Source organism: Bufo bufo, chromosome 8, assembly GCF_905171765.1.
Source record: "Bufo bufo chromosome 8, aBufBuf1.1, whole genome shotgun sequence".
NCBI classification, from domain to species: Eukaryota; Metazoa; Chordata; class Amphibia; order Anura; family Bufonidae; genus Bufo; species Bufo bufo.
The window spans coordinates 197,435,856-197,507,944 of NC_053396.1; the positions used below are offsets into that span (position 1 = coordinate 197,435,856).

The 72,089-nt window shown below is 44.0% G+C and overlaps 1 protein-coding gene and 1 long non-coding RNA gene across 2 annotated transcripts; both read right to left on the reverse strand.

Moving 5' to 3' along the window:
* Nucleotides 1–7,739: 7,739 nt before the first annotated feature.
* Nucleotides 7,740–34,308, reverse strand: LOC120977347. The gene is made up of 5 exons (XR_005773880.1): nt 34,152–34,308; nt 20,271–20,646; nt 18,885–18,989; nt 15,214–15,236; nt 7,740–8,097 (listed from the first exon to the last, which is right to left on the reverse strand). It is a non-coding gene; the product is annotated as an uncharacterized LOC120977347 (long non-coding RNA).
* An 11,271-nt stretch (nt 34,309–45,579) lies between these two features.
* Nucleotides 45,580–52,168, reverse strand: GPANK1 (G-patch domain and ankyrin repeats 1). The gene is made up of 3 exons (XM_040405839.1): nt 52,074–52,168; nt 49,768–50,364; nt 45,580–46,202 (listed from the first exon to the last, which is right to left on the reverse strand). The coding sequence occupies exons 2-3, from the start codon at nt 50,355–50,357 to the stop codon at nt 45,743–45,745; spliced, it is 1,050 nt and encodes a 349-aa protein (XP_040261773.1). The 5' UTR covers nt 50,358–50,364; nt 52,074–52,168; the 3' UTR covers nt 45,580–45,742.
* Nucleotides 52,169–72,089: the final 19,921 nt, after the last annotated feature.

Here is a 72,089-nt window from a genome sequence, read left to right on the forward strand (position 1 = left end):
GGTAGTTTTTATGTGACTCTATTTTAATGCTGTTGTACTTATGCAGTACGATTGATCCTGATTTGCACCTTAATGTGAGATAGCTAATGGAGTATTTAATTATGGCATAAATCATGTATTATGGATATTGAATCATGATGCATTGATAAGCGGCACATTATTTTGATTCCCTATTATTACATAGTGTATTTTAATCATGTTTAATAAAATTTGATTTATTATTAAAGGAACCTAATTAACTCATTATTTTTGGATGTGTAATTTATATATTGAGTGTTCCAGTGAGGTGTATATATTGAAATTTTGGAACTTGTTTTGTGATAAATGAACAAAAAACAGCAAATTGGCTATTATAATATTTTTCTTCCGTTACGCATTGACCACACATGATAAATATTTTTATAGTTCAGACATTTTTGTACATGGTAATACCAATTATGTTTTTTTTTTATTTATGTGTAAAATTTAGAAAGGATCTAATTTTCAGCCATTTTGTGGTTTTTTTTATATAGTTTTTTTTTTTTTTTACTCAAACTTTTAGTCCCCTTAGGGAACTAAGGGGATTAATTTAAGTTACCCCTTTTGTTCCTTCCCAGCATAATTTGGTAGACTGGTCTACTTTAAAATATATCTTGTCCATGATTTATTTTATTCTGTGACCGATTTTATTCAGTGACCGATCACTGCAGGGGCCCGGCAGTCCCTGATAGCCGGGCCCCTGCTGTATCCGCCGGCATGGCTGTAAAAGCTGATGCCGGCAGATTAACCCCTTCAATGCCGCGGTCAGCGCTGACCACGGCATAGAAGGGGTTTGCGGCGGGTGATGGAGCCCATCGGGTCCCCGCGCTGCTGTGGCGAGGACCCGATGGGTGACAAGGCAGCCGTGCAGAGGCTGCCCAATGCCATGCACGGCATCGGGACCTGCCTTCTACAGGTGCCCAGGCGATCCAGCCCCAGTGTAAGTGTAATACTCAGTGTAATACAGTGTACTCAGTGTCATACACTATTACAATACAGATGTATTGTTATTCATTGCAGAGGGGATCAGACCCTCAAAAGTTGAAGTCCCAGAGTGGGACAGAAATAAAGTTTAAGAAAAAAAGGGGAAAAAAAAGTGTTTTTAATAAAAAAAAAAAAAGTTTCAAGTAAAAAAAGAAAAAAACGCCCCTTTCCCGTGATTTTATAATAAAAAATAAAAAAACACACATATTAGGTATCACCACATCCGTAACGACCAGCTCTATAAATATCACATGATCCACCCCGTCCGATAAACACCATAAAAAATAATAAAACTGTGTGAAAAAAGCCATTTTTGTCACCTTACATCACAAAATGTGCAACACCAAGCGATCAAAAAGACATATGTCCCACAAAATGGTACTAATAAAACCGTCACCTTATCCTGCAGAAAATGAGCCCCTACAAAAGAAAATCGCTCAAAAAATCTAAAAAATTATAGCTCTCAGAACATGGAGACACTAAAACATCTTTTTTTTGTTGTTTCAAATATGCTATTATTGTGTTAAAGTTAAAAAAAATAAATACCCTAAATATGTTTGGTATCGCAGCGTCCTTGAGTTTTGTTTGGCTGTTAACCCTCGATGTGTTAGAGAAAAAAAATGGATTAAAATGGAAAATCTGCCAAAAAAGTGAAATTTAGAAATTTCATCTCCATTTTCCTTTAATTCTTGTGGAACACCTAAAGGGTTAGCAAAGCTTGTAAAATCAGTTTTGAGCAACTTGAGGGGTGTAGTTTCTACAATGGGGTGATTTATTGGGGGTTTCCACTATGTAAGCCCCACAAAGTGACTTCAGACCTGAACTGGTCTTTAAAAAGTGGGTTTTGGAAATGTTCTTAAAAGTTTTAAGAATTGCTTCTAAAAATCTAAGCCTTCTAACGTCCTAAAAAAATAAAATGACATTTACAAAATGATGCCATCATAAAGTAGAGATATGAGGAATGTTAAGTAATAAATATTTTATGAGGTATCACTTTCTGTTTTAAAAGCAGAAAAATTGAAATTTAGAAAATTGTGAATTTTTCCAAATTTTTGGTAAGTTTGGGATTTTTTCATAAATAAAGGTGAAAGATATTGACTCAAATTTATGACTATCATAAAGTACAATGTGTCACGAGAAAACAGTCTCAGAATGGCTTGGATAAATAAAAATGTTCCAAAGCTATTACCGCATAAAGTGACACATGTCAGATTTGCAAAAAATGGCCTGGGCAGAAGGGCGAAAAACTGGCCGGGGTAGAAGGGGTTAAAGTGGAGTCTGTTAAATCTATACACATTTTATATCTATCTATCTTATTTTTGTTTATCCCATATCTATCTATTTATGTAATCTATCTACTATTTATTATTTATCTATCCTACATATGTGTCTACTATCTGTCTATCTCTAAAATTATTTTCTGACGTTTCCCCATAGCATTTACATTATAGATGTTCCTGCTTCTGACATCATTACAGTGTAATTCTCTATGAACTATAATTTGTATGAAATGTTTTCTTTATTGTTTTAGATAACAATATACCAGTATTACAATAAATATAAAGCCACATCTTTTGGCAAACAAATAAAATTTTACATACATATATATATATATATATATATATATATATATACTGTGTATATATATATATATATATATATATATACTGTATAAATATATATATAGTTAAAATTTTTACATTTAACTTTTTTTGTTTTTTTTAAGGGCAGCGGATTTGAAGTTTGGTGATCTACTGCACAATCCATGTATTTGTATATAGCATCCCAACATTGTGAATAATTTGCCTCGATGTCTCTTACCTGCTCCCTTCTGGAAGATCAAGAGCAACAGGACAAAAGTGATCACAAGGAGAGTTGACGTCTTCATGCTGAATGAGGGGTTACACAGACGGTGCAGCAGATTCTAATTTCTTATGTAAGTCATTTCCTGTTTCACCTCTGGACCCACCTATTTTATATGGTTCACTCAACCCCCTCCCCAGTGGGTGGCAATGTAACCGTGTGATGGGTTGTGTTTTTTCGAGCCTCTGCCCCCTATTTTTACACACAACAAGAAAAAGGACTTAATTCAAGATTCGGCTACAAAATAGAAAAAAATTGTATAAACTAAATAAAAATTTGCCTTAGGCCAAGTTCAGACGGTGAAAATATGACGCCATCTATCATAGTACCTACGGTGATCTCAGCTAATTAGGACCATGGGGGTTGCCTAGTTTTATGACGCTACGAGAATGATGATAAGTGGGCAGCACGGTGGCTCAGTGGTTAGCACTGGTGCCTTGCAACGCTGGGGTCCTAGTTTCAAATCCGACCAAGGACAACATCTGCATGGAGTTTGTATGGTTTCCTCCCACACTCAAAAGGAAGGGACCTTGGATTGTGTGAGGTCCATTGGGGACAGCTTGATGCTAATGTCTGTAAAGCGCTGCAGAATATGTTAGCGCTATATAAGTGAGTAAAAAAAATAAATAATAAATAAATTAGTTCATAGGTCTGGCTGATGAAACTGCCAGTGATCAAGAGAAGCTGCAGACGGCTGCACATATTCCCTGCAATGCCCCCGCAGGGGAAATGTAGTATTACATCATACTTAGTTAATTATGTAAAATAGATAATAGATGGAGTTAAAAAAAAGGGAACCAGAAAAGAGAATGCAGGTGCTGCGACATCAGACTTCCCAGACAATAGGAGCAACTTTATTGGCAGGATAGATGATTGAAGTCTGATGAGATGAGACCCTCACCAATCACGAGAACAGGAGTCTTCTGTTTGAATGGGGTATTGGTCACCGCTCCATTCAAAGTAAATGGGACTGATGGAGATAGCTGAGTGCTGTACTTGGCCATGTACTTTAACATTTTCAGGCCTAATGAAGTGCTGTATTGTTTCCTGCTTTTAAGAATATATCCGAAAATGGCACCTGGAAAGAGGGTTTAACGTGTGTGAAAATCCCTTTAAACCGATAGAACCTATAATCTGTCCTCACATGTACGATTTAGTAAAGATTTTCTCCATAAAATTACTATTTCTGAGCACCTTTTCTTAGATTTCTGTAATGTGCCATTTACCTGTTATTCTTCCTGGAAATGTATGAATAACAACTGGACAACTGGATGTTAGCATTCCCCTTGTCAATGGGGCGTGTCTTTAAACACTAACAGTCCAATCAGTGCTGCCAGTGTAGGGACACACCCTATCGACAAGGGGAACGATAACACCCAGTTGTCAATTTTTTAATACATTTCCAGGAGGAATAACAGACGTACGGTCCAATACAAAGTTCTAAGAAAAGATTCTCCTGAACAGTTTTTTCATGGGGAATAGAGGTAATTGCTAAATCGGATATGTCAGGAGGGCGGACAGATCTTTTTTAACCCCTTAAGGACACATGACGTACCGGTACGGCATGTTTCCCGAGTCCTTAAGGACACATGACGTACCGGTACGTCATGTGTTGTTCCGATCACCGCCGCCCGGCGGGCTGTGATCGGAACAAGGTGCCTGCTCAAATCATTGAGCAGGCACCTCGGCTAAATGCGGTTTGCAGCTTTCTATAGTGTGGCGGCGGTGCCATCGGGTCCCCATGGGGCTGTGGGGGGTACCCGATGGCATGGAAGGCAGCGCAATGCCTTCCTGAGGCATCTGCGCTGCCTTCCGGTGAAGAGCCTGTGAGATCCAGCCCCCTGGATCTCACAGGCCCCGGAAGCTGTATGAGTAATACACACAGTATTACTCATACAGCCAATGCATTCCAATACAGAAGTATTGGAATGCATTGTAAAGGAATATACCCCCAAAAGTACAAGTCCCAAAGTGGGACAAAAAATAAAGTGAAAAAAAAGTTGAAAAAATAAAGTTTTCCCCCCCAAAAAATTAAAAGTTTCAAGTAAAAATAAACAAAAATGTAATTTTCCCCAAATAAAGTTAAAAAAAATTGGTAGAAGACAGGAAAAAAAAAAAAAGTATACATATTAGGTATCGCCGAGTCCGTATCGACCGGCTCTATAAACATATCACATGACCTAACCCCTCATATGAACACTGTAAAAAAATAAAAAATAAAAACTGTGCTAAATAAACAATTTTTTTGTCACCTTACATCACAAAAAGTACAACAGCAAGCGATCAAAAAGGCGTTTGCCCACCAAAATAGTACCAATCTAACCGTCACCTCATCCCGCAAAAAATGAGCCCCTACCTGAGACAATCACTCAAAAAATTAAAAACTATGGCAAAGAATATGGAGACACTAAAACATCATTTTTTTTGTTTGAAAAAAGCTGTTATTGTGTAAAACTTACATACAAAAAAAAGTATACATATTTGGTATCGCCCCGTTCGTATCGACCGACTCTATAAAAATATCACATGACCTAACCTTTCACATGAACACCGTAAAAAATAAAAAATAAAAACTGTGCTAAATAAACCATTATTTGTCACCTTACATCACAAAAAGTGTAATAGCAAGCGATCAAAAAGTCATATGCACCCCAAAATAGTGCCAATAAAACCGTCATCTCATCCCGCAAAAAATGAGATACTAGCTAAGATAATCGCCCAAAAACTGAAAAAACTATGGTTCTCAGAATATGGAGACACTAAAACATGATTTTTTTTTTCCAAAAATTATATTATTGTGTAAAACTTACATAAATTAAAAAAAGTATACATATTAGTATGGCATTCCTTTCCTTCTGCGCCCTGCCGTGTGCCCGTACAGCATTTTACAACCACCTATGGGGTGTTTCTGTAAACTACAGAATCAGGGCCATAAATATTGAGTTTGGTTTGGCTGTTAACCTTTGCTTTGTAACCGGAAAAAAATTATTAAAATGGAAAATCTGCCAAAAAAGTGAAATTTTGAAATTGTATCTCTATTTTCCATTAATTCTTGTGGAACACCTAAAGGGTTAACGACGTTTGTAAAATCAGTTTTGAATACCTTGAGGGGTGTAGTTTCTTAGATGTGGTCACTTTTATGGAGTTTCTACTCTAGGGGTGCATCAGGGGGCTTCAAATGGGACATGGTGTCATAGAAAACAGTCCAGCAAAACCTGCCTTCCATAAACCGTATGGCATTCCTTTCCTTCTGCGCCCTGCCGTGTGCCCGTACAGCGGTTTAAGACCACATATGGGGTGTTTCTGTAAACTACAGAATCAGGGCCATAAATATTGAGTTTGGTTTGGCTGTTAACCCTTGCTTTGTAACCGGAAAAAAATTATTAAAATGGAAAATCTGCCAAAAATGTGAAATTTTTAAATTGTATCTCTATTTTCCATTAATTCTTGTGGAACACCTAAAGGGTTAACAAAGTTTGTAAAATCAGTTTTGAATACCTTGAGGGGTGTAGTTTATAGAATAGGGTCATTTTTGGGTGGTTTCTATTATGTAAGCCTCGCAAAGTGATTTCAGACCTGAACTGGTCCCTAAAAATTGGGTTTTTGAAAATTTCAGAAAAATTTCAAGATTTGCTTCTAAACTTCTAAGCCTTGTAACATCCCCAAAAAATAAAATATCATTCCCAAAATGATCCAAACATGAAGTAGACATATGGGGAATGTAAAGTAATAACTATTTTTGGAGGTATTAATATGTATTAGAAGTAGAGAAATTGAAACTTAGAAATTTGAAATTTTTTAAAACATTTTGGTAAATTTGGTATTTTTTTATAAATAAAAATTATTATTTTTTACTTCATTTTACCAGTGTCATGAAGTACAATATGTGACAAAAAAACTATCTCAGAATGGCCTGGATAAGTCAAAGCATTTTAAAGTTATCAGCACTTAAAGTGACACTGGTCAGATTTGCAAAAAATGGCATGGTCCTTAAGGTGAAATAGGGCTCAGTCCTTAAGGGGTTAAGAAACCTCAAGCTTTTAAAATAAGTTCTGTAGAAAGTTGTGATTCTTACTCACTACACATGATCTATCCTCACCATTGATCATCAATATCTGATCAGCGGGCGTTTGCCTCCCAGCACTCCCACCTATCAGCTGCTTGAAGAATTTGCGGCGCTCACCTCATTCTAGGCCAGTGAGGTCGCCACACATCGGTCCTAGGCACAGCTCAGTCCATTCAAGTGAATGGGGCTCAGTTGCAATACCAAGCACAGCCACTATACAATGTATGGCACTGTGCTTGCTAAGCCTTGAGGAGGCTGTAGTACTCACCGAAGCAAGCTCTTTAAACAACTGATTAGCTTGCTGCCAGGAATCTGACCCCCACTGATCAAATATTGATGGAGCAGATAGGCCATCATCAATATACAAATCCCGGAAGTCCCCTTTAAGCAAAAAGACACCCAACTTGGAAGTCTCGAAGAAATGTAAGGATGCTGCAGGAGTGTGTTCTATTGAGTTTACATCTATTGGAAATACTTACAGGGAATCTTTCAGCAGTTTTGAACTTTTATTCTGCCTGATTCTGCTCCTGCAAGTGTCCAGGAGAGGGAGATTCACTGTGAAGTGCTCTCTGCATTGAGCTGCTTCACAGCCCTTCCTCTCTGCTCTGAGTGAAAGCTGAGGCATCCAACCAGGAGACCCCCTACAGAGGAGAGGGGCTGTGAAGCATTTGAAGCTCCGCCTCTGAGGTACTTAGGGAGCAGAATCTGATAAAGTTTATAGATAGATAGACAACAGTGTATATTTATGAAATTGTTTTTTCCTTGCACAATTTTATTAAAACAGTGAAGAATATTATACAATGCCAAAATCAGCTTGATGAAATTTACAGCATGCACATAAAGGAATATTCCAGGATAACCTAACACACTGTGTTATGTCTTCCGTGGAGGGGCGGAGCAAGACACAAATTCTCTGGTTTTCTTCTACCCCTGTGTCACACACCTCCCTTTTTTGCCCAGTGTTAGGCATAACACAGTGTATTATCTTTGTCCGGAGAGTTCCTTTAAAACATGGATTAATATAAGTTATAGTCCTGTTCTTCGTTCTTAATCTTGACAGCGGAGTAGGTGACTTCTTGCACATTGATTCTTGGTCTTGAATGCTGAGGGTAACTTTTCTTGCAGATGTCGGCATACTGTAGCTCTGAAGGATGCGACTGCAGACCCTGTAAAATTGTAATGATACACAATGAGAACTCCCAGAGATTACAATAAAGAGAGTTGTATGCAGTCTAAAAGAGTTATGGGAAAAACAACCTATACAAAAACCCTAAAACAGGGAAAAAATAAGCAGGACTCAAAACCTTGTATATAAAAAGTATTCTATTCTTTATTGCAGCATATATAAATAAAAATGTAGATTGGTTGGTTATTGTCCTGACCTCAGTATTTGTTTATTTTTTTCGCCCTTATGTTTCTCCTGGTCCTACAGCGACTTAGGGGTGTTTAAATCTACATTATAATGAGAGACTTCCCGGCAATGTGGCCTGCTATGAGAGTGACTGATACCCATGAGACAGGGGTAACCCTAGCAGAATGGCCCGGTTCAGGGGGGAGACCAGAACCCTGGAAACCTGAGACCGAAGGGCCAGCGGTAGGGGTGACCGCCACTTCGGTGGAAGAAGGGGAGAAAACCCTGCTAAGTGTGATGGTGGGAGAGTCGCCAGGTCCTGAATTGTCAGACGTTCTCGGGGGTCACCTGGGGCTGCAGAAAACTCAGGATCGTATTCTACAGCGGTTTTACTGGCCCAGCATATTCAAAGAAGTGGAAGAGTTTTGTAAGTCTTGCCGGACCTGCCAGATAACTAGCACCCAGACACATTTCCATAGTCCCCTAGTACCGCTCCCGATTATCGAAGTACCGTTTGACCGAATAGCTATGGATCTCATAGGCCCATTACCGAAGTCCGCCAGAGGGCATCAACACATCTTAGTCATTCTAGACTACGCCACTCGGTACCCGAGACGGTGCCACTGCGACATACCTCGGCCAAACTTATAGCTAAGGAATTAATGGAGATGTTTTCCCGAGTAGGACTACCTAAAGAGGTTATGACCGACCAAGGGACCCCTTTTATGTCCAAGGTGATGAGGGAACTCTGTCATTTACTGCACATAAAACAGCTACGGACGTCCATTTACCATCCGCAAATGGACGGTCTGGTAGGTTTAACCAAACATTAAAAAATATGTTGAAAAGGGTGGTGGCTAAAGATGGGAAGGACTTGGACCTCCTTCTGCCCTATCTCATGTTCGCAGTGCGAGAGGTACCCCAGGCCTCTACTGGGTTCTCGCCCTTCGAACTGCTGTATGGCAGACACCCTCGCGATCTCTTGGACGTGGCCAAAGAGACGTGGGAACAACAACCCTCTTCACATAAAAGTGTCATTGAGTACATTACCCAGATGCAAGATCGGATAGAGACAGTGTTGCCTCTTGTTAGGGAGCATATGGAGGCAGCTCAGCGAGCCCAGAGTCGGGTATATAATCGGCAGGCTCGGATCTGGATCTTTAACCCGGGTGATCAGGTTTTGGTTCTGGTGCCGACCGTGGACAGTAAGTTCCCGGGTAGGTGGCAGGGGCCCTACGAAGTACTCAAAAAATTTGGAGATGTAAACTACAAGATACACCAGCCAGGGCGGCGAAAGCTGGAGCAGGTTTACCATGTGAATTTACTCAAACCATCGAAAAATAGGGAAACCTGTACAGAAGACAGCCCGCAGCTGGGTTTTCTAGGAGAAGAGGTACCAGCCCCTCTGTCTGATGCAAGAGAAGCGGTTGACACAGTAAAAATTGCTGACAGCCTCTCCTCTAAACAGACTCAGGAGGCCAGGGAGTTCGTTAGTCGGAAAACACGGATGTGTGCTCGGACCTCCCTGGACGCATAATCGAGCATGAGATTGTCACTGAGCTTCAGGCAAAAGTCAGATTACAACCCTACCGGGTGCCCGAGGCTCGGTGACAAGCCATATCGGAGGAGGTGCAGCTAATGTTGCAGCTATAAGTCATTGAAGAGTCAAAAAGTGAGTGGGCCAGTCCTATAGTATTGATACCCAAGCTGGACAGGACATTGCGGTTTTGTAACGACTTTCAAAAACTTAACAAAGTTTCCAAATTCGATGTGTATCCCATGCCCTGGGTGGATGAGCTCATCAAGAGATTAGGACAAGCCCGGTATTTTTCTGTTTTGGACCTCACAAAAGGGTACTGGCAGGTGCCCTTAACGGAGGCTGCCAAAGAGAAAACTGCCTTCATCATGCCTGAGGGGCTGTATCAATATAAGGTCTTACCCTTTGGTCTGCATGGCGTCCACGGCACTTTTCAGCGACTAATGGACATTGTGCTTAGTCCACATGGTCGGTACGCTTCGGCTTACCTGGACGATATTGTCATCCACAGTACCGACTGGGAAAGTCACCTACCCAAGGTGCAGGCTGTAGTGAACTCCCTTCGGAAAGCTGGCCTAACTGCTAACCCAAAGAAATGTGTGATAGGGTTAGAAGAGACTGGGGTATGTAATTGGGCGCGGAGTCATCAAACCCCAAGTAAACAAAATAGAGGCGATACGGAATTGGCCCCGACCTGTCACCACTAGGCAAATAAAGTAATTACTGGGAATGGTGGGCTATTAGATGAGGTTTGTTCCCCACTTTGCTACTCTAGCCGCGCCCTTGACAGGACTCTTGAAGGAACACAAGTCAATGATCGTTCACTGGTATGATAGGGCGGAAGAGGCTTTCTCCGCTTTGAAGTCGGCCCTATGCGGGTCCCCGGTCTTTGTAACGCCCAACTTCAAAAGGGAGTTTATAGTACAGACTGATGCCTCCGAAGTAGGCCTCGGTGCTGTACTGTCTCAGGAAGTCAACTGTGAGGAGCATCCCGTTGTCTTCCTCAGCCGTAAGCTCACCCCATCCGAGACCCGGTATAGTATAGTGGAGAGAGAGTGCCTGGCTATCAAGTGGGCAACTAGAATCTCTCCGCTATTATTTATTGGGGAGAAAATTCCACCTAGTGACTGACCACTCCCCTCTCAAGTGGATGAGCCAGACCAAAGACAGAAATGTCTGGGTCACCCGATGGTTTCTCTCCCTACGAAACTTTAAGTTTTTGGTGGAACACAGGGCAGGCTGGTTACAGGGAAATGCGGATGCCCTGTCCCGGGTACACTGTCTGGCGTGTGTTCACCCCTTCAGGTTTGAACAAAGGGGAAGGGGGTATGTGACACAGTGAGAGGTTTTGTCTGGCAAGGCAGGTATTTTCCTCCTAGCATGTGCTGATGGGCTGATTTACAGCCAGGTGAGGACAAATACCGGACTGGATTTTAAGTGCCGGTCCGGATTTTGGCAGCACCTGGCTATCCTTAAATAGGCAGCTGGGCTCAGAAGCCATGTCTCTGTGTTGGGATCTGGGAACCGTGTGTCTGGATGAAGGCTTGCTACCTGTTTGGCGTGAAAACAGGTTGCTGCTGCTATCAGCAAGGACTCTTGAATTAACACCAACACCGCAAGGTGACTTTTTGTTTGATTATGACTGCTTGTTTTGTCACTTGCCTAAAGTGTGAATAAAACACTAAACTGTTTGATCCAAAGAACTTGTTGTTGCCTCTATACTGCGTCCGCTAATCCTGTCTACCAGAGCGAAACCCCACAGTATGTGTACCCCTTTTCATATGTACAGCGCCATGGAATGAATGGCACTTTTATAATAATAAATAATAATAATAAACCGTGGACTGACCGGTGCCAGCATTTACATTAGACTGTGGACTGACAGGCGGCAGCGCTTACACTAGGCTGTTGATTGACCAACAACAGCATTTACACCAGAAAGTCAATCATAATTACATGTAAAATTGCCTAGTCCCTCTTGGCCCATCATACATAGCATAACATTGAAGGGGCTGGATTTTATACACCTGTAGCAATAGGACTGAATAAAACTCCTGAATCCAATGATAAGGTGGGCCATGGTTCCTGCACAGGGCGATGCACAGTCTTGCCACTGTTGGCGTAATCATTTTAGTCTATTGTGACACAGTTCTGACACTGTTGAAGCATTTTTACAGAATCTATTCTCCAGTGACCCAGCAGATTACTGTGTGTGGGGAGGATCTCATTTGGCTTCCTGAAGGCCACTGCAGAATAGAGAAGCTATCAAGTGATAGTGTCTCAGTTCTTGGAGATTGAGATGAAAATAAGACAGGGAAAAAGACAATGGGCTTCATCCATCAAACTTTTTCACATAATGTATACTAGATAGCGCTGTAAGCTCCGAACCAGAACAGTGATCAGTTACGAAAAGTGTTTTTGAGTCTGGAGGACCCAGAGTGTCCATGCATTACACAGACAGACCATAATTCCATTGGGATATGTGTGGTGGTGCATTTCTCCTGTGGTGGTGTTGAATCTCTTGCTAGTTTCCCAAACAGGTTACAGTTAAACACTGGAGCCCTGTGGGTTATATATAAACATTGGGGGCCCCCTTTAAACTCCACTAACAAATGAATTCTGCACTGTGATAGGATAATATGGTCAACGCCAGTATTTAAGTAAACGAAGTTGAGGTGGTCTGGGGCCATTGGATTTTCCCTCCTCCTGAAGGGCACAGCCGCCAGTTCATTCACCCACAGCTTTTTCTTAGTCCAGTGGTCTGTGCCCGTCATTGTCCTGTGGCTTCCTCGTTCTCCTGCTAGGCCAGTCAACATATTGAAATTGGCAGCATCTACTACGCCTCTTAAAAGCCAGTATGTGCACAACTCCATCTGTTCTTCCCCATTGGGACGGTGCCTGAGCAACAGGTTCTAATAGCTAGATTCCTGCAAAGGTGTGCCATATTTCTGTCCATTTACCTGTGCACCCATTCCGCCTGGCCTTGGATTTAACCCTTCTCTGCCTGACCAGGCACCCTCTAGTTCGTCATTTTGACCCTGACCTGCCTGCCCTGACCCACAAACTTTTCTCCAGATATGCACATACTCTGCCTGTCCAGATCCCGGCTTGTCCATGACTACGGTTCTGTCTGATTGCTCGGTGCTCCGCAATGGTATCTCTTGACCCCAGTGGGTCAGCAACCACTGAACAAAAACTACTTCATGAGGTAGGATACTCTTGGTTTCCCTGCAGTAGTGACCAGATCCCTGTACAGGGGTTAAAAGGTTAAGGCCAGAGGACTGCCAGGATAATGTACAAGTATGTTGGAGTAGAACCAAGTCAAATCTTTTTAGTGGCACAGCAGATCCACATCCGCTTCCATAACACTATGAACAATGCCTATGTCTTGTATTGGCCCCAAAGCCATGGTGAGGGGTTCCCAATATATATTACCATCACTCATTTAATTTAATTCTTAGGCCTCATGCACAAGACAGTATTTTTTCACGGTCCGCGATCCTTGACCGTTTTTTCGTCCGTGGGTCTTTCTTGATTTTTGGAGGATCCACGGACATGAAAAAAAAGTCGTTTTGGATCCGTCCTGACTTACAATGCAAGTCAATGGGGACGGATCCGTTTGATGTTGACACAATATGGTGCAATTGCAAATGGATCCGTCCCCCATTGACTTTCAATGTAAAGTCAGGAGTCCCTTTTATACCATCGGATCTGAGTTTTCTCCAATCCGATGGTATATTTTAACTTGAAGCGTCCGCATCACCATGGGAACGCCTCTATGTTAGAATATACCATCGGATTTGAGTTACATCGTGAAAACTCATATCCGACAGTATATTCTAACACAGAGGCGTTCCCATGGTGATGGGGACACTTCAAGTTAGAATATACTACGAACTGTGTACATGACTGCACCCTGCTGCCTGGCAGCACCCGATCTCTTACAGGGGGCTGTGATCAGCACAATTAACCCCTCAGGTGCCGCACCTGAAGGGGTTAATTGTGCGTATCATAGCCCCCTGTAAGAGATCAGGGGCTGCCAGGCAGCAGACTCCCCTCCCTACCCAGTTTGAATATCATTGGTGGCCAGTGTGCGCCCGCCCCGGCCCCCCCTCCCTCCCTCTATTGTATTATCATTGGTGGCCAGTGCGCGCCCCCTCCCCCCTCTATTGTATTAATATCATTAGTGGCCAGTGTGCGGCCTCCCCTCTCCCCCCCGATCATTGGTGGCGGAGTCCCAGTTTAATCGCTGGGGCTCCGATCGGTAACCATGGCAACCAGGACGCTACTGCAGTCCTGGTTGCCATGGTTACTTAGCAATATTAGAAGCATCATACTTACCTGCTGCGCTGTCTGTGACCGGCCGGGAGCTCCTCCTACTGGTAAGTGACAGGTCTGTGTGGCGCATTGCTTAATGATCTGTCACTTACCAGTAGGAGGAGCTCCGGCCGGTCACAGACAGCGCAGCAGGTAAGTATGATGCTTCTAATATTGCTAAGTAACCATGGCAACCAGGACTGCAGTAGCGTCCTGGTTGCCATGGTTACCGATCAGAGCCCCAGCGATTAAACTGGGACTCCGATCGGAACTCTCCGCTGCCACCAATGATCGGGGGGGGGGGGAAAGGGGAGGCCGCACACTGGCCACCAATGATATTAATACAATAGAGGGGGGGCCGGGGGGGCGCACACTGGCCACCAATAAATATTACAGAGGGAGGGAGGGGGGGCCTGGGGGGGCGCACACTGGCTACCAATGATAATACAATAAAAGGAGGGAGGGGGGCCGCACTGGCCACCAATGATATTAATACAATAGAGGGAGGGGGAGCCGGGGGGGCCGCACTGGCCACCAATGAATATAATATTGGGGAGGGAGGGGGTCTGCCCCCTCCTGCCTGGCAGCCCCTGATCTCTTACAGGGGGCTATGATACGCACAATTAACCCCTTCAGGTGCGGCACCTGAGGGGTTAATTGTGCGGATCACAGCCCCCTGTAAGAGATCGGGTGCTGCCAGGCAGCAGGGGGCAGTCATGTACACAGTTCGTAGTATATTCTAACTAGAAGCGTCCCCATCACTATGGGAACACCTCTGTGTTAGAATATACTGTCGGATTTGAGTTTTCACGAAGTAGCCTACGGACACGGATCACGGACACGGATGCCAATCTTGTGTGCATCCGTGTTTTTTCACGGACCCATTGACTTGAATGGGTCCGTGAACCGTTGACGGAGGCGGATGACAAACAGTGCATTTTCCGAGTTTTCAACGGACCCATTGAAAGTCAATGGGTCCGCAGAAAATCACGGAAAACGGAACAACGGCCACTGGTGCACACAACGGTCGTGTGCATGAGGCCTTACTCTGATTTATTCCTTTAAATATCAACCCACCTGGTCCTCAGATCTTGATAATCCTGTGAAATAAGTAAGAACATTCATTATATTGTGCGTTATTTCAATAGTTTTAAATAAATAAGAGTATAATATTACATCACACATTCAGTGAAGTGCAGTCTATACATCAGCAATGACCACTAATCTGATTGGCAAAAATAGCTGTCCCATAATGCAGTGCAGCAGGAAGCAGAAGATCAGATAAACTGTTAGGGGGAGTGTCTGTCGACGTGTATGCTGACTGTTTCCAGGAGTAACCATAGTAAGTTTAAACTTATGTTCAAAGACAAAGCCTGATTTGTAGATGTTTTCCACCTGGATATTTATCACTTACCCATAGGGCAGGTGATCGATCAAAGCTATATGATTCCCACCTCTAAGCTCCCTATTCCCTATTACCAGGCTGGGAGAAGATTATTGAGCGGAGGCCACACTAGCGCTCCATACAAGTCTACGGCAGATAAAAAGCCCTCGAGGCAGGCAACATGCCTCCTTCTTCCACCTTTAGTTGGACATTCTTAACACTATGCATTTTGTGTATAGAACCAAATGGGAAAATAGTTGCATGTACAGTATCTCATACGTCGCTAATAAAGCAATTGCGCTGAATATAATACAGGGCTCTGCGAGTGCTCAGAGTTTCTGACACCAAACTTACTGCATCTATCTGTTTTTAGAGGCTGGCAAACTGGGCAACTGCCCCCTAAAAACTAGATCTTCAAGAGAAATCGGAGAGTGGAGAATGTAATTTTACAGACTTAGGCCTCATGCACACGACCATTTTTTTTTTAAGGTCCGCAAAATGGGGTCCGTAGGTCCGTGATCCGTGACAGTTTTTTCGTCCGTGGGTCTTCCTTGATTTTTGGAGGATCCACGGACATGAAAAAAAAAGTCGTTTTGGTGTCCGCCTGGCCGTGCGGAGCCAAACGGATCCGTCCTGAATTACAATGCAAGTCAATGGGGACGGATCCGTTTGACGTTGACACAATATGGTGCAATTGCAAACGGATCCGTCCCCCATTGACTTTTAATGTAAAGTCAGGAGTCCCTTTTATACCATCGGATCGGAGTTTTCTCCAATCCGATGGTATATTTTAACTTGAAGCGTCCCCATCACCATGGGAACGCCTCTATGTTAGAATATACCATCGGATTTGAGTTAGATCGTGAAACTCAGATCCGACAGTATATTCTAACACAGAGGTGTTCCCATGGTGATGGGGACGCTTCAGGTTAGAATATACTAAAAGAACTGTGTACATGACTGCCCCCTGCTGCCTGGCCCCCCTCCCTCCCCTGTAGTTAACACATTGGTGACCAGTGCGGCCGGCCCCCCCTCCCTCCCCTGTAGTTAACACATTGGTGGCCAGTGCGGCCGCCCCCCCCTCCCCTGTAGTACTGTAGATTCATTGGGAGGGAGGGGGGGCCCACTGGCCACCAATGAATTTAAAACTCAGATCCGACAGTATATTCTAACACAGAGGCGTTCCCATAGTGATGGGGACGCTTCTAGTTAGAATATACTTTGAACTGTGTACATGACTGCCCCCTCCTGCCTGGCAGCACATGATCTCTTACAGGGGGCTATGATACGCACAATTAACCCCTCAGGTGCAGCACCTGAGGGGTTAATTGTGCGGATCACAGCCCCCTGTAAGAGATCGGGTGCTGCCAGGCAGCAGGGGGCAGTCATGTACACAGTTCAAAGTATATTCTAACTAGAAGCGTCCCCATCACTATGGGAACGCCTCTGTGTTAGAATATACTGTCGGATCTGAGTTTTCACGATGTAACTCAAATCCGATGGTATATTCTAACATAGAGGCGTTCCCATGGTGATGCGGACGCTTCAAGTTAAAATATACCATCGGATTGGAGAAAACTCAGATCCGATGGTATAAAAGGGACTCCTGACTTTACATTGAAAGTCAATGGGGGACGGATCCATTTGCAATTGCACCATATTGTGTCAACATCAAACGGATCCGTCCCCATTGACTTGCATTGTAAGTCAGGACGGATCCAAAACGACTTTTTTTTCATGTCCGTGGATCCTCCAAAAATCAAGAAAGACCCACGGACGAAAAAACGGTCAAGGATCGCGGACCGTGAAAAAATACTGTCTTGTGCATGAGGCCTAAGAATCCGTCTGTGTGAAAGTAGCCTACGGCCACAGACCACGGACGCGGATGCCAATCTTGCGTGCATCCGTGTTTTTTCACGGACCCATTGACTTGAATGGGTCCGTGAACCGTTGTCCGTCAAAAAAATAGGACAGGTCCTATTTTTTTGACGGACAGGAAACACGGATGCGGCTGCAAAATGGTGCATTTTCCGATTTTTCCACGGACCCATTGAAAGTCAAAAAAACGGAAAACGCCACAACGGCCACGGATGCACACAACGGTCGTGTGCATGAGGCCTTAGACCAAAAGGGCCTTTTCTAATTAGGGAATGTCCAAATGGTCCAGCTGCACAATGCAGGCCACGCCCACCAATTTATCCATGCGCCCATTGGCTGAAGTAGGTAGGTGTGGCCTTCGGCTGACCATGACCATCTGTCCTTACTCTTAATGCCAGTATACAGTGGACACAGTATGGTAGTATTATTACTAGTTTATACTGGTCTTTTCCAAGTCATTGAACAGATTAATCCTGTCTATTTTCAGTCGAATCTTCCACCAATGCTTCAGATTCCATATTGCTTCCACATTTTTTTCGCCCTCTGGTAATCAACAATTTTTTTTACTGAGAAAAAGACCTTCCATTCCCATTCAAGCATGCTCTGCTAAATATGAAGGGAGTCGAATTCTAGACTTCAAGAAGTTCTTGGTACCGAACAGAGAGATTGGAAGACCTTAATGCTCCATTATTGCTTCTCATGATCCCACGCCAGGCAGGTATCCTCTCATTTCTTTGACGAGTTCTTCAGGGAGTGACCCTAACATGAGGGGTTACCACTACTCATCCATCCAGGATTCAAGCCAGCTCTTCTACTACTCCTGGTGTTGCCAAAGCGCCCAAAAATGATGTCTTGGGCATCCGGTTTAAAAGCTCCTCATGGTCTGCAAACTTAGGGGGTCATTTATTAAGACCGGCGTTTTAGACACCGGTCTTAATAGCTCCTTTAGCTGGCGGAGGATCTGCCGAAGTTATGTAGAGCCGCCGGCTTCTTCATAACCTTGGCGCGTCCAGCGCGGGTCTAAATGTAAGACAGCTTCCTTGCTGGCTTCAATTTAGACCATTTCCTACACCTAAAACAGACGTAGAAAATGATGAATGAGACAGACCTGCTGGCCTCTCCCCTTCCCTGCCCACTCCACGACCACTTTTTAGACTGGTGCGAGTGGGGAAAAAAATCGCAGATTGCAATCTGCGCCAGATATACGTCAGAAATCTGGCGTACATCTGATAGTAAATGACCCCCTTAGTGTCCTGGGGGAACGTCCATCCTTCCTAGTGGGAGGCACAGAGCAAAGAATGCATAATCCCTTGGACTCTATGCCCCAGTTTACACTGCGCCAGCGGGAGTACGTCTTAGAGGATCCACCGATCACCAGTTCCTAGAGGTTAGATCTTGCCTGTATTGATCCTTCTATACATTTTGCTGTCTACAAATCCTGTGCACTAATGTTTGGTTCCTCATAGAAAGATTTATTCATACATACCTCGGGCGCGACACTTAATAACCACAGCAATCAGGATAATTATAACAAATGCTTCTGCCCCTATGACGCTGAAGAGAATATACTTTTCATGTCCTGTTTCCTGATCTTCCTCACCTACGAGATGTAAAAATAAATTACAAATCACAGATAAACATTCAGAATTCCTAGAGGAACGTCAGCCTACAATAAACCATATGTCAAATTTAGTTTAGTATAGTGCCGTGAATGTAACATATCTAATCTTTAAGCAGCTCACTGACAGACGACCCCTTTAATAGCAGACAATATTAATGTATACACATTAGAGATGAGCGAATTTATGAAAAGTTCAATTCGGCTGCTTTGCCGAATTTTACCAAAAAATCGGCCATCTTGCTTGAAGACCTGGCCCGTGATGACGTCATCACCCCAGCCAGTGTGTTGACGTCATATGTCGCCGCGCACGGGATTTCGTATTGAGATCTTTAAGCAAGATGGCGGCCGTCGGCCCTTCGCGAGCAAATGGAGCCGGTAAGTATGATTTTAATTTTAATTTTTTTTACACTATTTCAGGTAAATCAGTTTGCTACCACGAAGCACGAGGAAATTTGACTTTGCGGCGAATCGAACTTATTCAATTTGCTCAACACTAATACACATATATAAATGTCCCGCACAAAAAGATTTCCTGATCAGCTAATTAAGTAAGGTCACTTCAAAAGACTAAAGAGCGCCTCCCTCCAACAGAAGGGAAATGTCTGAAATCTCCAAATTCTTCTTTTCGGTAAAAGTGGCAAAGGGAGAAGCTGTGATGCTTTCTTAAAGGGGCTGTCACAAGAAAAAATATTCAGTATTTTTCAAACCAGCAATTGCATACTTAAGTGAATGTAATTAAAAATTTTGTAAGGCCAATAAAAATCTGTCTGTACGTCGCCACCTGCTGTTTGTTCTTTTCCTTATTTCTCCGTCCACCTCAGTAACATCACTGTGGTGGTCGCACATGCTCAGTTCCGTCCTTCAACTGCCACCAGCCGTATCTATTGTTAGAAGCTGTGACAATTACAGGGACAGACTTGCAGCAGAAAGAAGACACTCCCTGAGCTGTGACAGAGAGAGCTACTGCAGAAAGGACATGCCCTCTGAGCTGTGATAGGGAGAGATATTGCAGAAAGTACACATCCCCTTAGCTGAAATAAATCTACATTTTCTACATTCATCATGGGATAACTCTTTTAAAGGTAAATAACATTAGGGTTCTGTAAATGTACATAAATGATTTAGTTAACTTTGGATCCAATTTGTTGGTCCACTTGGAGTAAGCAAGGATTTTTCCTATTTTGGAGCAGATTTTTCCCTGTTTTATTTTTCTTAACTTCCGTAAACTTGGACTCCTATGTACACTTACACTTAGGAGTAGATCTCGGAGTGACCTCCAGTCTTGTTCCGGGTCCAGTTCCCGCCATACTAGGAGTCTTCACATGACAACAGAAGGTTCCTGAGTCGCTCTCTGTCAGGTTGATGATAGTGATTGTCACATTCACCTCATAGTTGGGTTCTCCATGTCGGCTGTCTGGTGTCTGACCAGGATCTGGGGAAGAGATGTTTACCCTGCGTTTGAAACACGGGAGATCCTGAAGATTCTCAGAAGTATTGCACCCTAAGGTCCATGTCCCAGAGTAGGAGGGAATATCAGATGCAAACGAGCAGGTGATGGCCACCGATCCTCCAGCCTCTGCTCTCACCACCTCTGGTTGTGTCACCGCCAGCTGTTTTTGCCCATTTACTGTAAAAGAGTAAGGTGAGAAATCATTGGCTGCAAAGTGTAGTTTTTGCAAGCAACTCAGGTTTTTGTGCCTGTGATATATGGGTTTAAACACTCCCTGCTGTAAATAATAAGTATATTACACGTCACCACAAAGTTCTAGAAGGGTATAGGAGCAGAAAACTGCAGGCTGGGTCCATTTATACAGGGGGCGCAGATCTCAGGGGTATAGCCACAGGTAGCCGTCACGCCCAGGTCATCAAGTTACCCCTCTGACAGGACTCCAAGATGACGTCTAATTTTTAATAACCTATTATACACACCTCCGCGGCTGTGAAACCTGTTTTTGATAAATAAAGAGGAGATACCGGTCCACCATTGATAAAAAAGAAGGTCTGCAGCAGCTGGGGCAAAGAACTGTATGGTATATATACGGCAACATCTGGAAAAGCTGAGAGAGCAGTTCATGTCACGTTAGACTATCTGAGTCAGGAACACATGCTCCCAGAGCGGCAGTCATCAGCGAGACACTGCAAGATGAACCCGTTCCCGACATCCGACGTTCCTGTACTGTGGTCGTCGGGTCTTTAAAGATGGCGCCCGCTCAGCGCCTATTTTACACAGCAGACACTCAGTTGCAGAGTGCGAGATCTGTGTTGCCAATCATCATGGGCTTTTAACCCTTAGGATTGCAATTGCATTCAACTCCACCACCCAGCAGCGTGATATGTGACTGCATCGTGCCTGCTGGGCAGCGGAGGAGGTGCTTCGATCATTGGGGGAACAGCATAGGTAAATATTTACAAAAGGGTGGCACTACTAAAAGGGGGGACTAATGTGGGCATACCTACAGCGGAGAGGACACAATGTGGGCATTGCTACTGTGAGAGGGCCCAATATGGGCATAACTAATGTGCGGGCACAATATGAGCATATCTACAGTGAAACGGGCACATTGTGGGCATTACTATTTTGTGGTGGCACAATGTGGGCATAACTACCGTCCAGGGGCTTAAGTACTGAATTGAATAGTAATTAAAAGGTCATACACCCCCCCAAACTAGTATTAATAAAAACTACAGATTGTCCTGCAAAAAATGAGCCCTCACACAGCTCCGTACACATAAATATAAAACGTTATGGAGGTCAGATAATGCTAATGCAAAGAAAAAAATATGTTAATGGGTTTCTACTACCAGAAATACTGTTATGTAGCTGACTGATATAGCGATGCGCTAATGTCCGCACTACATAACAGTATGTTTTTTACATTTCTCCCTGCAGCCGTTTAGGTAAAAAAGCACTTTTATTATATGCTAATGAGCCTCTAGGTGCTATGTGGGCGTAAAATCAGCACCTAGAGGCTCCGTCTACTCACCCATTATCCCGCCCAGGTCCCCTGTTCTGCCCGCCCCGCTCCTCTTGATTGATGCAAAATCCCGCGCCTGCGCCGTTCACTTCTGTCTTCGGCGCAGGGAGTGAAGGCCGCTCTCCGGATGCCGGCTTCCTTACTGTGACGTAGTCGGCGCAGGCACAGTGAGGAATCCGGCACCAGGAGCGCATCATTCACTCACTGCGCCAAAGACAGAAGTGAACGGCGCAGGTGCGGGATTTCGTCAAGGCTGCTGCGAACCGTCACATCAATCAAGAGGAGCGGGGCGGGCAGAACAGGGGAGCTGGGCGGCAAATGAGGGCTCGTAAGTGCCCAGGGGCGGCGTTCTGTGTGTAGGTGCCCAGGCTGCTCTGCCTTCTAATTAACGTTACTCCTCCCCAGCCTCTTCCTTGGCCCGCCCTGCAAGTCCCTTGCGTCATCCACAGGACCGGCCGATATCCCGCACGTGCGCAGTGCACCACTGGCGCGAGCATGCGCACTGTGATGCCCATTGTGGGCACGGCATCGCTACATGTAGTGCGCATGCGCCGGCTCCAGTCCTCCTGTTTGCTTCTGGTCCGCCCTCTAGTCACTGGTTTCATTCCAGTGCTGGCGCATGCGCACTACATGTAGCGATGCCGTGCCCACAAATGGCATCCCAGTGCGCATGCCCGTGACGGCAGCGCACTGCGCACGCACGGTATATCGGCCAGTCCTGTGAATGACGCAAGGGACTTGCAGGGCGGGCCAAGGAAGAGGCTGGGGAGGAGTAACGTAAAAAGAAGGCAGAGCAGCCTGGGCACCTACACACAGAACGCCACCCCTGGGCACTTGCGAGCCCTCATTTGCATATGGATTAAAGTCCGTTTTTCCTACTGGTGAAACTCAGAAGAAAATTACAAAGGTACCATATGAATCAAGGATAGGTGTGCTAGAGAGCTAGAGAGCCATGTAAGTGGTGTACAATGTCATATTTTGGTGACAGACTCCCTTTAAGTTTTTATTTTTTTCTAAAGTATTAAAACACAAGAAAAACTACTTAAATGTGATATCGCTGTAATCGTACTGATCCACAGAACGAGCACATGCCTTTAAAACGAAACCCATAAAACTATGGCGGAATTGCATATTTTTTCCAAATTCCACCCCACATAGAATTTTTCCAGCTTCCCACTGCATCGTATGGAATATTAAATGGTGCCATTAGAAAGTACAACTTGTCCCACAAAAAACAAGCCCTCATACAGCTTTGTGCATGAAACAATACGGCTCCTAGAAGGCAGGGAGTAAAAAACAAAAAATCACTGCATCAGGAAAGAGGTAAAGGGGTTTTCCCATCTTGGACATTGGGGGATATCGCTAGGATATGCCCCCAATGTCTGATAGGTGTGGGTCCCACCTCTGGGACTGCACCTATACTTAGAACAGAGTCTGCAAAGTGCCAGAGGGTGCACCGCGCATGCGCAGTCGCCCTCTATTAATTTCTATGGGACTTTCCTAAAAATAACGTGTTGGCTTGGCTACTTCTGTAATCTCCATAAAAGTGTATGGAGCAGTGGTTGCGCTTCCCATTCATTTTATTCAGACGTCCGAAAATAGCAGAGCATGCCGCAGAGGTGGGACCTGCACCTATCAGACATATATACCCCTTACTATATAAGAACCTCCCCAGCAGCCATTTTCTGCTGTTTTTTTTGCAGTTCTGAGAGAGAGAGCAGTGACATTGCTGTGCTCTGTGCTTTCATCTGGATCCTATTCCTTATCCAATTACATTAGATAGTTAGTTATCTCATCTATATAATACAGACAGTTAGTGGGAGATAGTCGGTGTAGGTTAGATCGTGATATAGTGTAGCTTCCAGTGCAGGGTGTTAGGTAGTGTGATAGGAATTACTGTTTCCCTGCTGTCCATACATACAGTACAGACCAAAAGTTTGGACACACCTTCTCATTCAAAGAGTTTTCTTTATTTTCATGACTATGAAGGCATCAAAACTATGAATTAACACATGTGGAATTATATACATAACAAACAAGTGTGAAACAACTGAAAATATGTCATATTCTAGGTTCTTCAAAGTAGCCACCTTTTGCTTTGATTACTGCTTTGCACACTCTTGGCATTCTCTTGATGAGCTTCAAGAGGTAGTCCCCGAAATGGTCTTCCAACAGTCTTGAAGGAGTTCCCAGAGATGCTTAGCACTTGTTGGACCTTTTGCCTTCACTCTGCGGTCCAGCTCACCTCAAACCATCTCGATTGGGTTCAGGTCTGGTGACTGTGGAGGCCAGGTCATCTGGCGCAGCACCCCATCACTCTCCTTTATGGTCAAATAGCCCTTACTTTCAAAGTTTTCCCAATTTTTCGGCTGACTGACTGACCTTCATTTCTTAAAGTAATGATGGCCACTCGTTTTTCTTTACTTAGCTGCTTTTTTCTTGCCATAATACAAATTCTAACAGTCTATTCAGTAGGACTCTCAGCTGTGTATCCACCTGACTTCTCCTCAACGCAACTGATGGTCCCAACCCCATTTATAAGGCAAGAAATCCCACTTATTAAACCTGACAGGGCACACCTGTGAAGTGAAAACCATTTCAGGGGACTACCTCTTAAAGCTCATCAAGAGAATGTCAAGAGTGTGCAAAGCAGTAATCAAAGCAAAAGGTGGCTACTTTGAAGAACCTAGAATATGACATATTTTCAGTTGTTTCACACTTGTTTGTTATGTATATAATTCCACATGTGTTAATTCATAGTTTTGATGCCTTCATAGTCATGAAAATAAAGAAAATTCTTTGAATGAGAAGGTGTGTCCAAACTTTTGGTCTGTACTGTACATGCTACAGACATAGTGCTGTGATGTCACAACAATACTTAGTGCACCAATCAGTAATATCTACTCAGACCTGATGAAATGTGAAGTTGCATGTATTGCGCAAAAAATATGCGCATAATTATTGCCAATTTGCGCAATTGCGGAAATAATGACTGGAGATCACGAATTCTAGAATTCGCTAATTTTTTTGTACCATGTAGAATATAAGCCCTCACAGACAGGGCCCTCTCTCCTTCTGTACCAGTTTGTAACTCATCTTGTTCATGCTTAGTGCAATTGTCTGTATTATGTATGTGTATCCCTTATCATATGTACAGCGCTATGGAATGAATGGCGCTTTAATAATAAATAATAATAATAGGTCATCAGTGAAGAAAAAAAATCTAGGAAAACCCATTAAAGGCTTTATATATTTTCTTCAGACATATGTGGAGTTCAGAAGACCAGGACTAATGCCGCTTTCACACAGTATTTGGTCAGTGTTTGATCAGTGATTTGGTTGTGAGACAGAACCATGTGCGGGTCAAAAACACAGAACAGGAGCAGATCTTTCCCGTATACGTTATCTCTGTGTAGCCTCCAATTCTGGTCTTGGCTCACAATAACTGATTAAAGGGCATCTGTCAGCAGTTTTGTACCTCTGACACTGGCTGACCTGTTACATGTGCACTTGGCAGCTGAAGGCATCTGTGTTGGTCCCAGGTTCATATGTGTCCGCATTGCTGAGAAAAATGATGGTTTAATACAAGCAAATGAGCCTCTAGGAGCAATGGGGGCGTTGCAGTTGCAGAGAGAGCAGAGCCTCTAGGTGTAATGGTAACGCCCCCATTGCTCCTAGAGGCTTATTTGCTTGGATTAAAACATCATTTTTCTCAGCAATGCGGACACATATGAACATGGGACCAACACAGATGCCTTCAGCTGCCAATCGCACATGTAACAGGTCAGCCAGTGTCAGAGGTACAAAACTGCTGACAGATGCCTTCAGCTGCCAATCGCACATGTAACAGGTCAGCCAGTGTCATAGCTACAAATCTTCTGACTACTGACCGTGTGAAAGTGGCCTAAGTAGCAAGACTTAAAAAGCTGGGAAGATGACTATACGTTAGTCACTCAGACCACCTGTCACGTAGAAGAAACCTCTGTGGTCATGAGAATAATGCATGACCCACTTCATTTCCATGTGGCTTTCAGCTGACCATCTGTCCTATATATTGTATCAGACATAGACACTATATACGTGCGATGTGGCTCCCATGACCCTATTTTTATAATAATGTTATATATATTATTTAAACCTACTACAATAAAACTAGACACAAAGGCGATGATTCTACATACAATATGTCTACAATATTTATTAAAGAAAAAAAAAAAGATTAATTTTTGAAGCTGAACAAGCTCATGAAAGTTAGGGCTCTTTTTAGACGACCGTATATTTGTGTCCGCATCCGTTCCGCAATTTTGGGGAACAGATGCGAACTCATTCATTTCAGTGTGTCCACAAAAGATACGGACAGCACAACGTCACCATTAACGTGGTTTTTCGGGACTCAAATATTGATGACCTAAAATGAGGAAAGATTATCAATATCTGATTAGTGGGGGTCTGACTCAGCTGTTTGAAGATGCCGCCATGCTGGAGTGTGTGTCGCTGTGATGTCATGTTCATCGGTTACATGGCCGTTCTGCTCTTCAGTTCTATTTGAGTATTCGAGTATGGCACTGTGCTTCAAATAGCTGCTTGGCAGGGGTCCCAGGAGTCAGAGCCCCACCGATCAGATACCTTAACCCTTAGAGGACCTCCATCGTACATGTAAGGTGCTGGGATCCATGACTTAAGGACCAGCACTATACAGCTACGGCGGGCTGATCAGGTGGGCGCATGCCGGAGTATAACCCCTTGTATGCTATGGTCAAAGCTGAGGGTACTGATTCCCTACGCTTCCCCATCGGGTCCCCGCGCTGCAGTGACGGGGACCCAATGGCTGAGAAGGCAGCCCGATGCCTTCCATAGGCATCGGGGCTTGCCTTCTACGGAAGCCTGTGAGACCCAGCCCCTTAGGTTGGGTCTCACAGGCAGGCTGTCAGCGTAAAAGCTGACATGTAATGCATTACATTACAGGGTGTATTGTAATGCATTGCAGAGGGGATCAGACCCCAGAAGTTGAAGTTCCAGAGTGGGAAAAAAATAAAAAGTAAAAGTGTTTTTCATAATTAAGAAAAACAATGCTTCAAGTAAGAAAAGCCCCTTTCCCATAATGAAACACATATAAAATTGTTTAAAGAAAAAAAAGAAAAGAAAAACAGACATATTGGGTATTGCCGCATCCGCAACAACCTGCTCTATAAAATATCACATGATCCACTCCGTTAAAAAATCTGTGTTAAAACCTTACATCACAAAAAGTGTAATACTAAGTGATCAAATAGTCATATGTACCCCAAAATAGTACCAAACAGTCAATTCATCCCGCAATAATTGAGCTCCTACACAAGACAAAATAAAATAAATATGACCTTCAGAATACAGAGACACTAAAACATGATTTTTCTATTTTTAAAAATGCTTTTCTTGTGGTGTAAAACTAAAATAAAGAAAAATAGACATATTAGGTGTCGCTGCACCCGTAACGACCTGCTCTATAAAAATATCACATGATCTACCCCCTAAGATGAATGGTGTAAAAAAATAAAACAAACATTTTTTGGGGTCACCTTACCCCAAAAAGTGTAATATTGAATGATCAAAAAAAAAAATCACATGTACCCAAAAATGGTACTGATAAAAACGTCAACTCTTCCCGCAAAAAACGAGCCCCTACACAATACTATCAGCAGAATTTTTTTTATATATATATGGCTGTCAGAAAATGGAGACATAAAAACATGATTTTTTCTCAAAAATGTTTAATTATGTAAAATGGAAAGAAAAAAAAAACCAAAGTAGTCATATTTTATATTTTTGCGTCCATATCAATCTGCTCTATAAAAATAGCACGAGATAAACATTGTAAAAAACAAATAAAAATGGTGCCAGAACAGCTATTTTTTAATAACTTACCTCACAAAAAGCATAATATAGAGCAATCAAAAATCATATGTACCGCAAAATAGTACCAACAACACTGCCACCTTATACCATAGTTTCCAAAATGGGGTCACTTTTTTGGAGTTTCCACTCTAGCGGTGCATCAGGGGAGCTTCAAATGTGACATGGCAACTTAGTTATCCCGGTGAAATCTGCCCTCCAAAAACCATATATGGCTCCTTCCCTTCTGCATCCTGCCATGTGTCCATACAGCAGTTTACGATCACATATGGGGTGTTTCTGTAAACTGCAGAATCAGGGTAATAAATATTAATTTTTGTTTGGCTGTTAACCCTTGCTGTGTTACAGGGAAACATTTATTAAAATGGAAAATCTTCCAATAAAGTGAAATTCTGAAATTTCACCTACCATACATTTTCCTTTAATTCTTGTGGAACCTAAAAAGTTTATAAAATCAATTTTGAATACCTTTTACAAAAAATGGGTCATTTATAGGCGATTTCTTCTATGTAAGCCCAACAGTGGCTTCATAATTGAACTGGTTCTTAAAAAAGTGGGTTTTGGAAATTTTCTTAAAATATTTTACTTTTGTTTCTAAAATTCTAAGTCTTATAACGTCCCCAAAAAATAAAATGGAATTTACAAAATGATCCAAACAAAGTATACATATGGGAAATTTAAAGTAATAAACTATTTAATTATTGGTTTTAAAAACAGAGAAATTGTCATTTGGAAATTTGCAAATTTTTAAAAATTTCTGGTGAATTGGGGATCCGCAAAAAACACGGATGACGTCCGTGTGCATTCCGTATTTTGCAGAACGGAACAGCTAGCTTCTAATAGAACAGTCCTATATCCTTGTCCGTAATGCAGACAATAATAGGACATGTTCTATTCCTTTGCGGAACGGACGGACGGAAACTGAATGCACACGGAGTAACTTATGTTCGTGTGCATGAGCCCTTAAGGTAAAATATGGCAGGGTCCTGAAAGGGTTAAGTCAAATGAGTTCATATTAGTTTCTGACCCCTATTAAGTATAGTCTACTGTATATTGAAAACAAAAAAACACATAAACCTGCCTAAGTTTTCCTTTTTTGTTTAATACCATTTAAATTTTACTTTTTTGATGGTTTAGGGCTTTTTCTGAAGATGCATTTCTACCATTTTAATCCCATTATTCTGCAATCATGAACATTTTATAATTGCACTATTTAATGCAATGTAAAGCCGAATGCACACGGCCGTGTTTCATGGCCGTGAGCGGTCCGTGGTAACCCGGCCTGGATTCCTGCTGAGAGCAGGAGCGCACGGTGTCTATGGTTGCTATGACGCCATGCGCTTCATGCCGCCGCTGCACTACAGTAATACACTGGTATGATCTATGTGAGTGTATTACTGTAGTGCAGCGGCGGCATGAAGCGCACGGCGTCATAGCAACCAATGACGCCGTGCGCTCCTGCTCTCAGCAGGAATCCAGGCCGGGTTACCACGGACCGCTCGCGGCCGTGTGCATTCGGCTTAATGTTGAGTCGCATCATGCCCATTCAAGTGATCCAGCGCAATGATCATACACTGAATCACGACGGTTTGTCTTGACTTATATGCCTTCATATGTTTAGTTGGTGGGTACTTCTAGAATATTTATTATGCAGTGCTTTAAAAAATAATTGGGGTCATTTTTTAAGACCGGTGTTTTAAACATTGTTCTTAATACCCCTTGCACTGGCGCATGATGCGCCTAAATGATGTAGAAGTGCACTGCTGGCCTCTACATAACTTAGGTGCCTCCACCGTCGGCCTAAATCTACACCAGCTCCCGTGCTGCCGTAGATTTAGATCATTTTTTTCTTTTTGATTTTCAGTCTCAGAAATTTCTGCCGTGTGTGAAAGCAACCTAAGGGCCAGTCCACACTGAGTTTTTTGGCGCTGATTTTGGAGCGTTCCTGCCTCAAAATCATCTCCATAAAACACCTCAAAACAACCTCCCATTCATTTCAATGGGTAGCAGCACTTCCTTTTTTTTTTTAAGAAGTGGAAAAAAGAAGCTACGTGCCTATCTTGGTGCAGGATCGGCTCTGAATCTCCCATTGAAATGAATCAGAAGCACAATTCCGTGCATTCTTTGGCGCAGATCTGTTGCAAAAAACCTCAAGCTGAAAATTCAGCCTTGTATTGAAAAAAACACCCACTGGTAAAAAAAAAAAAAAGGAGCGTAAAAAAAAATGCAGATTCCCCGATGATTTTTTAAAAGGGTTTCTACGGTTTGTTTTAACTGATGATCTATCCTCTGGATAGATCATCAGCATCTGATCGGCAGGGGTCCGACACCCGACTCTGTTCACTTGAATGGAGCTTAGCCGCGCCCAGGCCAGTTGATACTAGTCGTGACGTCACTGAGCCACCGGTAAACAGTGAGAAGGCCGCGATGCTGCTGGAGCGCCGCTGCCTTCTCAAACAGCTGATCGGCGGGGGTCCTGGGTTTCGGTCCCCCGCCGGTCAGATGCTGGTGATCTATCCAGAGGATAGATCATCAGTTAAAACAAACTGTAGAACCCCTTTAAGCGTGTTTTTCAGGGCCCTAGAACATCCAGCTTCTTGCACCCAGAAGTTAGGATCTGGTCACATGTGCCTTGAGGTTTCCAGTTATAACAGAAGCCGCTGTGACTGAGCATTTGGTCAACAGACGACCCCACTGAGTTATAATGGGGGTTCGTCAGATTCCACCAAGACCTCTGTCATTTTGACAGGAAAAACATTGCTTTCTTTTCCGGTCAAAAACAGGGGAATCTGCGACCGAGGCCCCTACACAGATGTGTATACAGCCAAACACGAAGCCATTACAACCTAAGACATTGCCAGTGCTGGCATCCTACAAATATAACATATACAAATCTTAAACAGTAAATCATTCAATGAATTTACTATAAAACTATAAAATATAATAAATTATAATGTAAATAAAAAAATGTAATAAAAAAAAAACACACCAAATGCAAAAACCTACATCGGTATGCCATGGCGCTGCATATGTAAAATAGAAGGGACTATGGTCTGATTTGCTTTTCTAAACTTTTCATTTTATTTTTCGGATTGGAGAAAAAAAAAGAAACATCAGAGAGATGCAGGATTCGCGGGTTACATTTTTAGTAAAGTGTATGCTGGCGCATGAATTCTTTTTGTCAATATCTGTTGCATATTTTGGTCTGAAAAATGTAAAAAATACATATTGCATATTTTGTTCCGGAAAATTTTAAAATACACTCATTTTTGTCTCCACAAATTTGAATGCATAATTTTTTTATATTAGAAACAGCTTTAGGAAATCTAGTTTCATTTTACCTGCTTTCCAGTTGAGCTATTTTTTATTATTTTATAATTTTTTTACTTTTTGCCCATTCTTCTACTGTTCTTATTGGTGCTATTTTTGTGGAATTAATATTATTCTAAACATATTTTTTTTTTACAGTTGGTTCAATGGCCCTCCAATCAATAGCTCAGTGAGAAGAAAGCGTTCATGTTGTACGTGTGTTTTGCAGGGATTTGCTTAGTCTAAAACACAATCTTTTTTACTGTTTTTGGGCTTTCTATATGTATCTAAGCCATATAACAAATAATTACTACTGAGATCAAAAATTGTTCCTGGTCAACTCCAGATCCAGAAGGTGAGTGCACGGCGTGAGCTAAGAATTCACAGAGAATTAAAGGGGCTCTCTCACTTCAGCAAATGGCATTTATCATACATAGAAAGTTAATACAAGGCTCTTACTAATGTGTTGTGATTGTCCATATTGCTTCCTTTGCCGGCTGGATACATTTTTCCATCACATTATACACTGCTTGTTTCCATGCCTACGAGCACCCTCGTATCCAGCATCGGTGGTCGCGCTTGCACACGATAGGAAAAAAGCTCTAGTTTATGTGCGGTCCCATGGTCCCAGCCACCAGACAAGCCGGTGCTTTTTCTTATAGTGTGCAAGCATGACCACCAATGATGGCTTACAGGGTGGTCGTAGCCACGGAAACAATTTCTAATGTTACGGAAAAATGAATCAAGCCAGCAAAGGAAGTAATGTGGATAATAGCAATACATTAGTAAGCGCCTGGTGTTAATTTCCTCTGCATAATAAATGCTTTAATGGTTGTGGCCTGCGAAACCCACCGCAATTACTTTGTGGGTCAGAGATCAAAATGAAGCAGCCCGCTAATTTCCTGCTTAGATTCAGCTCATTTTACAATGCAAAAACTGGCATATAAAATGGTCTATTAAAAAAATAATATAGAGGGTAGCAACGTGAAATATTTCCAAATAAAAAAAAAGTGTGAAACTAAAAAAAAAAAATCTATAACAAATTTTTCTGACATTTTGTGAATGGCACACCATTTTTGCAAAGTATACTGTATTCTCACTCTAAATACATACGGTATGTAATTTCAGTCTGAACCCAATGTTTTCTATGCCCAACAGCTCAACTGTTGAAGCACACAAAAAAAAAAAAAAACGGGGACACATCAACTGTCTTTTCACACACAGGTTTTTTCTGCCGTTTTTCTGCACTTTTGCATTTTTTGTAGCAAAAACAACACAGTTCCAAATGTTCACTGAAGGTCTATGGGAAATATGAAACGCAGGACACACAAACTGTTTTCTGCTCTTGTTTTTTTTGTTGTTCATTAGGTACAATTTTTGGTCTTTCTGGCTTCTTTCTACAAAAACACAGCATGCTGGAGCTCTTGATATTTTTCAGGCTTTTTTCACATCACCTTCTCTATAGGGTAAAAACACCATGAAGAAGATGCTAGTGGTAAGACATATTGTTTGCAAAGAAAACACCAGAAAAACCATCACAAACATGTAAGTGGCCATAAAACGTGAACGGTTATTCTGGCAGGTAGAAAAAAACACCAGCGCAAAACAAAATGGATTCTAAAATAGTCATCATGATGTGCATCATCATCATAATAATAATAATAATAATAAAAAGAATCATTATAATGAAACCATTTTATTTTCTCTTTCCAAAAACAGCTGTCAAGAAATAATTCCAAAAATAAACGACTCGCAAAAGTATATAGCGGCAGCAGGATTACGTTTTTTTTTATCATGTCCTAGTATTAGAATTTCTGATTAGAACAATTACAGACGTGCGTGTGAAGTTTTACAGCAGTTCATAAAGTAAAAACAGCCCTAACACTGAAAGGGATAACACATATAACAATAAATAATTTTACGGTTCGTTTTCTTAATCAGTCCCAGTAATATGGAAATAAATCAGTATGAGTAGAAATAAAATAAAATAAAAAATCTTATAGCAAAATCTATTATTTTAATACAATGTACTGCTGCTATTATTTATATTATTTATAATATAATTATGAATATATCAGTAATTAAAAATGATGCTACTCCTTATTAATAATTATTAATACAAGTAATAACTGTTCTAATAATTAGTATCTTTAGTCTCCTAGGAGATATAAGACACACAGAAAAAAACATGTAAATAGAAAAACAGAAAATAAAAATCTAATAAAAAAAAAAAAACTTTTTAAGGGCGGCTATACACACACAGGAATTTTAGGAAAATGTGTTTTTGTGCCATTTTCCTGACTTTTTTCAGCAAAAAACATAGCGGACAAAATTATGAAATACACTACATGCAGTGCAATTTTTTTTAAAAAAAAATTTTTCAGGCTTTTTTTGGAGTGCTTCAGTTTTCTTCCTCTTTGTGCCATTTTTTTTTTGTTTTCGAAACTCAACATGGTCTAAGTATAGCAATTTTTCTACCGGACCAAAAAAAAAAAAAAAAAAAATGCAAGAAATTCATAGCGTTTCTTTACAATACCAAAAAGCCATAATAAAAATGTAAAGAAATGTTTAGGGACAATTTTATAACTTCAAACCCTCTAAGCTTCTGATCGGTTAACCCAGCAAATAAGTTGCAAAGTATAAAATGTAATGATTGTCTAGATCAGTGATGGTGAACCTTTTACAGACCGAGTGCCCAACTGCAACTCAAAACCCACTAATTTATCGCAAAGTGCCAACAAGGCAAGTTAACCTGAATACTACAGTCCAGAATAGTATATCTATCACTTAGCTATAATACTCTGCCTGCAGATCAATGGCAGGAAAAGTCTAAGACATAATGGTACATTATAGACTTTTTCCAGGGTGCTGGTGCCCACAGAGAGGGCTCTGAGTGCCGCCTATGGCACCCGTGCCATAGGTTCACCACCACTGGTCTAGATGATCCTCTTCTTACCGGTCAGAAGAATGGAGAACATCAGCAGGTAAGCTAAAGGTGAGGAGCAGAGCTGGGGCTTCATTTTCTCAAAGCAGTGAAGTAGTCATTACAATGGTTATATTCAGGCTTTCGTCAGTCTGATTCACTCATCATGGAAAATGTGGTTAGGGTGTTAGGGTTAGCCATCAAAGGCTTGCCATTATGGTCACCACTAGCAGGCGTGCTGCCTGCCTCACTCGTAACATGCACCGTCCTGCTGCTGCGAAACTAACACTTGACTCTAAAGGAAGTGGATGCAGCCACATTTACTTCTAGTACAGGAATTATTTACCACTTGGCCTCTTACACAATATGTTATCATCAGTATATAGATATACCTATATATTACAGGACTATACTGTGCTATTGTCCCAAATGTCACACTAGTTATGGCACCACCGGATGACTGTTGAGGAGGAGCAGGTGGACGCGTCCACAGCACTATCGGTGCATTTCAGTTGAGACCAAATGGTGGCTCTTTATCAATCCGGCTGTAATTAGCAGACCTATATCAATGTACAGGGTGGGCCATTTATATGGATACACCTTAATAAAATGGGAATGGTTGGGGATATTAACTTCCTGTTTGTGGCACATTAGTAGATGTGAGGGGGGAAACTTTTCAAGATGGGTGGTGACCATGGCGGCCATTTTGAAGTCGGCCATTTTGAATCCAACTTTAGTTTTTTCAATAGGAAGAGGGTCATTTGACACATAAAACTTATTGGGAATTTCACAAGAAAAACAATGGTGTGCTTGGTTTTAACGTAACTATATTCTTTCATGAGTTATTTACAAGTTTCTGACCACTTATAAAATGTGTTCAATGTGCTGCCCATTGTGTTGGATTGTCAATGTAACCCTCTTCTCCCACTCTTCACACACTGATAGCAACACCGCAGGAGAAATGCTAGCACAGGCTTCCATCCAGTATCCGTAGTTTCAGGTGCTGCACATCTCGTATCTTCACAGCATAGACGATTGCCTTCAGATGATACGAGATGTGCAGCACCTGAAACTACGGATACTGGAAGCCTGTGCTAGCATTTCTCCTGCGGTGTTGCTATCAGTGTGTGAACAGTGGGAGAAGAGGGTTGCATTGACAATCCAACACAATGGGCAGCACATTGAACACATTTTATAAGTGGACAGAAACTTGTAAATAACTCATGAAAGAATATAGTTATGTTAAAACCAAGCACACCATTGTTTTTCTTGTGAAATTCCCAATAAGTTTTATGTATCAAATGACCCTCTTCCTATTGAAAAAACTAAAGTTGGATTCAAAATGGCCGACTTCAAAATGGCCGCCATGGTCACCACCCATCTTGAAAAGTTTCCCCCCTCACATCTACTAATGTGCCACAAACAGGAAGTTAATATCACCAACCATTCCCATTTTATTAAGGTGTATCCATATAAATGGCTTACCCTGTATAATGAATACATTTTATTCCCAACTACCCAGGCTGGACAGTATCAGAAAAACGTTGAGATGTTATTAGGTCTGCATCTGCCATTAGGTCTCCAGCTGCTGCGAAACTACAACTCCCAGCGGGTCTCAAATGTATTAAAAGGTTGCCATCACTTTATGATCAGTGGGGGTCCGCCCTCTAGGGCCCCCACCAATTCTAAGAATGAAGGGGCCGCAATGCTGGTGCAGGAAACTTCACTTAAAGGGAAACTAAACCCCACAAAAAACATAACACAAATACAGTAACTATAGTGCACATCCCCAAACTACTAACATTAGCAGTTTTGGAGAGATCTTGCAGACAAAGCACTTCGAGGGACATTTATCAAGACTGGCAACTTTATGCCGGAGCGAGATGCACCTAATTTAATAAAGAAGTTGGTTCTCTGGCGGTCCGTGCACCCAAAACTAAAGTCTATGCCAGATCAATTTCCCCACTGCTCTCCATCTTCGGTTACATAACGGCCAGGTGCCCACACTCAACAGTAAATTCTGGGAGAAGAGCAGGGCTTAGTTCTATTGAAATGCCTGTGCTCCTTCAGGAGTCCCTGTCAGCACTATAAGGACGTGGGGGTGGGGTGGTATCCCCAATGCTTGAGGGTAACCCATGCACATTTAATTTTTATTCTCTCTCTGCTTTTAAACTGTCACTGCCTGGTCTCAAAGTTAGGACCTTCTGTATTGGATGCATATGCTCTAACCAGTAAGCTACACAGCCCACTGTTAGTAATAGGAGGATTTTCTGTTACTAAATACCTGAATAATATCTCTCTCTCTCACAGTAAATTGTACGGGCTGGCTTTTTAAGAGTATAAATGCTGCATTATAGTATTTTATATAGTATTTTCTTTTTTTTTGTATTTGCAAAAAAATAAAAATAAATGAATGGAACAAAATTAATTATAATAATCACAAAACTGTCCATTATAGATGGACTACAATGATAAAATTGGAAGAGGCATTTCCATCAAATGAAGGCAATGAAAGCCACCGGACGGATCGCACACAGACCTCCATATCTGGGAAGGGGGATTTATCTTGGTAGATTTAGTATTCTGCAGTCTAATACAGTTCCATATGGTTGTAACCCAGCTTTCCCAGGATCCTGAAAGGCAAATCTTCCTACCTATTGCACTATTTAACAATAGGGAGGGGGATTTATCTTGGTAGTTTTAGTATTTTGCAGTCTATTACAGTTCCACATGGTGGTAACCCAACTTTCCCAGGACCCTAAAGTGCAAATCTGTAAGCACTGCAAATCTATAGCACTATTTAGGAGTTGGGGGGGACCTGTCTTGGTAGATTTAGTATTCTGCGGTCCATTCCAGTTCCATATGGTGGCAAGCCAGATTCCCCAAGACCTTGAAAGGCAAATCTGCCTAGCAATAGCACTATTTGGGAATGAGGAAAAGGATTTATTCAGATGGACTTAGTATTTAGCAGTCCCTATTACAGCTCCACATAAGGTGTTGCCCAGCTTTCCTGGGACCCTGAATGACAAATCTGTCTAACTATGCTATATCATGGAGGACTTGTCACGGGTATTCTTACTCAGCTTTTCCCAGGATACTGGCTATCAAACCCAGCTAGGTATTCTACAATGTGGGGGATTAAGCAATTCATATATAGGCTGATCTGGCATTCTGGGAAAGCTGGGTAGCAATCTCCAGGGTGCTGATGGAGGCCTCTAAAATATATACACAATGCCACTCTGATATATTGTGTGAATCTATCATATGGCACCAGGACAACATAATCCGTTGTCCACGATGCAGCGCTACAGTGTTGTCAGCCAGCTTTTCCAGAACAGTAAGTTGCTCTAGCTATACGATTCATCACTACATAGCTAGGCACATTTGGAATTCTTCAGTCTAGGAAAGCTGGGTAACAACCTCTGCAGAGATGTAATGGAGGCCACGCTTGGTACATACATTCTGTATACACTATAGCCATAAATATAATATCAGGACAATTGTGAGTATACACTATATATGTAGTGCGATCTCCAGCATACCGCCACATGCTACCTAGCCTTGCAAAGCTGCTGAAGTGCAGAAATGTGTGTTTGGATTCTGGCTTTAGTTGCCCTTTAAATAGGACCTAACTGAAGATCCTTGCACGGCTAGGTGGCCAGGATGTCGCCGTGTAGGGAATAAGAGGACACGGTGCTATACCTGTGCTGTGGCCCCTTCACTCTCAGGATTGATGGTGGTCCCAGAACCTGTACTGATCATGAAATAATGGCATATCAGATGGAAATTTCACTTTTTGACAACTATATACATATACACTGCTCAAAAACATAAAAGGGAACACAAAAATAACACATCAGAGATCTGAATTAATTAAATATTCTTCTGAAATACTTTGTTCTTTACATAGTTGAATGTGCTGACAGCAAAATCACACAAAAATAAAAAAATGGAAATAAATTTTTCAACCCATGGAGGTCTGGATTTGGAGTCACACTCAAAATTAAAGTGGAAAAACACACTACAGGCTGATCCAACTTTGATGTAATGTCCTTTAAACAAGTCAAAATGAGGCTCAGTAGGGTGTGTGGCCTCCACGTGCCTGTATGACCTCCCTACAACGCCTGTGCATGCTCCTGATCAGGTGGCGGACGGTCTCCTGAGGGATCTCCTCCCAGACCTGGACTAAAGCATCTGCCAACTCCTGGACAGTCTGTGGTGCAACGTGACGTTGGTGGATAGAGCGAGACATGATGTCCCAGATGTGCTCAATTGGATTCAGGTCTGGGGAACGGGCGGGCCAGTCCATAGCATCAATGCCTTCGTCTTGCAGGAACTGCTGACACACTCCAGCCACATGAGGTCTAGCATTAGGAGGAACCCAGGGCCAACCGCACCAGCATATGGTCTCACAAGGGGTCTGAGGATCTCATCTCGGTACCTAATGGCAGTCAGGCTACCTCTGGCGAGCACATGGAGGGCTGTGCGGCCCTCCAAAGAAATGCCACCCCACACCATTACTGACCCAATGCCAAACCGGTCATGCTGGAGGATGTTGCAGGCAGCAGAACGTTCTCCACGCGTCACCAGACTCTGTCACGTCTGTCACATGTGCTCAGTGTGAACCTGCTTTCATCTGAGAAGAGCACAGGGCGCCAGTGGCGAATTTGCCAATCTTGGTGTTCTCTGGCAAATGCCAAACGTCCTGCACGGTGTTGGGCTGTAAGCACAACCCCCACCTGTGGACGTCGGGCCCTCATATCACCCTCATGGAGTCTGTTTCTGACCGTTTGAGCAGACACATGCACATTTGTGGCCTACTGGAGGTCATTTTGCAGGGCTCTGGCAGTGCTCCTCCTTGCACAAAGGCGGAGGTAGCGGTCCTGCTGCTGGGTTGTTGCCCTCCTACGGCCTCCTCCACGTCTCCTGATGTACTGGCCTGTCTCCTGGTAGCGCCTCCATGCTCTGGACACTACGCTGACAGACACAGCAAACCTTCTTGCCACAGCTCGCATTGATGTGCCATCCTGGATAAGCTGCACTACCTCAGCCACTTGTGTGGGTTGTAGACTCCGTATCATGCTACCACTAGAGTGAATTCAAAAGTGACCAAAACATCAGCCAGGAAGCATAGGAACTGACAAGTGGTCTGTGGTCACCACCTGAAGAACTACTCCTTTATTGGGGGTGTCTTGCTAATTGCCTATAATTTCCACCTGTTGTCTATCCCATTTGCACAACAGCATGTGAAATTGATTGTCACTCAGTGTTGCTTCCTAAGTGGACAGTTTGATTTCACAGAAGTGTGATTGACTTGGAGTTATATTGTGTTGTTTAAGTGTTCCCTTTATGTTTTTGAGCAGTGTATATGGGTTGGGCAATTCAATTGGATTCATTGCATTAATTCACCCTTTTTGTGCCCGATGTAATTTTTCAGTAAAATCAAATACTCACGTTTTTTGGTTTGGAGCAGCCGTGTTTGCTGTAATCCGTATGATAAAAAACAACAATGGAATTGTTTTATTTCCTACCTGTCCCTAAGAAAAAAAATGCTAATCAATAAATCCCATGTACCCCAAAAAAACAATGGAAAAATAAATTTTGGCTCTTGGAATACGCCAATATAAAAACCTATTTTACACAAGACATCCTAATATTGTATAAAAGTTGTAAAAACATGTAAAACTATGCATATTTGGTAGCACTAATCATACCAACTAATTATACCTAGTTATACCACTCAAATTTTTCCCTGTCTTTTTACAGTCAATGCATGTGCCTTTTACGGAGGAGAGGCTTCTTCTTGGCCAATCTGCCAAGGAGGAGTGCTGCAGAGATGGTTAACCTTCTGGAAGATTCTCCCTTCTGAACACAGGAGCTCAGAGTGACCATTAGGTTCTTGGGCACCTCTCTTAGTAATGCCCTCCTCCCCCGATTACTTAGTTTGGTGGGGCAGCCAGCTCTAGGAAGACTGGTTGTTCCAAACTTCTTTTAAGAATTATGGAGGCCACTCTGCTCTTGGGAACTTTCAGTGCAGCAAAAGTGTTTGTCCCCTTCTCCAGATCTGAGCCTCCACACAATCCTGTCTCTGAGCTCTACAGGCAGTTCTTTCCTCCTCATGGCTTGGTTTTTGCATCGTCAGCTGTGAGACCTTATATAGACAGGGCCGTTTCTTTCCAAATGATGCCCAAACAACTGAATTTACCACAGGTGACTCCAATCAAGGTGTAGAAACATCTCAGAGATGATCAATAGAAATGGGAGAAATGTCAAGTTTCATTGCAAAGTGTCTGGATACTTATGTCCATGCAAATTTTTTATTTTTTTTCCTATTTGTAAAAATTTCTAAAATTCGATTGTCAGTTTCTCATTATGGGGTATTGAGTTCAAAATGATGGGGGGGGGGGGAACGACTTTTTTTCAGCACAAGGCCACAACATGAAGACTTTCCTAATACAATATATTATATATACACACATGTAAATATACACACACAAACATATATTTTCTTTAAAAATACAAAAAGAGTTCAGAGAGGGCTCACCACCTGTTCAAGAATGACGTGGGTGCACCTACAGAAAAGGATTCGCCCAATCCTTTAAATAAATTAGGACAAAGAATTTTTAAATAGTAGGGCACACCACCATTTAGGTCACACGGATGGTTAGTACAAGAATATTTTATTTAGTATTGTATAACATATAATATCTAACACATGCAATAAATATCACTAAAACATGCAATTAATAGCTATAAAATTATTAAAAAAATGGTCATGGATACTGGTATAGCATTAGAATCAACTGGATAAATACAAATGCAAAGTCGCTTGAGGATTAAATAGTTCCAATATAATGTCCCAAACGAAAAATCCAATCCAGGAAATAAATGTCAGTATGAAAAGTCACTTGTAAGGTAGTTATCTGTATATACGCATTACCACTTGATTGCGGTAATAGCCGCAAGTAAAGCGCGCACTAGACAGTATTGAAGTGATTGTACTCACTGTTTTGGATAGTATTCGGTATCACTCGTGGCGTCCCACGTACAGTGACAATCTTTGGAGGCTGCAGTATAATTGCGGTTTTCAAATTGCAGCAGCGAAATTATTTTGAAGTAAAACTTACGGGATCCTCGGTGGTTGTAGTTGGATGTGCCGTCTCAGAGTTCACCTGGAGGTAAGTGCTTTCTGTGTGTTTGTTCATATATTCAGAGTGACCTTTCACCAGGAAATAACGGACTCAACATAAATCGGCAGGTATCCAGCTTTTTACAACAGACTGCAGGTTCACCGATCCCTTACTTGAAGCGCTTATTCGTCTTTGTTGCTGTACTTTCAAATCATGGGGCTCATTACCATACGCGTTTCGGAGGCTAAGGCTCCTTCTTCAGTGGTTAAATTCCCATGAAAGTGGTATATCCTTATATACCTGTACAGGTGTGGTTCTAGTTGATTGATTAGCTACACCCAATTTGTGGGAAGTAACATAAATTTCTATTCAAATGCATGATGACTTAAAATACTTATATTACTTAAGATAAAAACCTTGATTAAAAACGTATTAAATCAACATTAGCTTTATATTTAACATGTGTTATAGATAGTTTAGAAAATGATATATTTTTTGCACAATAATAATGCTTAAAAGTATAATAAAACAAAATTGTTGCTATAAAACAAATACATTCTTATTCTATACCTCGTATATACTACATTTTATAATGTTTATATCCTAACACCTAACTGTGATATATTGTACATACTGTTGCTAATCTGAATCTGCAGAGAGAGCGCAAAAAACAGACATATCAGCCGCCATGCGGTAAACATGCGGTTTATTAGTGCGGTAATTAATGTCATTGCGTTTTCACTATATTTTTGATCTCTATCTGCACCAATATATCTATATATTAGTTAGGGCCCCCAGTTTCATATTGATCTCATATAATTGTATAAAAATATAAAAATATAAATATATAAAAAAATATAAAAATATTATATTATTATTAGCTGAATTTTAAAAAGATTTCATACATAAAACAGTGATATGATGAATTAGATAGAAAACTCGGAATGCAAGGCGGAGAAGTATATAATTAATAAGCATTGGCACTTCATAAACAAAGATAAAGTGATAGGCCATCTAATTCCTCAATTTCCCCAAATCACGTTTACTAAGGCACCCAATTTAGCATTAATGGTAGCCCCTACTATTCCAAAAAGAAATAAAGGTAAAGTAGGCTCGTCCATACAGGAATGGACAAATACCACTGGTTTTTTTCGATGTGGTAAATGTATGGGATGTAAAAATACTACATTCCCTAAAAAAACATTGACGGTAAAATCTATGACGAACCCACATGAACACATGATCAAAGACTTTCTTACCTGCAACTCCAATAGTGTAATTTACATAGTACAATGCCCCTGCAAAAGACAATATGTGGGGAGAACCAAGAGACAATTAAAAGTCCGCATAGCAGAACATATTTCAAATATAAAAAAGGGGTATGAAAAACATACCCTGTCGAACCATTTTAAAACTATGCACAATCAAGACCCTAAGGGACTTACCTTCTCAGCCCTTGAAAAGGTAGAAGTAGATTGGAGAGGAGGTGATCATATAAAAAGAATGTCGAGAATTGAGTCAAGATATATTTTTGATTTCAATACTCTGCTTCCTGCGGGCCTAAACGCAGAAATAGAAATTTATGGGTTCCTGTGATTCGTTTTGGGTGGGGTAGACCTTCACCAGGGAGAGACCCGTGGACTATTATAGTTTTCCGGGTCTTCCCCTGGTGGACATCTCTCCCACCATATACTATTCTCCGCCTTGCATTCCGAGTTTTCTATCTAATTCATCATATCACTGTTTTATGTATGAAATCTTTTTAAAATTCAGCTAATAATAATATAATATTTTTATATTTTTTATATATTTATATTTTTATATTTTTATACAATTATATGAGATCAATATGAAACTGGGGGCCCTAACTAATATATAGATATATTGGTGCAGATAGAGATCAAAAATATAGTGAAAACGCAATGACATTAATTACCGCACTAATAAACCGCATGTTTACCGCATGGCGGCTGATATGTCTGTTTTTTGCGCTCTCTCTGCAGATTCAGATTAGCAACAGTATGTACAATATATCACAGTTAGGTGTTAGGATATAAACATTATAAAATGTAGTATATACGAGGTATAGAATAAGAATGTATTTGTTTTATAGCAACAATTTTGTTTTATTATACTTTTAAGCATTATTATTGTGCAAAAAATATATCATTTTCTAAACTATCTATAACACATGTTAAATATAAAGCTAATGTTGATTTAATACGTTTTTAATCAAGGTTTTTATCTTAAGTAATATAAGTATTTTAAGTCATCATGCATTTGAATAGAAATTTATGTTACTTCCCACAAATTGGGTGTAGCTAATCAATCAACTAGAACCACACCTGTACAGGTATATAAGGATATACCACTTTCATGGGAATTTAACCACTGAAGAAGGAGCCTTAGCCTCCGAAACGCGTATGGTAATGAGCCCCATGATTTGAAAGTACAGCAACAAAGACGAATAAGCGCTTCAAGTAAGGGATCGGTGAACCTGCAGTCTGTTGTAAAAAGCTGGATACCTGCCGATTTATGTTGAGTCCGTTATTTCCTGGTGAAAGGTCACTCTGAATATATGAACAAACACACAGAAAGCACTTACCTCCAGGTGAACTCTGAGACGGCACATCCAACTACAACCACCGAGGATCCCGTAAGTTTTACTTCAAAATAATTTCGCTGCTGCAATTTGAAAACCGCAATTATACTGCAGCCTCCAAAGATTGTCACTGTACGTGGGACGCCACGAGTGATACCGAATACTATCCAAAACAGTGAGTACAATCACTTCAATACTGTCTAGTGCGCGCTTTACTTGCGGCTATTACCGCAATCAAGTGGTAATGCGTATATACAGATAACTACCTTACAAGTGACTTTTCATACTGACATTTATTTCCTGGATTGGATTTTTCGTTTGGGACATTATATTGGAACTATTTAATCCTCAAGCGACTTTGCATTTGTATTTATCCAGTTGATTCTAATGCTATACCAGTATCCATGACCATTTTTTTAATAATTTTATAGCTATTAATTGCATGTTTTAGTGATATTTATTGCATGTGTTAGATATTATATGTTATACAATACTAAATAAAATATTCTTGTACTAACCATCCGTGTGACCTAAATGGTGGTGTGCCCTACTATTTAAAAATTCTTTGTCCTAATATATTTTCTTTAATTTACTTTTTACAGGTTCTGGTGTGCTATGTTGCCCCCTCTGTAGAGAAGACGTTATATCTCTTATATATAAAAATGAGTTTCTGTCTGTCTAGACGTCTGTCTGTTCTTTATGCATGACCAAACGACTGGACCGATCTTCACTAAATTTGGCACACAGGTACATCAGGTGTCCGGGAAGGTTTTAGACCGGGTCTCAGCTCTCCAGGAAGTACCGTTCCTGAGATATTCCCAAAAAATGACCTGCATTAGCCAATACAAGGCCCCAAATGCCATACACACGGTCACATGTCCCTTATTAGCCAATAGAAGCTTGCAGGCCCTTAGTCTCCACATACACACAGTTTTACTCCAGGTTTCCATAACAACGCAGCCATTTTTCTTTACTGCTGCAAGTCAGCTTTAGGCTAGAGCTACACAACGACATGCACAGCTCAGCAGACAGTATCACACAATAGACAGGATTCAGGGGTGTAGCTAAAGGCTCATGGGCCCTGGTGCAAGAGTTCAGCTTTGGCCCCCATTCTCTCAGTGCTTTGTGGCCAGGGAAGCACATAGCCTTTATCAAATGATCCTGTGGCTCTATAATCATAAAAAAGACGTTTATATCACCTGTCAATCACTTCAAAATGTGTCCAAGGGGACGTCTCATGCTGAAAGGTGCCCAGCTGCAGCCATCTCGTTTATGTGCCCAGCCCCGCCTCCTCAAGTGAAATCGCCGCCCTCCCTTTTATTATATCCACCTACTTCAGTTCGTGGCCGCCTCTGTAACCTCCGCTCGCTTCAGCCAGATCCCACGCGTGCGCACTAGGTATAACCTGATGCGCCCCCCGTGCAGACTACTGGCATCGGCCTCGTTTAGCGAAGTGCGCATGCGCCGGCTGGGATGGGCTGTAATAAGGCGGTCTGTGGAGGTTCGAGCGAAGTGCGCCGGCCGGCGCATGCGCACTTCGCTAAACAAGGCAGATGTAGGAAGTAGGCGGATATAATAAAAGGGAGGGTGGCAATTTCACTTGAGGAGGCGGCGCTGGGCACATAAACGAGATGGCTGCAGCTGGGCACCTTTCAGCATGAGACGTCCCCTTGGACACATTTTGAAGTGATTGACAGGTGATATAAACATATTTTTTATGATTATAGAGCCACAGGATCATTTGATAAAGTCACTCTAGGATTCACTGAATTACTAGGGACATTGCCATATGTTTAGGTTATAGGAGTAATTTCTGATGACAGAATCCCTTTAAAAAGTCTGGTTTATTAACAAAGTCATGGCTCGGGGGCAGACATGAAAGTGCGCAGCTCCTACAGATCTATATTCATATAAGTCCTCAAATCTCGCTCCCAGGTCTTAGCCTTTGCCTCCCTCCTTCTCTCTTCTTTCCTGCCGACAGTAGTCACTCGTTCAGTTCTCTTGCGCGTTATACCCGGCCTGGCTACTGCCAAAGTGTCGTGAGCAGCAAAATGAGTGACTTTTGGCTTCTCATTGCTTTGGAAACCAAGACCCTTCTGGTCTCTCTTGAGAACTGTCTGAACAGGGAACTTCCTGCCTGTGCCGTTGGGCCCCAGCCCCACCTCAGAGTCCCAGCCTTCCTTCAGCATCATCTTATAGCCGATGTTATGTTGTGGGATGACGTAGTAGGTGGGAGGATATTTCTTTTTGGTGTTAAAGAGGTGCACGGTGGATCGTTCATGGGTTTCGATGCTGTCTTCTTGGTAATCAGTCTTGCAGACGTTACAGTATTTTCTTTCCGGTGGATGTGCTCTGCATATAGAACAGACATTATGGTTATTGCCAAGGATGGCAGACTAGGCGAATAAATAGGGAAAGCCCCACTTTATGTTTGCAGCTCTCAACTCTAAGGCGACTAAGGCTACTTTCACACTCGTGTTTGGTGCGGATCCGTCATGGATCTGTTCAGATAATATAACCGTCTGCATCCGTTCAGAACGGATCTGTTTGTATTATCTTTAACATAGCCAAGACTGAGCCGTCTTGAACACCATTGAAAGTCAATGGAGGACGAATCCGTTTTTTTATTGTGCCAGATTGTGTCAGAGAAAACCGATCCGTCCCCATTCACTAACACTGTGTGTCAGGATCTATTTGGCTCAGTTTCATTAGACGGACACCAAAACGCTGCAAGCAGCGTTTTGGTGTCCGCCTCCGAAGCGGAATGGAGATGGAACAGAGGCATTCTGAGCGGATCCTTATCCATTCAGAATGCATTAGGGCAAAAACGGATCCGTTTTGGACCGCTTGTGAGATCCCTGAACGGATCTCGCAAACTGAAAGCCAAAATGCCAGTGTAAAAGTAGCCTAAGGCCCTATGTGCATGACCATGTCTGTTTTGCAGTCCACAAACTGTGGATCTGCAAAATACGGATGAGATCCGTGTGCTATCAGCATTTTAGACCCCTTTCAAACAAGCAAACGCATCGGACTCGCAGTGTGAGTATGCGGCAGCTCCTGTCCTGACCACCCAGCACTGACGGGTCGCATAGTATTATATTGATTTATGATGCTATGTAACCCTTAGAGATCTGGAATTTATTGTATAACAGTGACAGCATTATATCAGTGTTATGCAATACATTACAGAACTCTAAGGGTTACATAGCATTATAAATCAAAATCATGCTATGCCTCTGTCAGGGCTGGGAGGTCAGAACAGGGGCAGCCGCATAATCACACTGCGAGTCCAATGCGTGGAACTCGCTCGTCTAAAAGGGGCCTTATTCGCTGACAAGCTGTTTTCAATGGGTCAGTTGTCCACATTTTGGGGGCATAGTCTTTCTTTTTGTGGAACGAAAATACAAATACGGAAAGCACACGGATGATCTGTGTGCTTTCCACATCCATACAGTTGCAAGAATAAGTATGTGAACCCTTTGGAATGATATGGATTTCTGCACAAATTGGTCATAAAATGTGATCTGATCTTCATCTAAGTCACAACAATAGACAATCACAGTCTGCTTAAACTAATAACACACAAAGAATTAAATGTTACCATGTTTTTATTGAACACACCATGTAAACATTCACAGTGCAGGTGGAAAAAGTATGTGAACCCTTGGATTTAATAACTGGTTGAACCTCCTTTGGCAGCAATAACTTCAACCAAACGTTTCCTGTAGTTGCAGATCAGACGTGCACAACGGTCAGGAGTAATTCTTGACCATTCCTCTATACAGAACTGTTTCAGTTCAGCAATATTCTTGGGATGTCTGGTGTGAATCGCTTTCTTGAGGTCATGCCACAGCATCTCAATCGGGTTGAGGTCAGGACTCTGACTGGGCCACTCCAGAAGGCGTATTTTCTTCTGTTTAAGCCATTCTGTTGTTGATTTACTTTTATGCTTTGGGTCGTTGTCCTGTTGCAACACCCATCTTCTGTTGAGCTTCAACTGGTGGACAGATGGCCTTAAGTTCAACTGCAAAATGTCTTGATAAACTTGGGAATAAATTTTTCCTTCGATGATAGCAATCCGTCCAGGCCCTGCCGCAGCAAATCAGACCCAAACCATGATGCCCCCACCACCACACTTCACAGTTGGGATGAGGTTTTGATGTTGGTGTGCTGTGCCTCTTTTTCTCCACACATAGTGTTGTGTGTTTCTTCCAAACAACTCAACTTTGGTTTCATCTGTCCACAGAATATTTTCCCAGTACTGCTGTGGAACATCCAGGTGCTCTTGTGCAAACTGTAAACGTGCAGCAATGTTTTTTTGGACAACAGTGGCTTCCTCTGTGGTATCCTCCCATGAAATCCATTCTTGTTTAGTGTTTTACGTATCATAGATTGGCTTACCGTGGACTGATGAACAGCAAGGCTTTTGGAGATACTTTTATAACCCTTTCCAGCTTCATGCAAGTCAACAATTCTTAATCGTAGGTCTTCTGAGAGCTCTTTTGTGCGAGGCATCATTCACATCAGGCAATGCGTCTTGTGAAAAGCAAACCCAGAACTGGTGTGTGTTTTTTATAGGGCAGGGCAGCTGTAACCAACACCTCCAATCTCATCTCATTGATTGGACTCCAGTTGGCTGACACCTCACTCCAATTAGCCCTTAGAGATGTCATTAGTCTAGAGGTTCACATACCTTTTCCACCTGCACTGTGAATGTTTACATGGTGTGTTCAATAAAAACATGGTAACATTTAATTCTTTGTGTGTTATTAGTTTAAGCAGACTGTGATTGTCTATTGTTGTGACTTAGATGAAGATCAGATCACATGTTATGACCAATTTGTGCAGAAATCCATATCATTCCAAAGGGTTCACATACTTTTTCTTGCAACTGTATGTCTGTTCTGTAAAAGGCTAAAACATGTTCTATATATTTGTCCGCCAAAATGTGGACTGCGGACGCATTGTAGTCAAAGGGTCTGGAAAAAAATGTTGATGCAACACGGACCGTATCCGTTTTTTGCAGATCTGTGATTTGCGGGCAACAAAATAGATATGGTCGTGTGTATGAGGCCTGATAGAGGATCCTAACTGGTAACCTCATCTCTCTCCCCCTGACAACCATATGCATTACGGGACGGTCACACTTCAGGTTTCCTGATGCAGTTTTGGAAGCCAAAATCAGGAGTGAATCGTAAAAAGGAGAGAAAATATAAAGTACAGATTCCAAAACCGCATCAGGAAACCTGAAATTATGGCTGTGCACTTAGTAAGGCATATAGATGAGGTAGTCACTTAATTCTAACACTTTTTGGCACAGTTTCCACATAACATAAGGCCTCATGCCCCCGACTACGGTTGTGGTCCACATCCGATCCAAATTTTTTGCCGATTGTAAGTGGACCCGTTAATCTCAATGGGGCCGCAAAAGATGCGAACAGCACGCTGTGTGCTGTCTGCATCCGTATGTCCGTTCCGTGGCCCTGCAAAAAAATTAATTGGATGTGTCCTATTCTTGTCTGTTTTGCGGACAAGCATAGACCGTTCTAACAGAGGGCAGGACGTTCCGGCAACAGCCTTGTGCAAGAGTTCTAATACAGTATAGTAAAACTAACTTTCCAACTTCAAGGGGACCCGATTGTCCGATAATCCAGAATATGTGACTATCATAGAAGTGCATAGAAATAGAACGGTCACAACTCAGAAATATTTAGACCAAGACTTCAGGTACCGGCAGCTCTCATACAGCTAGGTTCTGTTCACATCTGAGATGGCGATTTTGTTTAGATCCTCAGTTGGCCCTAGGAGTGGTACAGACAACGTGGCTCTCTGATCTACCTCTTATTGTACGGTCGGTGAAGTGATCCCTGCTACTGTGTTGCTTGTACCTTCCATATTCTTGACCGCAAACACTCACCTTGGTGTTAAGTCTTGAGGATGACCTCTCAAGGAATCCTGTAGGATCTGGACAACATCCTGATGTCCAGCCTCTTCTGCTAAGGTCAATGCGTCCTTGCCTGTGGTTTCACATACCCCAACCCAGGCTGCACCCCTCTTCAGTAAATAAGTCACTACGTGCTTTTGCCCTGCGTATGCGGCGCACATCAGAGCCGTCCAGTAATAACCATCCTGAAAATTGAGGTCGCAGTTCTCCTTCTCCAGTAGACGCTTCACACCTTTCAGGTCTCCCAGTTGTGAACATTTTAGCAGCTGGTGGCCGTTCCGATGGTCTGTGGCACCCGATGGGGTCATGGCTGCTCTGGGCTGGGACTGTCCTTGTGTTCCCACATGTGAAGAGGTGACCCGCCTCCGTTTTCGAGAAGGTTTTTTTGAAGACGACTGCCCCCCTTCATTTGAAAGAAGACCCTCATAGAAGGCTTTTGCCTCCTCACCAGAAATGGTCGGCTCACTTCTCCGGGATGAATTCTTATTTCTCTGTTCTCCATTTTCCCACAAGTCTGATTTCTCACGAGCTTTGGTGAATGAGATAAGCCGCGGGAAATTCATCTTGCATCTAAAGAGAACAGGGAAGTCTTTATTATTATTTATGAAACATCATATATTCATATTTAACCCTTTAACACTATGCAACGTTATGAAGCGGGCTGACACGCTGACCTCGCTTTATACGCAGCAGGTGCTGGAGGTATAGTACAGGCAGTGGGCATCCACCGGCAGTGACCTGCAACTGAGATGACTCCGATCCCAGTTAACCCGAGATGACACTGTCAATAGTGACCGCGGCATCTGTAGGGTTAGACAGAAGGAGGGGCTCCCTTTGTCCTCTTATTGAGGCCCCCACTACGAAATTGCGGGGCTCCAATCAGTTGCTATAACAGCCCGGGGCCCTGCGAAGGCCTTTCATAGTGAACTGCCTGTAAAGCTGTGCCCGAGGCACGGCCTGACAGGCAGCCTGTAAAAGTCCCCTAGACTGCAATAGTATTCAGAAGATTGAATGTACAAGTCCCGGTCCCTAAGGAAACTAAAAAGTACCGTAAAAAAAAAAAGTTTAATAATCTATCTGGCCTTGGATAGGTTCCCAGCTGCCACGGTAATGCACTGGCCACGGGTGCCGATCACCAGAGGATCTCCCGCTTTTGCAGTCTTTCGTACATTTCTCTGGGGGGAAAAAAGGCGCCAGCTCAAGGTTTTACGTGGAAGCCTCTGAGATGCGTTTTTGGGTAAATAGCATTTTTATCTAATAGCGGCATGCTCCAAGTCTGGCGGTTTTTCCCCACAGCCCTCCATTGGCGTTTCTGCCCTGCTTGATAAAAAAGTGTGTATTTTTTTTTATGCCGTAATATAATTTTTGTGCCGGTACTGCTCTAGAGAGGAAATGAAATCAACCAGATGGGGGAACATATTTACCTATAAGAAAAACACAAGGCAAAAAGGTGGTGGTAAAACACACTATGTGACATCTCAAAAAATGTAAAGATTATTTTTTAAGACCCTTTTTGGGGGCTGAAAAACTGCACAACACAGAACCGTATGGTGCAGGACCTCTTGGGGCCATTTACGATGACCACCTATCCCAGAAAGTACCGTGGAAAAGCTGCAACTTTTTAAACGCCATTTCGCCAACATTTAGGCACAAGTGGCCTCCCCCACCGCTTTCTAAAAAGGGACTGGGTGCAGCCATCGGCCCCTCGGATGGCCATCATGTAGGATGAAGCGTGCTCCTCTTCCTAAATTTAGCACATGCCCTGGTGACCCAGGGTAGGATATCAAAGCCGACGTACGATGCCGGTTTTGATAAGTGACCCCACTTAGTGTTGCTATTTATCACCATTTTCAACATCTCTGCTTGCAGTGAATAAAAGCAACCCTCCCCCCCCCCTTTTTTTTACCTCCACCACAAAAAACTAACAGAAAGCTATTAGACTCCCTTAGATGCCATTTTTCAACCTGAAAATAGGATTTCGCTCGTTCACTGACAGCAAGCAGAGTAACTGTTGCACAGCTTAGTGCACTGCTATGAGTCGGTGCCTTTAAGGCATTGTCTTTGAGAATGAATCAAAGACTTATAGTTTCTAAGTAAGGTTTCCTGTACCAGTGAACTAAACAGGGCAGACGGTCCCAGCATCTCCAGCCAGACCTATATGTAGGTTACACTTGAGCTGTTTACACGCTGCCCAGTAAACCGCAGGTGCCTTCCTCTGACACAGGGCCTCAACTTCCTGACCTATTTACTTTCATAGCTCCAGAAATATCATGCCTCACCAGAAAAGCGCTGCTTCGAACCACAAAATGGCGGCACTGTCCGTCAGACAGAGGTGTGATGGGGGTGCTCGCGTTCTTTATATGTGTGAAGGGCGGAAGCACGGAACGCGTTAGCCAATCAGCAGCCGGGAGCAGAGGCTAGCGCGAAAGCGATTGGGCGGCGAGGCGGCAGCGAGTGACGTCACGGGCTGCTCTCGGCGAGGTCAGCAGGCAGCTGTAGGCAACGCGCATGCGCGTAAAGTGTAGTAAATAGCTAGCAGCAGCCGGTGGAGAAAAGTGTCTGCCACCATGCGCTGCGCCGTCAAATCAGTAGGGAATGGTAGGAGACGGTAGCCTGTTGTCTCCATATGACTAGGCTGCAGTGACCTAGCCTTCATAGCACATAATATCACGTGACTGCGTCGCCCAATGGCAGTGTCTGTAGTGACTGGATGTGTTAGGTCCCTGCGGACGCTGAGAAGTCAATTTGAATGTTTAAACCTCGTTAACGCCAATTTTTTTTTTTTATATAACAGACCGTTCAAAGAAAGCTTAGGTCCTTTCTTTGGCGCAGTTTCCACGCGGCCAAATAGGGCCAAAGCCGTAAGCAGATCTGACGCTTTCAAACTGCGAAAGCTTGCTGGTGGCAGGGCGGCCATAGGAATGTGCGGGGCTGCGGCCCAACTCGCAAGAAGCTGCTGCCGGATTGTTTGCAATTCTGGGGTCACGGCAAACGTGTGAGTTGCGCTGTGCGGCTGTGACCACCTTCATTTCTGTAGCCTAAAGAACGCGGGTCCCCTGAGCCCACGTCACGAGGCTGCTGTGAATAGAGAAGTGACTGCGCATGCGCTGTTCTCACCATTCACTTATATGGAAGTTCCAAAACTATCAACATAAGCACCCTTGGCTGTGTGCAGAACACTCACTTAAAGGGAACCTGTCACCGCGATTTTATGTAAAGTGGCCGCTAGCACATCCGAAATACCCAGTCCCCATAGCTCTGTGTGCTTTAATTGTGTAAAAAAAACGATTTGATACATATGCAAATTAACCTGAGATGAGTCCTGTCCCTGACATCTCACATACAGGACTCATCTCAGGTTAATTTGCATATGTATCAAATCGTGTTTTTTTTACACAATAAAAGCACACAGAGCTATGGGGACTGGGTATTGCGGATGTGCTAGCGGCCATCTAGCAGCCCATGTCCTCAGCTCTGTACCCAAAATCCCGGTGACAGGTTCCCTTTAAAGGGTTCGTCCGGCCTGTCCCCCTGAACATTAACCCCTTAGTGAGCAGCTTGTTTTGGCCCTTACAGACCAAGTGTTTTTCTTCCTTTTTTCATTGTTCCCTTCCAAGAGCTATAACTTTTTTTATTTTTCCATCTACGTAGCTGTATGAGGGCTTGTTTTTTTTGCGGGAAAAGTTGTAGTTTTTAATGGCGCCATTTTGGGGTACACAGAACTTTCTGATTAACTTTTATAAACTCTTTCTGGGAGCGAGATGGTAAAGAACAGCAATACCGCTACTGCGTTTTTTTACATTATAAATTTTACTACGTTCATTTTTCAGTATAAATAACATAATATCTTTATTCTCTGGGTCAGAACGACTACAGCGATACCAGAGAGACACAGCCTGCTGGAAAACACTCGAGGCAGGCTTGGGGCCTACACCAGGTCCTAGCCGGCCTATACACAAATGGCCACCCCACGATCACATTCGCGGGCTGCTGATGGGATACAGAGGGAGTCTGTTCCCTCTGTCACCGCTTACATGCAGTGGGTGCCATTGTCCGCGGCATTTAGGTGTTAAACAGCCCGGATTGGCGCTCCTGCTGGTCCATGCTATTAGAGCAGGAGCGCGGCTCTCATGTAAGAGCCGAGCCCACGGGGTACCCCAGCCTAAGGCCACTTAGTGAGCGCCGTAAAAAGGTGTATTGGTGATCACTAAGGGGTTAAAAGGATTGTCCCATCTTGGACATGTTGTGCATATTGCTAGGTGATATCTGATAAGTGATGCTCCCACCTGTGGGACCCGCACCTATTCTAAGAATTGAGCTTGCAAAGTGCGAGAGGGCACACCGCACAAGCGCGGCCGCCCTCCATTCATTCCTAAAGCGAGCAGTGCGCTGGCTATTTTCGGAGGTCCCATTGATATAAATGGGAAGTGCACCATGCATGCGCGGCCACCGCTCCATTCACTTCTACGGGGCCCTTTAAAAAACAACTCACGTCTCCACGGCTCCATTCCCAACCACTTTCAGTGGCTGCAGGAACGGGAGGCGACTTGATCAATCACAGGCCTCAGCAGCTTACCGCATGTGCAGCGCCCCACCAGCAAGTGCATGGAGGAGGATGAGAGTGGTAGTTCTGGCCCAGAAGGTGGTTTTAGTACTCACAAGTCACAGTGGGGATCTCCTCCCTTCTGGCTCTCCCTGGGGCCGTCCAGTGACTAGAGAGAGCACCCTTCCTTTCCTCAGGGGCTCCTGCCTGGTGGTAGATGGGTGCCCGTGATGTTAGATGTTTGGGTGTGAGGCAGGAGGGCAGTAACCAGACCAGCTGGTATCCATCAATAAGTCTCTCTATACGAAAAATCCAGAAAGGGAGTAGTAGTACCCAGTGGCGCACCTACAGGGGGGGGGCCAGTGGGTCTGGACCCCCCCCTAGAACAACCAGACAATATATTATTTTTTTTTATCCCTCAGGGCCGCACCGCCGATCACCACAGGCGGCGCGGCCCTGGATGTAATTGCGGCAGCGGTGGGGGGGCCGGGGGGGCAGTAGGAGATGAGCGCTTCCATTGTGGAAGCGCTCATCTCCATATCCATCCTGGATTCCTGTGCTGCGGCAGGGGAGGGAGAGGCGTGTCCCTTCCCTGTTCTTCTGATAGGCCGCAGGCACTAATGCCTGCAGCCTATCAGAGGCTGGCTCAGGCGGCGCGATGACGTCATCATCGCGCCGCCTGAGCCGGGCAGCACACAGCAGGGACACAGGCCGGAAGAGCCTGCATCACATCGCTGCTGATGGAGGTAAGTATCAGTGTTTTCTATTTTTTTTTTGGAGATGGGGGGGGGGGAGCTGGCACTATGGGGGCATCTGACAATTCTTACAGCCCAATTTTTTTTGGGGGTGGCACACTGGGGGCATTGCTTACTGGCACATTATGGGGGGGGGCGCCACCATGGGGGAGAGGAGCACTATGGGGGGCATCTGGGGGCTCTAAAGGGGCTTTTTTTTTATTGACACATTATGGGAGGCACTATAGGAGAGAACATAGAAACATAGAATGTGTCGGCAGATAAGAACCATTTGGCCCATCTAGTCTGCCCAATATACTGAATCCTATTAATAGTCCCTGGCCCTATCTTATATGAAGGATGGCCTTATGCCTATCCCATGCATGCTTAAACCCCTTCACTGTATTTGCAGCTGCCACTTCTGCAGGAAGGCTATTCCATGCATCCACTACTCTCTCAGTAAAGTAATACTTCCTGATATTACTTTTAAACCTTTGCCCCTCTAATTTAAAACTGTGTCCTCTTGTGGTAGTTTTTCTTCTTTTAAATATGCTCTCCTCCTTTACCGAGTTGATTCCCTTTATGTATTTAAAAGTTTCTATCATATCCCCTCTGTCTCTTCTTTCTTCCAAGCTGTACATGTTAAGGTCCTTTAACCTTTCCTGGTAAGTTTTATCCTGCAATCCATGTACTAGTTTAGTAGCTCTTCTCTGAACTCTCTCTAGAGTATCTATATCCTTCTGGAGATATGGCCTCCAGTACTGCGCACAATACTCCAAGTGAGGTCTCACCAGTGTCCTGTACAGCGGCATAAGCACTTCACTCTTTCTACTGCTTATACCTCTCCCTATACATCCAAGCATTCTGCTGGCATTTCGTGCTGCTCTATTACATTGTCTTCCCACCTTTAAGTCTTCTGAAATAATTACTCCTAAATCCCTTTCCTCAGATACTGAGGTCAGGACTGTGTCAAATATTCTATATTCTGCCCTTGGGTTTTTACGCCCCAGGTGCATTATCTTGCACTTATCCACATTAAATTTCAGTTGCCAGAGTTCTGACCATTCTTCTAGTTTTCCTAAATCCTTTTCCATTTGGCGTTTCCCTCCAGGAACATCAACCCTGTTACATATCTTTGTGTCATCAGCAAAAAGACAAACCTTACCATCGAGGCCTTTTGCAATTTCACTTATGAAGATATTAAACAAAATTGGTCCCAGTACAGATCCCTGTGGAACCCCACTGGTAACATGACCTTGTTTTGAATGTTCTCCATTGACTACAACCCTCTGTTGTCTGTCACTCAGCCACTGCCTAATCCACTCAACAATATGGGAGTCCATGCTCAATGACTGCAGTTTATTGATAAGTCTTCTTTGTGGGACAGTGTCAAAAGCCTTACTAAAATCTAGATATGCGATGTCTACTGCACCTCCACTGTCTATTATTTTAGTCACCCAGTCAAAAAAATCTATAAGATTTGTTTGACATGATCTCCCTGAAGTAAACCCATGTTGTTTTTCATCTTGCAATCCATGGGATTTTAGATGTTCCACAATCCTATCCTTTAATAGGGTTTCCATTAATTTGCCTACTATTGATGTCAGACTCACTGGTCTATAGTTGCTCGATTCCTCCCTACTACCTTTCTTGTGAATGGGCACGACATTTGCCAATTTCCAATCTTCCGGGACGACTCCTGTTACTAATGATTGGTTAAATAAATCTGTTAACGGTTTTGCCAGCTCACCACTAAGCTCTTTTAATAATTTTGGGTGTATCTCATCAGGCCCCTGTGACTTATTTGTCTTCACCTTAGACAGCAAACTTAGAACATCTTCCTCTGTAAAGATACATGCATCAAACGATTAATTAGTCATCCTTTCTAGTGGAGGTCCTTCTCCTTCTTTTTCTTTTGTAAAAACTGAACAGAAGTATTCATTAAGGCAGTCGGCTAGCCCTTTATTCTCTTCTACATACCTTCCGGCATTATTTGGGGGCACTATTTGGGGGCACTATGGGGGAAGTGGGGGTTCTAAAGGGGACTTTTTTTCTTATTGGCACATTATGGGGGGCATTATGGCATCTGGTGGCACTAAGGGGGCATTTTTTACTGGTACATTATGGGGGGGACACCATGGGGGAGAGGAGCACTATGGGGGCTCTAAAGGGGCTTTTTTTTATTGACACATTATGGGGGGCACTATAGGGGAGAACGGCACTATGGGGCATCTGGTGGCACTATAGGGGCATTATTTGGGGGCACTATAGGGGCATTATTTGGGGGCACTATGGGGAAGTGGGGGCTCTAAAGGGGCCTTTTTTCTTATTGGCACATTATGGGGGGCATTATGGCATCTGGTGGCACTAAGGGGGCATTTTTTACTGGCACTATAGGGGAGAGCGGCACTATGGGGCATTATTTGGGGGCACTATGGGGGGGGGTGGAGCACTATTGGGGCATATGGTGGCACTTAGAAGAGGCATTTTTTACAGGCATATTATGGGGGACACTATGGGAAAGGGCGAGAGGAGCACTTTGAGGGCATTTACTGGGGCACTATATAGGGGTATTTTATACTGGCATACATTATGGGGACATTAGCTCAACTGCGGGCACTAAGCGGGGGTATTTCATGTACTGTCATATTATAGGGAGAATTATTACTACTAGGGGATATTAGCTTTACTACTACTGGGGGTCTATGAGGAACATGATTACTAGTATGGGCACTATAGGGGCATTATTACTACTAAGTGTGCTCTGGCTGAGAATTATTTCTATTGGTGGGATTTTGGGGAGCACTGTTACTTTGGGGGGCACCCTGGCACAGTATCAGCTTAGCACAATAATTTTTGGGGGACATTATCTTTATACTATTAGTGTCTGGGCGCAGTTATTTTTAGAGCACTGTGTGCCAATAATTGTTGAAGGGGGCACTATCTGTGTGGTAGTAGTATTTCCAGGGGGACTGTATCTGCAGTATAGTATTGGGGGCACAGCGGGCACTGTATTGGGGGCACTATCTGTGTGGTAGTAGTATTTCCAGGGCTACTGTTTCTGCAGTATAGTATTGGGGGTGGCAGGAAAGGGTGTTCAGAAGATGATGGAAATGTGGGAAACTAATGTCAGTTTGTTAATCTCTGCAGAGACGGGAGATGGCTGAAAAATCATCATGGCGGTCTGGTCTGAATGGAGAAGATGAGGAAAGGGAATGTCTACAACAAAGGTGACATCACTGGATGTAAGAGGTATGGGGCGCTATGTAGGAGAGGAGATGCTCCGGATCCTCTCCCTGCCATTTGCAGAAGGAGGATTCAGAGCTGGGTGAAGACGGCCAAAGGGGGCAGCAGGCCACGGGCGGGTGGCAGATGGTGGGGGGAACCACAGGCCTTGAGCAGGATCATGGGAGGGAGGAGAGCGGAGGAGCTCCCTGGCTGTAGCCTGCTGTTTATTGTATAATGTGAAGCAGGCAGTGCAGCCAGGACAGGCCTCCCCTCTCCGTATGATGTGTAGAGACAGGCCGCAACTATAGAATTTCAGCTGTACAGTGTTTGTTGGGCGTGGCCTATTATATGTAGGAGGGGCTTTTAATAATGGGCGGGGCTTAAAAAATAGTATGTACACGCTGGGTGAGGACACACATGCTCTGTGCTAGGGTTGTTTTTGGTATTGAAATATCGATACTTTTGTCCCGGTATCGATACGATACCGGTATTTTACATTTATCGATATTAGGCTGCTCTACTGCGCAGCCTAGTATCAGAGAACATGGAGCGCGCTGCTGTCAGCGCACGCCATGTTCCCTCAGCAGCACAGTGGAGAAGGAATCATTCTTTCCTTTCCCCCTGTGCCGCTGCCACCAATGAGGATAGAGAGGGACGAAGAAGGGGAGGACACACTGTACGACCAATGAAGATTAACATTTAATGCAAATACAGGTGCCGGCAGCAGAAACACACAGCCGGCACCGTCCTCTATGACAGGAAGCTGCGATCAGTGGCAGTTAACCCCTTCAGGTGCGTCACCTGAGAGGTTAACTGCCGCTGATCGCAGCTCCCTGTCAGAGACAGGGTGTCGGCTATGTGATTCTGCTGCCGGCACCCGCCTCCTGAATTAAAGGTTAATTATCATTGGTGGCGCAGTGCACCCCCCCCCCCCTCCCCAGTATTACAAACATTGGTGGCGCAGTGCACCATCCCCCGCTCCCCAGTATTAAAAACATTGGTGGCGCAGTGCACCCTCCCCCTCCCCAGTATTAAAAACATTGGTGGCGCAGTGCACCCTTCTCTCCTCCCCAGTATTAAAAACATTGGTGGCGCAGTGCGCCGTTCGCCCCCAACAGTATTAAAATCATCGGTGGCAGTGGCCACAGAGTCCCCTCACCTCCTCTCATTGGTGGTGCAGTGGCAGCTTCTGATCGGAGCCCCAGCAGTGTAATCCTGGGGCTCCGATCAGTTACCATGGCAGCCAGGAGAGTGTGACGTTCTATTTACCCTAATAGAGATCTATCAGGGTCAATAGGACAAAGGATGAAAATATCCCAGGTTCTAGTCCCTAGGAAGGGGGGGGGGGGGGGAATTATTAATTAGAAAGTGGGAAAAAAAAGTGAAAAAAAACATATCCCATATTGCCAGGTGCGAATAGTGCAAACTATTAAAATATTTAAAAAATCTATGCGGTAAACGCTGGAACAGAAAAAAAATAATAAGTGCGCGATTCGCCATTTTTAAAAATTAGTACTGTACTGTACTCTCTGGGTGAGGACACACATGCTCTGTACTGTATATACACCCTGGGTGAGGACCATAAGCGTGCACAGCCTATTGCATTAGGGTGTATGTATGTGTGTATATATATACTGTATATATATATATATATATATATATACACAGTCCTGATCAAAAGTTTAAGACCACTTGAAAAATGGCAAAAAATCCTATTTTACATTGTTGGATCTTAACCACCTCAGCCCCCAGTGCTTAAACCCCCTTAATGACCAGGCCACTTTTTACACTTCTGACCTACACTACTTTCACCATTTATTGCTCGGTCATACAACTTACCACCCAAATTAATTTTACCTCCTTTTCTTCTCACTAATAGAGCTTTCATTTGGTGGTATTTCATTGCTGCTGAAATTTTTACTTTTTTGTTATTAATCAAAATTGACCGAATTTTTGCAAAAAAATGACATTTTTCACTTTCAGTTGTAAACCTTTTCAAATAAAACTACATTTCTATATAAAATTTTCTCTAAATTTATTGTTCTACATGTCTTTGATTAAAAAAAAATCAATAAGTGTATATTTATTGGTTTGCGCAAAAGTTATAGCGTTTACAAACTATGGTAGAAAAATGTGAATTTTCCGCATTTTGAAGCAGCTCTGACTTTCTGAGCACCTGTCATGTTTCCTGAGGTTCTACAATGCCCGGACAGTAGAAACACCCCACAAATGACCCCATTTAGGAAAGTAGACACCCTAAGGTATTCGCTGATAGGCATAGTGAGTTCATAGAACTTTTTATTTTTTGTCACAAGTTAGCGGAAAATTATGATTTTTTTTTTCTTTTTTTCTTACAAAGTCTCATATTCCACTAACTTGTGACAAAAAATAAAAACTTCCATGAACTCACTATGCCCCTCACGAAATACCTTGGGGTGTCTTCTTTCCAAAATGGGGTTACTTGTGGGGTATTTATACTGCCCTGGCATTTTAGGGGACCTAAAGCGTGAGAAGAAGTCTGGAATCCAAATGCCTAAAAAATGCCCTCTGAAATCCTAAAGGTGCTCTTTAGAATTTGGGCCCCTTTGGGCACCTAGGCTGCAAAAAAGTGTCACACATGTGGTATCAACGTACTCAGAAGAAATAGGGAAATGTGTTTTGGGGTGTATTTTTACATATACCCATGCTGGGTGAGAGAAATATCTCTGTAAAAGTCAACTTTTCCCATTTGTTTATACAAAGTTGTCATTTTAGAGAGATATTTCTCTCACCCAGCATGGGTATATGTAAAAAGACAACCCAAAACACATTGCCCAACTTCTCCTGAGTACGGCGATACCACATGTGTGACACTTTTTTGCAGCCTAGGTGCGCAAAGGGGCCCAAACTCCAATGAGTACCTTTTAGGGCATTTTTAGGCATTTGGATTCCAGACTTCTTCTCACGCTTTAGGGCCCCTAAAATGCCAGGGCAGTATAAATACCCCACAAGTGACCCTATTTTGGAAAGAAGACACCCCAAGGTATTCCGTGAGGGGCATGGCGAGTTCATAGAAGTTTTTTTTTTTTGGCACAAGTTAGCGGAAATTGATTTTTTTTTGTTTTTTCTCACAAAGTCTCCCTTTCCACTAACTTGTGACAAAAAGTTCAATCTTTCATAGACTCAATATGCCCTTCAGCGAATACCTTGGGGTGTCTTCTTTCCGAAATGGGGTCATTTGTGGGGTGTGTTTACTGTTCTGGCATTTTGGGCGGGGCTAAATTGTGAGCAACCCTGTAAAGCCTAAAGGTACTCGTTGGACTTTCGGCCCCATTGCGCACCTAGGCTGCAAAAAAGTGTCACACATGTGGTATCGACGTACTCACGAGATGTAGGGCAATGTGTTTTGTGGTGTATTTTTACATATACCCATGCTGGGTGAGAGTAATATCTCTGTAAATTGACAACTTTGTATAAAAATTTTTTTAAAGTTGTCATTTACAGAGATATTTTTTCTCACCCAGCATAGGTATATGTAAAAATACACCCCAAAACACATTGCCCTACTTCTCCTGAGTACGGCGATACCACACGTGTGACACTTTTTTGCAGCCTAGGTGTGCAAAGGGGCCCACATTCCAATGAGAATCTTTACGATTTCACAGGGCATTTTTTACGCATTTGTATTCCAAACTACTTCTCACGCTTTAGGGCCCCTAAAATACCAGGGCAGTATAAATACCCCACAAGTGACCCCATTTTAGAAAGAAGACACCCCAAGGTATTCTGTGAGGGGCATGGCGAGTTCCTAGAATATTTTTTTTTTGGCACAAGTTAGCAGAAAATGATATATATATTTTTTTCTCTTACAAAGTCTCATATTCCACTAACTTGTGACAAAAAATTAAATTTTACATGAACTCACCATGCCCCTCACGAAATACCTTGGGGTGTCTTTTTTCCAAAATGGGGTCACTTGTGGGGTATTTATACTGCCCTGGCATTCTAGGGGCCCTAAAGCGTGAGAAGAAGTCTGGAATATAAATGTGTAAAAATTTTTACGCATTTGGATTCCGTGAGGGGTATGGTGAGTTCATGTGAGATTTTATTTTTTGTCACAAGTTAGTGGAATATGAGACTTTGTAAGAAAAAACAAAAAATTTATTTCCGCTAACTTGTGACAAAAAAAAAAATCTTCTATGAGCTCGCCATGCCCCTCAAAAGTGATATTTTTATAGCGCCGCAGCGATTTTACGGTGTTTTTGCAGTGATCAGAAAAAAATTAATTTCTGTCACTGCGGTGGGGCGGACTGAACGCAAGTGTGCGCACAAGATCAGGCTTGATCGGGCGAACACTGCGTTTTTTGTAGAGCCTATAGAACATGTCCTATTCTTGTCCGCAATTGCGGACAAGAAAAGGCATTTTCTATATAGTTCTGGCAATGTGCGGATCCGCAAAATGCGGAAAGCACATTGCCGGTGTCCGTGTTTTGCGGATCCGCGGTGTCCGTGTTTTGCGGATCCGCAAAACACATACGGATGTCTGAATGGAGCCTTACAGGGGGGTGATCAATGACAGGGGGGTGATCAGGGAGTCTATATGGGGTGATCAGGGGTTAATAAGGGGTTAATAAGTGACAGGCGGGGGGGGGGGGGTGTAGTGTAGTGTGGTGATTGGTGCTACTTACAGAGCTGCCTGTGTCCTCTGGTGGTCGATCCAAGCAAAAGGGACCACCAGAGGACCAGGTAGCAGGTATATTTGACGCTGTTAACAAAACAGCGTCTAATATACCTTTCAGGGGTTAATAAAATCGCATCTACAGCCTGCCAGCGAATGATCGCCGCTGGCAGGCTGTAGATCAGCTCGTTTACCTGCAGTTCCTGTGAACGCGCGCTCCTGTGTGCGCGCGTTCACAGGAAATCTCGCATCTCGAAGAGGAATGAATCGACCGCCTCCGGAACGCAATCCTGCGTTAGGCGGTCCGGAGGAGGTTAACAAGGTTCCAAGTAGAGCTTCAACATGCAACAAGAAGAAATGAGAGTGAGACAAAACATTTTTTGAGCATTCAATTAATTGAAAATAACGATTAAACTGAAACTGGCTGTTTTTCAGCTGATCCAAATTTTAGGACCACATGCCTTTAAAAGGCCAAATCTGTGCAAAGATGTGGATTCATTGTCATTGTCAGGTAGTCACACGTTGTGATAGCAAAGGCAAAAAAACTGTCCCTTTTTGAACGTGGTCGGGTTGTTGAACTGCATAAGCAGGGTCTCTCACAACGCGCCATCGCTGCTGAGGTGGGACGCAGTAAGACAGTCATTTGGAATTTCTTAAGTTCTTAAATGATCCTGAGGGTTATGGAACAAAAAAGTCAAGTGCAAGACCCAAAAAAATTTCACCAGCACTGAGCCGGAGGATCCAATTGGCTGTCCGTCAAGACACTGGACGATCCTCGACCCAAATTAAGGCCCTTACTGGTGCTGACTGCAGCCCCATAACCATCAGACGGCATCTGAGACTAAGGGCTTCAAAAACAAAAACGTCTTCAAAGACCTCGTCTCCTTGAACACCACAGAACTGCTTGTTTGGACTTTGCAAGAGAGCACCAAACATGGGACATTCAAAGGTGGAAGAAAGTTTTATTCTCTGATGAGAAAAAATTTAACCTTGATGGTCCTGATGGTTTCCAACGTTACTGGCATGACAAGCAGATCCCACCTGAGATGTTTTCTACGCGCCACAGTGGAGGGGGCGCCATAATGGTCTGGGGTGCTTTTTCCTTCAGTGGAACAATGGAGGTTCAGGAAGTGCAGGTGCAGCGTACTCAAGTTGTGTTATAAATATCCCTGGGTGTTGTAGTGCAATAGACACTAACCTGAGACGGCTGACTCTCTGCAAGGGCAGGTGATGGTAAGAAATGTTCGTGACGCCAGTGCCAATTAAACGGTGGCACGCCGTTTGCTGATAGCAGGAATAACTGAGGAACACGTGAGGTTAAAGCAGAACTCCAACTTTAGTAGTTATCATGAATATAGGGACATTAACGGAAACGCAGTTCCTTGGCATACAGTCGATTTTTCAATACGGTCGATGCAGGCAATACAATTACAGCAAGGTGACTTCAGAGTGTTTAACTCAGGACTTGCAGTACAGGCAGCTTGCACTCTATTCCTGACTGATCCTGGAACATAGAAACTCTTCTCCAAGGTCCAATACCTTAGCTCTGGCGTATATCCTTGGTTTTATCCTTATAAAGTACCTCCTCTGTGGTCTTAAGTACCTCTTGCTTCCTCAGGCTCTAGAAACTTCTGAACTGCCAGGCTGTTTAACAGTCGTCTTCCTGCTTCTGCATATATACATTCAGGAGGGGAACCTTCTCCTTGGATCTGGAACCCGGTTACAGGGACTGCAATACCCTCTCCTGGTCCGCAGGCTTCAGGCCTGGACTTGTCTCTGACATGGTCTAAGCTCCAACTTCAGACTACAGGCTGCAGCTTCAGACTCCCTTTAGACTAGACTGACTTTTGCTTCCCTGACTGGGCCTTATATAAACTAGGGCTCTCTAGCTCCCTCTAGTGACTAAGAGCTGGAATGACACCCCTAGCAGGCCTGTACATGCAAGTTTCACAGTAACAGGGAAATACATAGCATTACATTACATGACATTTTATAAAGATGACATATACCAACTTCCCCATAAGTAAGGGGGGACGACAGCACACCAAGTGACCCTTTTGTAGTGACGGGCATTACAGTCCCCGTACACTACATACCCCACTGCTTTAAGCTGAGTACGACCTCGGACTCCATCAGGGCCCGCCCAACTGGAATCTCTACCTGAAACAGAAAAAGAGACATGCAGGCATACATTTATGTAATTCATCTGCATTTATATTCATATCAGGTCCAATTGATAAAGGTGAAGGGTAGTGACAAGGGGCGTCGTTCTCTTCTTCTCAGGATAGTGAATGGAACTGGGGTGCTGACCTGGCACAGCGTAACATTATAACCAGGATACTCCATGACAATGAATAAGTTCATAATAGAACAGTAAAATAGATAAAACAGTATAAAAGTTCTTGGAGGCTCAAAGAACAAACATGAGTCCGTACCCAGGTTATTTTCCTATTAAATCACAGAGGCTCTCGTGCGGTGGAGTCCATCTCTGGGCACATTTCCTTTAAAAAGAATAAGAATCTCAGAGGCTCAGGTTCTTTTGAGTCTGTCTCCGGGCACGGTTCCTTAGTATCAAGTTGCACAATATAAAACAAGTGCTGTAATACCCCTGATCAACCTGAAAAGGGGGTAAAGGGTAAAAGGTGCAACAAAGGAACAGGCACAACTTGGCGTGGGATAGCAAAAGCAGGCAGGAGATCCTGGAAACAAACTTGGCTTTGTTGACCTTGTGATTTCAGTGGCTAACACCTACCACTGAGCCGTGGATGAACTGGCAGCAGCAACAAAGGACCAGGGAAACATAGGACTCCTGTCCTGGAAGGGTTAATAACATCATTCTTTGGTGAAATAAATCAAAGGCCTAGCAGGCTGATTCACAGTGGCATGTCATAATCACTTGGCCCTGCTGGCAAATACGGCCTGTAGTAGTCCTCTACAGGAGGATGGGCCCACATAACGGTGTTAGGGGGCAGCTGCAAGGTAAAGGGGCCCCTAATAGGTATTGGCCCCATGGGCCTAGGGGTAAACCCTTGGGTGGACCGTACCGGTCCCGGCATGATGATTGGGGGATGTAAGGCAGTTGGTACCGCCGCCGCAAGCGGTGCGGTGGGCTCGGTGCAGCAACTCACAGGAATAACGGGTCTTCCTTGGGGCCTTGACGGAGCAACATTAGCAGACGGTGGTTTACGGGTGGTGACAGGCACCCTTACCTCGTCCTTCTTTGGCGGCGTCTGGATCCTGGCGGTCGCGATCTTGCGCAGCTCTCGCAACTTCTCCTCCAGCCGGACAATCTGCTCACCGATGCTCTCTGTGTCAGAGTCGCTGTCATCTGCTGGCGCCGCCGGCGCAGGTACAGTCAACGATGGCGCGGACTCGGCCTCTGCAGGTTCTGGTGGTGAATCGGGTCTCCGACCCCTCCGGATGTTCTCAAAGGTATTGCGAAGTCCTTTTAAGTTTTCCATATCTTGTATGGTCTTCTCCCGACGGGGCAGCTCGGGGGAAGGATAAGGGCTCACCCATTTTTCCAACACGGTTGGCTGCCAGAAGACGTTAGGCCCAATGAAGGAGTTCCGCTCCTGGAAGGCGTGATGGGCCGGCCCTGGAGAGCGTTCCGGTTCCCGCTCGCAGCCAGAGTAGTCTTCTTCTTCTGCCTCCCAGTCCTCAGGTTCTCGCTTGGGACGGGTCACGGCAGTTGCATAAGGGCCTCTCAGGCTCTCGGCAGGGGTGAACTCCACTTCCTCTCCCTCGCGGAGGCTGTGCTGATAGGAAGGGAGGTAGTCTCTCTTGACAGATCTTCTGTTAACATATAAGTCTCTGCCAGTTAGATAATCTTGGATAAACCCGTAGCCACGGGCTTTGTCAAAGGACACCACCAACCCCTTTCTCCTTTCCAGGCGGGGTTGGGTGTTGGTGTGTCGTTCATGGATAGTCTTGGTCAATTCCTCATAATAGATTTTAGTCTTTGTATTTCGCTTTATAGCGGCCTCCCGGATCTCTGCCATTAGTGAAGACCACTTGAAAGAGGGCTGAAAGAAGTCTCTCTAGGAGCCATAGCAGGGCTCTGGTTCTTTCTCCCGTGGCGGGCAGGCGGGTTTCTCCGGTCCCGGAGAGTAGGCCGGTGGAGCCTCCTCTGGCTCTACACCAATATCCGTCATCTCTGGTATTTCAGGCGCGGACGTTGCAGCAAAGCTCTGTTCACTCTCCAACATGCTCGATCCTTCTCTGGAGAGCGATAGGGTCGCGTCAATTAAATCAGCCAGCTCCTCCCATTGTACTGGGAGGCCGCCCCCCAGGTATTCCAGTATATGGAAGGCGGAGTTCATGCTGGCAGACATGCAAATGTCCAGATAAGCAGTGGCGCCTGACCCTGAACTCCTTCCCGCTATTTCCTCAGAAAGGCGCCAATTTTTCCCGCCTTTTCGGGATGAAGATGACGCAGCAGTAATTTCAGCAAGCTCAGCGGCCATCTTTAGCAAGAAACGCTGTCTATTCACTGACAGCAAGCAGGATGATGAAAAGTCCACAAAACCACACTCCGATGTGCCGATTTTCTTCCTTTTGATAGCGCAACACTGCACAGCGCTTTTTAGAGGTTTTAGGTACACTTTGGGTATGTTTTTCAGTCCACAAAGTCCACTTTAAATAAACAGGTAGTTTGTCACTTTGGTCACAGGGCAACTGTATAAGGCACAAAGTTCACGCTTCTTGCACTATAAAGCGTGCGTATCCTGTTCGTGACGCCAAAAGAGAGGTGCAGCGTACTCAAGTTGTGTTATAAATATCCCTGGGTGTTGTAGTGCAATAGACACTAACCTGAGACGGCTGACTCTCTGCAAGGGCAGGTGATGGTAAGAAATGTTCGTGACGCCAGTGCCAATTAAACGGTGGCACGCCGTTTGCTGATAGCAGGAATAACTGAGGAACACGTGAGGTTAAAGCAGAACTCCAACTTTAGTAGTTATCATGAATATAGGGACATTAACGGAAACGCAGTTCCTTGGCATACAGTCGATTTTTCAATACGGTCGATGCAGGCAATACAATTACAGCAAGGTGACTTCAGAGTGTTTAACTCAGGACTTGCAGTACAGGCAGCTTGCACTCTATTCCTGACTGATCCTGGAACATAGAAACTCTTCTCCAAGGTCCAATACCTTAGCTCTGGCGTATATCCTTGGTTTTATCCTTATAAAGTACCTCCTCTGTGGTCTTAAGTACCTCTTGCTTTCCTTGGCTTGCCTCTGTCTCTCTCTCAGCTTCCTCAGGCTCTAGAAACTTCTGAACTGCCAGGCTGTTTAACAGTCGTCTTCCTGCTTCTGCATATATACATTCAGGAGGGGAACCTTCTCCTTGGATCTGGAACCCGGTTACAGGGACTGCAATACCCTCTCCTGGTCCGCAGGCTTCAGGCCTGGACTTGTCTCTGACATGGTCTAAGCTCCAACTTCAGACTACAGGCTGCAGCTTCAGACTCCCTTTAGACTAGACTGACTTTTGCTTCCCTGACTGGGCCTTATATAAACTAGGGCTCTCTAGCTCCCTCTAGTGACTAAGAGCTGGAATGACACCCCTAGCAGGCCTGTACATGCAAGTTTCACAGTAACAGGGAAATACATAGCATTACATTACATGACATTTTATAAAGATGACATATACCAACTTCCCCATAAGTAAGGGGGGACGACAGCACACCAAGTGACCCTTTTGTAGTGACGGGCATTACAGTCCCCGTACACTACACAGGTGCGTCAAACGGCCGCTGGCTATGTCCAGATGTTGCAGAGAGCATTCCTCATGACTGAGGGCCCTCGTCTGTGTGGTAACGATGGGTTTTTCAACAGGACAATATACTGTATATCACTATATACAAGAGGATGATATACGGTATAACATCTTCTTGTATATAGTGATATAGTGGACCACGCTGATAATATAAGGGCTCTTTCACACTTGCGTTCTTGTCTTCCGGCATAGAGTTCCGTCGTCAGGGCTCTATGCCGGAAGAATCCTGATCAGGATTATCCTAATGCATTCTGAATGGAGTGAAATCCGTTCAGGATGCATCAGGATGTCTTCAGTTCCGGAACGGAACGTTTTTTGGCCGGAGAAAATACCGCAGCATGCTGCGCTTTTTGCTCCGGCCAAAAATCCGGAACACTTGCCGCAAGGCCGGATCCGGAATGAATGCCCATTGAAAGGCATTGATCCGGATCCGGCCTTAAGCTAAACGTCGTTTCGGCGCATTACCGGATCCGACGTTTAGCTTTTTCTGAATGGTTACCATGGCTGCCAAGACGCTAAAGTCCTGGCAGCCATGGTAAAGTGTAGTGGGGAGCGGGGGAGCAGTATACTTACCGTCCGTGCGGCTCCCAGGGCGCTCCAGAGTGACGTCAGGGCGCCCCACGCGCATGGATGACGTGTCGCATGGATCACATCATCCATGCGCATGGGGCGCTCTGACGTCATTCTGGAGCGCCCGGGAGCCGCACGGACTGTAAGTATACTGCTCCCCCGCTACTACTACTACTATGGCAACCAGGACTTTAATAGCGTCCTGGCTGCCATAGTAACACTGAAAGCATTTGGAAGACGGATGCATCTTCAAATGCTTTCAGTTCACTTGCGTTTTTCCAGATCCAACGTGTAATTCCGGCAAGTGGAGTACACGCCGGATCCGGACAACGCAAGTGTGAAAGAGGCCTAACCTGGGTATCTCCTGCAGGGCTGGCTCCAGGTTCATGTGGGCCCCCTTGTGGCATTTTGTACAACACACGAGGTAATAAAACTGCATGTATTATATATGCCTCAGATCAGCCCACAGACCCCCATCAGACCTCAGATCAGCCCACAGACCCCCATCAGACCTCTGATCAGCCCACAGACCCCCATCAGACCTCAGATCAGCCCACAGACCCCCATCAGACCTCAGATCAGCCCACAGACCCCCATCAGACCTCAGATCAGCCCAAAGACTCCCACTCAGCCCCCATCAGACCTCTGATCAGCCCAAAGACCCCCACTTAGCCCCCATCAGACCTCAGATCAGCCCAAAGACCCCCATCAAACCCCCACTCAGCCCCCATCAGACCTCAGATCAGCCCACAGACCCCCACTCAGCCCCAATCAGACCTCAGATCAGCCCAAAGACCCCCACTCAGCCCCCATAAGACCTCAGATCAGCCCAAAGACCCCAGACACCACCCATCAGACCTCAGATCAGCCCACAGACCCCCACTCAGCCCCCATCAGACCGCAGAGCAGCCCACAGACCCACACTCAGCCCTCATCAGACCTCAGATCAGCCCAATGACCCTCACTTAGCCCCCATCAGACCTCAAATCAGCCCATAGACCCCCACCAGACCCCCACTCAGCCCCAATCAGAACTCAGATCAGCCCACAGCCCCCATCAGACCTCAGATCAGCCCAAAGACCCCCACTCAGCCCCTATTAGACCTCAGATCAGCCCAAAGACCCCCACTCAGCCCCCATCAGACCTCAGATCAGCCCAAAGACCCCCACTCAGCCCCCATCAGACCTCAGATCAGCCCACAGACCCCACTCAGCCCCCATCAGACATCAGATCAGCCCAAAGACCCCCACTCAGCCCCCATCAGACCTCAGATCAGCCCAAAGACCCCCACTAAGCCCCCATCAGACCTGAGATCAGCCCAAAGACCCTCATCAGACCTCAGATCAGCCCACAGACCCCCACTCAGCCCCCATCAGACCTCAGATCAGCCCAAAGACCCAGGACTGTGATGCACCGGCCGGGGAGGGTAAGTATTAAAGGGGCTGCACGGAAATGAGTGGGCCCCCTGAGGCACGTTGGTCTGGATTAGGGTGTGCCCAGGCACACCCGTCACATCCCGTGCGCATGCTTATGGTGAGGACACACATGCTTTGTACTGTATGTACGCCCTGCGTAAGGACTCACATGCTCTTCACTATATATACACCCTGGGTGAGGACACACATGCTCTGTTCTATATGTACACCCTGGGTGATGACACACATGCTCTGCTCTGTATGTACACCCTTGGTGAGGACACACATGCTCTGCACTTTATGTACACCCTGGGTGAGGACACACATGCTCTATTCTGTATGTACACCCTGGGTGAGGACACACATGCTCTGCTCTGTATGTACGCCCTGGGTGAGGACACACATGCTCTGTTCTGTATGTACACCCTGGGTGAGGACACACATGCTCTGTTCTGTATGTACACCCTGGGTGAGGACACACATGCTCTGCTCTGTATGTACACCCTGGGTGAGGACACACATGCTCTGCTCTATCTGTACACCCTGGGTGAGGACACACATGCTCTGCTCTGTATGTACATCCTGGGTGAGGACACACATGCATTGTACTGTATGAGGACACACATGCTCTGTTCTGTATGTACACCCTGGGTGAGGACACACATGCTCTGCTCTATATATACACCCTGGGTGAGGACACACATGCTCTGCTCTGTATGTACACCCTTGGTGAGGACGCACGTGCTCTGTTCTGTATGTACACCCTGGGTGAGGACACACATGCTCTGCTCTGTATGTACACCCTGGGTGAGGACACACATGCTCTGCTCTGTATGTACACCCTTGGTGAGGACGCACGTGCTCTGCTCTGTATGTACACCCTGGGTGAGGACACACATGCTCTGCTCTGTATGTACACCCTGGGTGAGGACACACATGCTCTGCTCTGTATGTACACCCTGGGTGAGGACACACGTGCTCTGTACTGTATGTACACCCTGGGTGAGGACACACATGCTCTGTTTTGTATGTACACCCTGGGTGAGGACACACATGCTCTGCTCTGTATGTACACCCTGGGTGAGGACACACATGCTCTGCTCTGTATGTACACCCTGGGTGAGGACACACATGCTCTGCTCTGTATGTACACCCTGGGTGAGGACACACATGCTCTGCTCTGTATGTACACCCTGGGTGAGGACACACATGCTCTGCTCTGTATGTACACCCTGGGTGAGGACACACATGCTCTGCTCTGTATGTACACCTTGGGTGAGGACACACATGCTCTCCTCTGTATGTACACCCTGGGTGAGGACACACATGCTCTGTATGTACACCCTGGGTGAGGACACACATGCTCT

Bases quoted from the DNA above. Each gene is read 5' to 3' on its own strand.
- GPANK1 (XM_040405839.1), bottom strand. From the start codon at position 50,357: ATGAATTTCCCGCGGCTTATCTCATTCACCAAAGCTCGTGAGAAATCA. The intron at 46,203-49,767 runs GTGAGTGTTTGC...TTCTATATGCAG, and splicing joins CCTCAAGACTTAACACCAAG to AGCACATCCACCGGAAAGAA.